This window comes from Vulpes lagopus, chromosome 9, assembly GCF_018345385.1.
Source record: "Vulpes lagopus strain Blue_001 chromosome 9, ASM1834538v1, whole genome shotgun sequence".
NCBI classification, from domain to species: domain Eukaryota; kingdom Metazoa; phylum Chordata; class Mammalia; order Carnivora; family Canidae; genus Vulpes; species Vulpes lagopus.
Window position 1 is genome coordinate 79,416,000 of NC_054832.1, and position 72,089 is coordinate 79,488,088.

A 72,089-nucleotide genomic window follows, 5' to 3' on the forward strand; every position below is an offset into this window, starting at 1 on the left:
ATTCTCAACAAGATACTAGCCAATAGGATACAAGAGTACATTAAGATTATTCACCAGGACCAAGTGGGGTTTATCCCCGGGATGCAAGGTTGGTTCAACACTTCTCAAGCAATCAACGTGATAGATCACATCAACATGAGAAAACACAATAACCATATCTATGATCCTCTCAATAGATGCAGAGAAAGCATTTGACAAAATACAGCATCCATTCCTGATCAAAACTCTTCAGAGCATAGGGATAGAAGGAATAATCCTCAGCATCTTAAAAACCATCTATGAAAAGCCCACAGCAAATATCATTCTCAATGGGGAAGCACCGGGAGCCTTTCCCCTAAGATCAGGAACAAGACAGGGATGTCCACTCTCCCCACTGCTATTCAACATAGTACTGGAAGTCCTCGCCTCAGCAATCAGGCAACAAAAAGAAATAAAAGGCATTCAAATTGGCAAAGAAGAAGTCAGACTCTCCCTCTTCTCAGATGACATGATACTCTACATAGAAAACCCAAAAGCATCCACCCCAATATTGTTAAAACTCATACAGCGATTCGGCACTGTGGCAGGATACAAAATCAATACCCAGAAATCAATGGCATTTCTATCCACTAACAATGAGACTGAAGAAAGAGAAATTAAGGAGTCAATCCCATTTACAATTGCACCGAAAAGCGTAAGATACCTAGGAATAAACCTAACCAAAGAGGTAAAGGATCTATACCCTAAAAACTACAGAACACTTCTGAAAAAAATTGAGGAAGACACAAAGAGATGGAAAAATATTCCATGGTCATGGATTGAAAGAATCAATATTGTGAAAATGTCTATGCTACTCAGGGCAATTTACACGTTCACTGCAATCCCTATCAGAATACCATGGACTTTCTTCAGAGAGTTGGAAAAAATAATTTAAGATTTGTGTGGAATCAGAACAGACCCTTATTAGCGAGAGCAATTATGAAAAAGAAATCCAGAGCTGGGGGCATCACAATGCAGGATTTCAACTTGTACTACAAAGCTGTGATCATCAAGACAGTGTGGCACAAAAACAGACACATAGATCAATGGAACAACTAGAGAATCCAGAAATGGCCCCTCAACTCTATGGTCAACTAATATTCGACAAAGCAGGAAAGACTATCCACTGGAAAAAAGACAGGCTCTTCAATAAATGGTGCTGCCACATGCAGAAGAATGAAACTGGACCACTCTCTTGCACCAGACACAAAGATAAACTCAAAATGGATGAAAGATCTAAATGTGAGACAAGATTCCATCAAAATCCTAGAGGAGAACACAGGCAACACCCTTTTTGAACGTGGCCACGGCAACTTCTTGCAAGATACATCCACGAAGGCAAAAGAAACAAAAGCAAAATGAACTATTGGGACTTCATCAAGATAAGAAGCTTTTGCACAGCAAAAGAAACAGTCAACAAAACTAAAAGGCAACCTACAAAATGGGAGAAGAGATTTGCAAATGACATATCAGATAAAGGGCTAGTATCCAAGATCTATAAAGAACTTATTAAACTCAATTGCAAGAGACAAATAATCCAATCATGAAATGGGCAAAAGACATGAAGAGAAATCTCACAGAGGAAGACATGGACATGGCCAACACGCACATGACAAAATGCTCTGCATCACTTGCCATCAGGGAAATACAAATCAAAACCACAATGAGATCCCACCTCACACCAGTGAGAATGGGGAAAATTAACAGGGCAGGAAACAACAATTTTTGGAGAGGATGTGGAGAAAGGGGAAGCCTCTTGCACTGTTGGTGGGAATGTGAACTGGTGCAGCCACTCTGGAAAACTGTGTGGGGGTTCCTCAAAGAGTTAAAAATAGACCTGCCCTACAACCCAGCAATTGCACTGCTGGGGATTTACCCCAAAGATTCAGATGCAGTGAAATGCCGGGACACCTGCACCCCGATGTTTCTAGCAGCAATGTCCACAATAGCCAAACTGTGGAAGGAGCCTCGGTGTCCATCGACAGATGATGGATAAAGAAGATGTGGTCTATGTATACAATGGAATATTCCTCAGCCATTAGAAAGGACGAATACACCCCCCCCCATTTGCTTCAACATGGATAGAACTGGAGGGTTTTATGCTGAGTGAAGTAAGTCAATCAGAGAAGGACAAACATTATATGGTCATTCATTCAGGGAATATAAGAAATAGTGAAAGAAATTAAAGGGGAAAATAGAGAAAATGAGTGGGAAAAATCAGAGGGGGTGACAAAACATGAGAGACTCCTAACTCTGGGAAACAAGCAAGGCTAGTGGAAGGGGAGGTAGGTGGGGTGATGGGGAAACTGGGTACAGGCACTGTAGGGGGTACTTGATGGGATGAGCACTGGGTGTTATACTATATATTGGCAAATTGAACTCCAATAAAAAAATACTAAATAAATAAATAAAATAAAAATTAATAAAATAAAATATAGTCCTATTTGTGTAAAATGATATATAGCTATCTACATATATTTATTTGTCTATATACAGAGGAAGATTCTAGAATAGTGTTTAAACCAATAAATAAACAGTGATTATTTCTAAACAATGAGACTTTTCTAACTTTGGTTTCTTATTTTAATTTCTCTCTAGAGAGGTATAAAAATAGGTTATTCACAGAAAATATATAAATTTTATAATAAACAGATATCGTTTTTAAAACAATGAATACTTTTTCCAAAAGAATGAAGAGTGGGGCAGCCCGGGTGGCTCAGTGGTTTAGCACCACCTTCGGCCCAGGGTGTGATCCTTGGAGACCAGGGATGGAGTCCCACGTTGGGCTCCCTGCATGGAGCCTGCTTCTCCCTCCGCCTCTGTCTCTGCCTCTCTCTCTCTCTCTCTCTCTCTCTTTGTCTCTCATTAATAAATAAATAAAATCCTAAAAAAATAATGAAGCATGTAAAGACAAAGGTGTGAATGACAGCAACTCAGGTGGGCAGGGCAAAGCTCACAGCCTACCGGTGGAGAATACCCAGGGTGCAGAGGAGGAGGCACTCCCAGGAGAGTGGCACAGCACCCAGCAAGAGTGATAAGTTACAGCTCCCCAGGGAAGAGTCTGCCTTGTTCTCATGACTTCTCCTCTGGAAGAATTGTGAGAAGTTAAGAAATGCCATTCTTTCGGCAGTTTTCTCTCAAGTGATAAAAGAAACTGCTTCAGGTTCTCCATCCCGAAGGATTAAACAACATTCAAGGACAAGTAGAGATTAAGTTAAAATAAGAGGCAGCTGTGATGGAGGTGGCGTGTGAATTTAGAGTCTAAATACGTAAGTTCAAAATTCAATCTGGTTGCTTTGTGACGAAAGATGACAAACTTCGCAAACCTCAGTCTTCACAGCCAGGAAACAGAGATATGAACCCAATATCGCCTGGCAAATGATAAGGCCATGCCAGAAGATCATTTTAAATGAAAACATCTGCATCTATATGTTGTACAGAAGGAATAAATTAATTACTTTATAGCTATATTTTGTATTTTTTTTAAGAGCCTCATGAAAAATCCACCAGCTTCCGATAGTCATGATCCATTTCCTTTTCTCTGCAGACTAGGAACATACCTCACGTATCTCTCCGCAAACACTGCTTGCTCATCGTGAAGGCCTGGCCTCCCAATGTGCCTCTCCTGCCATTCTTCCCCTGGGTGGAAGCCAGCAGTCTGGCCAACCCACTGAGGTCTGGGAAAATTTTCCAGTTATTAGCACTTAATAGAAGATCCTCAATATATATACATCTATTATATACATACAATTGATATGCTTATATAATTATGTAAATATAATTTAAGTTTGTATAACTGGTACACAAAATGATACAGATAGCCACTTCCTAGATTAGCTTCCTTATTTAAACCAAAATATGGCATGCATCCCTCTGGAATCTGGAATTTCCTTTTGCTCCTTCTCTACTAAGAGAAACAAATTTGGTAACTGGGACTGCCATGACCCGGTCAATAAGATCAAACTGAAGTCTACTCAGTGGCACCTCTAAGAAAATCATTGTTTTCTTAATAAAAGGGAAAATTCAACTGGCAGATACCTTTTGCTTTTCGCTCTTGCTTTTTCTTCCTGACTAAAATGCAGAAGTGATGTCTGAATATGGTCCCAGGATCTCTGGAAGGACAGAAACCACAAACTGATGAGAGCAGAAAAAGAAGCTCAAAGAAGCAAAGGACTCATAGCATTGACTTCAGCCCCAGCCTGCCACTCTGATACCTTGAGAGAAAAAAAATGAAAATTTAAAAAATGGATGCTATTCCGGCATGATTGTTCATTCAATCAAATGCAAAAACTGATTAAGAAAACTTGTCCTGTTTCCATACTTCCTTAGCCAAACCCTGAAATCTATATAAGCTCTAGAAGTCATTTGCATGTGTCACGTGTCCTAGTTACAATTCCACGGCCTGCATTCAGCATTGGTCTCTAGGATTCTCTTACTATGGTGGGAGACCAGCACAGTCTTTCTCACTGTGAATATCCTCCTCCGTTCACTGTCAGGGGCCTCTGATAAGCCAGTTCCCAGGGAAGTTTTCTCTGAAAGGCTGCTCCCAAACACCCAGGTGGAGTCAGATATGGAAACCAAAGGACTTAATTTCCCAAGTCCTTAATGCGAACCCAACCCACTTGCTAGAAAGACTGTGTGCTTTGGCACATGTAAGCAAACAGACTTTGTGATGCAGCTTCTCCAGATAGCGATGGTGGAGTGTTTGAGGAGCGCTCAGAAGACTGTGGGATCACCACTCTGCTAACAGACCCTGCAGCAAGGTCCGTGACTAGTCCTTTAGTTCCAAACTGAAGTCTATTCACACGATGCCTTCATGGCCATGTGTGTGTCCACACATGCACACAGGGGAACTTTGCAAACACACGGATGTGCATTATGTATAAGTACATGCATCTGCTAGCAAGTGATGCTGAAATGACTTATTCTAAGTATATGTTATCCGTGTTTCCCCTCATAAAAGCAGGTTAAATAGGTGAACAGTGAATTAAAGAAAAATCATGAATTAAATGTTTCTCAGAAGGTCATAAGTTCAATATATGGTTTCTGGTTGCTCTGACAGCTCCAGGTCTTGGGATTGGTCATTTCCTGTGACCTTTAATACACTGTGGTAGGCCAGGCAAGGAGTCTACCACCAGCAACCAACATGGATGTGAGGAAGTTATTATTATTATTATTATTATTATTATTATTATCGCTAGGAAGGAGATCAGAAAGACCAAAGATGAAAGTTGGACCCTTTCAAGACTGCTCTGTGTGTGTTGGATTATTCAAAATGGGGCGAGGAGAACTGCATAGCTGATGGAGACTGTCCTATCCTAACAGAACCACCTGCCCATCTCACCACTTGATCATGAAGCTAAGTGGAGTCCAGACCCAGAGCTCCCACAGTAACAGGCTGGCACTGCTGGCTTACCCGCCACCATCCTATCTTGTAAGGCCACAACACTGGAGATGCTTCTCATACAGGCAAGGGTAAGCCTGCCAGGGCAGGAGGCATTCACATGGTTATCCAGCTGTCTGTTGCTGTACACCTTGGTGGCATGAAATAGCAGCCATTTCACATGCTTGAGGCTCTGTAAGTGGAGAAGCTGGGTGGGACACAGGCTGGCTGGCCTCTTTGGGGAGCCTTAGAGGCATGGCCCGTTCAGCTAGAGGCCTGCAGATAAGCTTTGGTTCCTCTCCACCTATTGTTCTGTGGGAGCAGGCATGTTCCAGACAGTTCCTTCACAGTATGTCCAGTAATCACTTATATTGCTTAACAGCTCAGGGCTTCATTTGCTTTCTCCTTCCTCCTCACAACCTGAGATGGGACCCCTGGAATAGCTGGGGCCTGGCAGCATGACACCCTCTACATGGCCTCTCCACATGGCTAGCTTAGGCTTCCTCAAGGTATGTTATCTTAGCTGCTGTGGCTGTGACACTCCTGCCACAGGGTATTCTGAAAGAAAGGAAAAACTGTCAGCCTTACAGGCTAGGGTCTGGGCATAACTTTCTTTAAAAGTAGTCAAAATAGCCATAGGCTAGCCCTTGTTCAAAAGAATAAGAGAATGGCCACCGCCTCTTCATGGGGAGGGAAAAACATCTAAGGAGGAAACGTAAGGAGGCAGCCATGGTGACAAGTGACCACACATAGAAGCCCAACATGTAGAAGCCCAAGGTCCCCCAGGTGTCCTCTCCATGACTCATCTCCATGTGTCAGATGCTTGGAGCTCATCTTGCCACAACCCTTGAAGAGGCACATCAGTGGACCACTGTTTTTCTCTCATTCCAAGCCATTGCTGCTCTCTTGCTCAAGGATGGTCAAAGTGAATCCTATTAATTATGAACCCTATTAATACAGGTTCATAATAGAAATAGAAATATAATAATAGAAATTATAGGCTGCTTGCTCAGCAGTTTTTAATGCTTTGTTTAAAAAAAAAAAAAAAAGGTCCCACAATTCCTTCCCTTGCTATTGGCTGACGTAGTGCTGCGCAGTGCTGACTCCCGCACTGAGCAAGCTGACAGTGATTGCTTGTATTGCTTGTTAGGCATAGCCCCCAACAGCTCAGGGCTTCATTTGCCTTCTCCTTCCTCCTAACAGCCTCCCTGTTATCTCTGCTTTACGGAAGTTGAAAAAGAAACTCATGCCACTAAAATCACTTGCCCAAAGTTATGTGTTCCTCTGTATTAGAGCCAGGGTTCAAGTCCACACCCCTGACCTCATACATGCAGCCCCCCGGGCATGTTGTCTATGTCCACTGAGTGACTAAGAAGGCCAGTGAAGATAAACAGACTTGACCTCAGCAATGTCAAGGTGTCGCCACTGCCACCACTGTCTTTTCTGCCCCTCTGCCTGAGTAACTCACTGCCCCAGTGCTGAGGTGCCTGGCTTCCTCTTGGTCCGGACTGTCTCTGACCCACCTCCTCTGGCCCTGGGCCCTCAACACAGCAGCTGTCTCTCCCTGGGCTGGTTGCTGCCCGCTGAACCACTGAGATGGGCTCCATCCTCTCGTGCAATGGTGATTCCATCACAGATGCAAAGTGCTCAAAGAACTCACAACCTAAAGAGGCTCCCAAGGAGGCTGGGCCTGAAGCCAATTGCTACAGCCCTTTGATGGCACCTAGCCTAGTCCAGGTCTCCCGGCCACAGACTAAGACTCTCCGTTTCCCAAAGGTGACTTTGCAAAAGTTAAACAAGTACATCTCGCAGAAGCAGCGAAAGAATGAGGACAGTTTACCACGAGCCACGATAACCTGATCTCTGCTGCCACCTGTGCTTGTGCACAGTGTTGAGGCTCTTTCCTCCGGCGCTGCTCTTCAACCATGAGCCAAACGACTAGCTCACTGGATTAGAAGGTACTCCTGGTTTTAAAAAGGAGGGAAGGGAGGGTACCAAAAGGTTAAAAAGGTGTCATCTACAAATCACAAAGACCAGAAATGTAGCCGTCTGGGAAAAAATGTTTCCAAGGGATTGATCATTGAAACTGCGAGCGTTCAGCCCAGCTTGCCAGCTAAGGGGAGAGGGCGATGCTGTCCCCAGTAGCCACCCCCTCCTAACACTAAGCCTTCAGGAATGAGTTGGTGCAGGAGCAAAAGCCAAAGGAGGAAGAATCATCCGGAAATCCAGGTGAACCAATCAGGCAGCTGGCTTTGCTAGCTCAGTAACTAACTGAGAAGAGATGGCCCACCTCGCCATGTCCTCAAGTCTTCCCTTTTGGATTATGGTCAGTGTTAGAATGATTGCTTGGGTGGGTGAAACGGAAGCCGTGTTCTTTGCCAGTGAAAACAAGGTTGATCTAAGGATTGGCACCCGGTGTCCATCATTTAGGAAAAGAAGTTTACCTAAGGTGATTTTCAAAAAGTTAGCTTCATTTGTAGGCAAATTGGTAGAATGTCTGAGGCCTCTAATCTAATCAATATGCAAGCCCAAACTAACACCAAAGGTGAGAAACAGCTTCCCCATGGGTTGACCTCCGAGATTTAAGGCATTTTCATCAATTTCAGTGAGTACACATCTAAGCACGTAGTGTGTGTCCCCAGCCTCAGGCAGCAGGCAGCGTGTTTGCATCACCTTCGGCGCCGTGTGTCCTCGCAGCCCCAGCCATCAGCATGGAGAGGCCTCCTTTCAGCGTGGTGCAGCCCGAGGGCTGCCCACCGAGGGCTCCCAGGCCGGCTCCAGCAGTAACTGCCGAGCAGTCTGAGCTAGGTGGGCAAAGGGCTCCCTTCCGGGATCCCACACCCAAGGCCCCATGATATCTCTGGCAAAGGATACCCAGGTTTAACCCTGAGAAAACCAGCCCAGAGCCAAAGGCCACTTAGCACACATGAAAGGATACAGACTCTCCCATGCTGGCACTTAATGACTTTATAAAGTGTCAGTAAATCACTTCAAGCTGAAAATCAATCCATTTTCTTCACAAAATGTTTTTAAATGGCTACCAAATTGCTTCCCAACCTCTCTGCTGGGTATGTAGTATATATGTCCTCTCACAAGCTAATACTAAAAAGGTACAAGATAAATTCAGCCAGACATGTGGCTCCATCTCCCTGAACGGGTGTCATTAAGAGCCACTAACGAGCCCCCAGAGCTTCCCATCTTTGCTGCTGCCTTCCTGTGGACTGGCCTGGGATGCACTGCCAGGGCTGCTGCTCAGGAAAAAGCTCACTGACTCTCGCATGTAAAGATCTCTCTCTTGGACGCCTGGGTGGCTCAGTGGTTGACTGCCTGCCTTCGGCTCAGGGCCTGATCCTGGGGTCCTGGGATAAAACCCTGCACCAGGCTTCCTGCAGGAAGCCTGCTTCCCCCTCTGCCTGTGTCTCTGCCTCTCTCTCTCTCTCTCTCTGTCTCTCATAAACAAAATCTTAAAAAAAAAAAAAATCTCCCTCTTTCAAGGTGCCTGGGTGGCTCAGTCAGTTAAGTGTTCACCTTCAGCTCAGGTCATGATCCTACGGTCCTGGGACTGAGCCCTGCTTTGGGCTCCCTGCTCAGCGGGGAGTCTGCTTCTCCCTCTCCCCCTGCCCGTCCCCCTGCTTGTGCTCTGTTTGTTTCAAGTAAATAAAATCTTTTTTTAAAAAAGAGATCTCTCTCTCTTTCTACTGCCTCTCAACCCCTTACACTTCAATAATGTAAAGTGAATATGATTGCTTTGGTTTTGTTGTATTACACTAGAGAATTTGTTTATTTTTTTAATGAATTAATTTCTTATTGGTGTTCAATTTACCAACATACAGAATAACACCCAGTGCTCATCCCGTCAAGTGTCCCCCTCAGTGCCCGTCACCCAGTCACCCCCACTCCCCGCCCTCCTCCCCTTCCACCACCCCTAGTTCGTTTCCCAGAGTTAGGGGTCTTTATGTTCTGTCTCCCTTTCTGATGTTTCCCACACATTTCATCTCCCTTCCCTTATATTCCCTTTCACTATTATTTATATTCCCCAAATGAATGAGAACACACAATGTTTGTCCTTCTCCGATTGACTCATTTCACTCAGCATCATACCCTCCAGTTCCATCCATGTTGAAGCAAATGGTGGGTATTTGTCGTTTCTAATGGCTGAGGAATATTCCATTGTATACATAAACAAAACAAAACACAAAAACAGACAGATAGATCAATGGAACAGAATAGAGAACCCAGAAGTGGACCCTCAACTTTATGGTCAACTAATATTCGACAAAGGAGGAAAGACTATCCACTGGAAGAAAGACAGTCTCTTCAATAAATGGTGCTGGGAACATTGGACATCCACATGCAGAAGAATGAAACTAGGCCACTCTCTTGCACCAGACACAAAGATAAACTCAAAATGGATGAAAGATCTAAATGTGAGACAAGAGTCCATCCAAATCCTAGAGGAGAACACAGGCAACACCCTTTTTGAACTCAGCCACAGTAACTTCTTGCAAGATACATCCACGAAGGCAAAAGAAACAAAAGCAAAAATGAACTATTGGGACTTCATCAAGATAAGAAGCTTCTGCACAGCAAAGGATACAGTCAACAAAACTCAAAGACAACCTACAGAATGGGAGAGGATATTTGCAAATGACATATCAGATAAAGGGCTAGTTTCCCAGATCTATAAAGAACTTAGTAAACTCAACAGCAAAGAAACAAACAATCCAATCATGAAATGGGCAAAGGACATGAAGAGAAATCTCACAGAGGAAGACATGGACATGGCCAACACGCACATGAGAAAATGCTCTGCATCACTTGCCATCAGGGAAATACAAATCAAACCCACCACAAGATCCCACCTCACACCAGTGAGAATGGGGAACATTAACAAGGCAGGAAACCACAAATGTTGGAGAGGATGCGGAGAAAAGGGAACCCTCTTACACTGTTGGTGGGAATGTGAACTGGTGCAGCCACTCTGGAAAACTGTGTGGAGGTTCCTCAAAGAGTTAAAAATAGACCTGCCCTATGACCCAGCAACTGCACTGTTGGGGATTTACCCAAAGACACAGATGCAGTGAAACGCCAGGACACCTGCACCCCGATGTTTCTAGCAGCAATGGCCACAATAGCCAAACTGTGGAAGGAGCCTTGGTGTCCATCGACAGATGAATGGATAAAGAGAATTTGTTTAAATTTCTTATTGGCTCCAGACAAATTACGTGTGATCATTTGAAATAAATTAGGTAAAACTACTGGAACGCAGCACTTTCTAAGTGGTAGAAGTTAGGATAGAAGAAAGGAAACTGCACCAGACAATGGTCTTTGAAGGCACATAAAGTGACTTGGCCACTTGCAGGAAGGCACCTCTTCCACAGAGAAACACAGTTTCCACCAGGAGACCCCACTGGGATCCCTGGCCAGAGTTAAGCCAGACCTTAACTGAGAGTTCCTGTTTACACAGGGACATCACATTAATTTACGCTTTCTCCAAAACATCATCTTAGTTTCAACAAAATTTGAGAGTTCCACTTCCTGAGACGTGATTCCACTTCCTCACTACCAACCTCTGACCTTGGCTGGATCAGCCCTACCACCTTCACCAGCCCTTCTCCATGTGCACAGCTCTCAGTGGGGCTACTTAACTACGGCTTGAAGCATGGGAACCAGGCTTCTGAAGCAAAGATGAACTGGCCACCCAAACTGAAGACTTTGAGACAGAATGTGAAGGCTACATTTTACAGAAGGGGAAAGTGAAACCTGGAAAGGTAGTGATGCCCCCAAATCAGACAGCTCATGCTCATTTCCAATTCCATGTGTTTTCCCTCTGCCAAAAGTGATGGAAAACTCGAATACCAGTCTTGTCCTGATGCTGCCTGAAAATGCTATCCCTTCCCTGACACATATTTAAAGGAAAACAAACACACTTTGGCCACCAGTTAGACTCTTCCTACTTCAGATCTGTCACCTAGAGGTAGACTACCCAGTTTGGATATATCTTTCATTTTGCTAAAAATTCTCATTGTATGACCAGAAAAAAAAGTAAATGAGTAATATTAAATATGATGCAAAACTTCTGGGTGCATCACCTGCAGGCAACTACACACCTGCTGATCAGAGGCCTGTTCTCATGTAATAAAAATCGAACATCTACAACATTTTCAAGAAAAATATACAACTTGGTGTTAACCTTGAATTCTTTCCACAGCAACGTTTAAGTGTGTTTTTAAAAAGAAAAACAGTTGTTTCCTCACAACCAGAAAAGGTCTATGTCCAGTACTGCTATTTTGCATGTAAATCTACGCACAGACCCCGGTGTAGGCCCTGACAGCCATTCCTCGCCACAGGCTCATCTTGCCAAGAGGAGAACCTGCTGGTTTGCTGGGCCATTGGAGCTGAAGTCTCATCTGTGAATGCTAAGAGCTTAATCAGACACTAGGATAATGACACTGAAATTGCTACAGGTCACATTTTTCAAATTCTGAAAACTTTAGGCACATATGGCACAGTGAAGCCAGGGCCGGAAGCCTTGTTGTCTTCAAACTCTAGTCCATGTTGAGGGCTTTGGTGGTTGCTTACACTAAATTGAGACCACCCAGAGAAGCTTCACTTATTCTTTATCTCCACATTACCATTTGACACACTATACATACACATATGGACTATATATTTGTTTACTTTAATCAGTCCCCCACATACTCTGGCTGGAATGAAGACAGAAGTGTTTTCTCACTACCATTTCCCAGAGCCCAGAACAACCCCTGGTACATGGGAAGTACTCGGTAGACATTTGTTCAATGGATGGATAAATGAATGATGTTTAGATCGTTCATGAAAAAAGTAGACTCTTGGCACTTTTGCTACAAAGCTTCTCCAGGCACATTTAGACATACATGGGCAAGTGGGATGCATTTTATTAATCACTAAAATGTATCATGTACCCACTTTATGCCAGGCACAGTTCTAAGTGTTGTAATGTATGATTTCATTGAATTGCCATAGCAATGCTTCCAGATGGGCACCACTGTTAATTCTGCTTCACAGATGAAGAAACGGTAGGTCACTACCACGGTCACCTACCTAACAAATGAGGAGCCGGGATGCAAACCGAGGCAATCTTGCCAAATGCTCTATTATAGGGAATATTGGATATGAAATTGCCTTGTGTATTGGGCTTCCAGAGGACATTGCCAGAGGGCTTGGGGACTCCTCTAAATGGGCATTTTGAATAGGTTTCTGGGCTGGGGAAGATATGCCTATACGTGTTGGCCTATGTGATGGGTTTTGGCTCTACCACTAAGGATGCTGCTCAGATACTCCTGTCCTGGACTGGGTGGACCATGCACATGAAGGTGGTGGAGTCCCCCAGTTCCAATTCCAGGCACCCTTCCTTCCCCTGCAGGGAGATGCCTTCAGACACTTGAGAGAAGGGGCTGCCCCTCTTCATGCCTTGGTCCAGGCTCCCAGCCCACAGAGACTGCAGGTGCCCATGTGCCTCTATTCCAGCCTTTTTCCATACTAGGACACTATCTTCCAACAAAAGCTGATGTAAGAGCTCAATATATAAAAGCGATAAAAGTTGAAATAGTTGAGTTGCAGCAGGAATGGGAAACAAAGAGCTTCTCTGCTTGCTCTTTTCTCCATTTCCCAAGGCAGTGCCTCTTAGCTCTTCTGAGGATGGTCTGACATAGCTGACCCACTACTCAAGCTACATGGTACAAAGTGGGGTCTCAGTAAATATCCATGGATTTTATTAGAAATAATTTAACATATTCCTGGTCATACTCATTTCTGTTTTAGTCAACTATGAGAAGTAGCTTCACACATGGTGTGAGACGGTGCTTTGGGGTGGACTGTGGCCCCAGAATCAACCAATTTCTCTCAACTTGTCCATTGTTTCCTGTATAATCTTGGGTTTGAGCAAATGTTCATGTTCTTAGTGAACCTTTGGGTTCTCTTTATATAGTTTATCCAATTTTCTATTGGGTTGTTAGTCTAATTCTCTGTACCCTTTGAATCAAAAATTTGTTCAGCTTATGTATTACAGATATTTTCTCCCAGTCTTTGACTCTCCATTTCCCCTTTTGATGCACAAAAATTTTCATTTTTACTTAAATAAAATGTACCAGACTTTTCTTTTACAATCTTCGATTTATGTGTCTTAAAAATATGACCCTCCTCTGAAATCATAAAGATGCTCATCCTTTATTTTCTTTTAAAAATTATAAACTGACTTTTTGAGAATAGTCTGGAGTAGGAATTTAATTTTTTTCATTTTTATAACCAACTCTCTCCCATCTTATTTATAATCCCCCTATTTTATATATCAAATGTTCTTTTTTGTATACAGCTCCTTCTGAACAATGTAGTCTTACCCACAAATTTGTATCTCTCTATAGTGTCTTAATTACTAAAGCCCAATGATGAATCTTAATATCTGATAGAGTGAGTCCTTCCATTTTGGTCTTTTTCTTTAGAATGATCTTGCCTATTTTGTCAGTAAGCTATGACTTCATTACAAACCATCCCCAAGTTAGACACAAAGGCAACAAGCATTTATTTAATTCCCCAAATCTGTGGATTAGCTTTTTAGGATGCACTCACCATGGGAAAGGGACTCTACTTAGTGTGAGGAGCTTCCAGCTGACATTGTCAAGGGAGCAGAGGAAGGAAAAGTGAGGATTGAGGTCATATTGGAAAACAACCAACTGCAGCTTCATTGAACCTTTTCTCTTCCAGGTAAATTTTAGAAATTTTGTGATTTTTAAAATCACAAAAATAAACTGTGTTGGGATTTATTGCTAGCTACTTAATATATTATTGCAATTTTTCATAAAATATCCTTTTACGTTTCATTTTTAAGTGCTCGTAACTTAAGTATAAGAATATAATGAATTATGTGGGGGTTGGAGTTAAGATGGAGTAGTGGACCTAAGTTTGGCCTCTCAATCAGAGCTAGATAGTTATTAAATCATTCTGAACAGCTGTGAAATCCATCGGAGGTCTGAGGAAAGAAATGTTGCAATTCTACAAGTTGAAAAGTGACCACTTTTTGGAGGGTAGCAGGTGTGGAGACTTGAATCTGGTGTAAGATACCTAAGGACACAGCAGAGGGGAAGAAGCCTATTTAAAGAGGCTACGAGAAAGTAGCCTCCTTATAAGCAGCAAAGTCCAAAATCCGAGCTTTCAGAAGTCCACTGCAGTGGGGCACATGCCTGGCTTGAAGGTACTCAGATGGCGAAGCAGGATAGAATCCCAGATGTGACAGTGTGGTCTCAGGATCCCGGGGTCCCAAGAGGAATGGGGGTGCCTGAGTGAGCAGAGCTGCCAGGCACAGGAGTGAGGGGGCCAGCTGAGAGCAATGAGTCTAGGTGCTGGCTTTTTACTCTGTGTTGCCATAAACTGTGAACCGCTACATGGTGGTGTGACCGCTTCCTGGCAGGGGCCCAGCAGAAGGCAGAGGCATAAGGAGACCTCCCTCTTACCCCCAGGAGGAGCAACATGGGCCCACACCACAGGGGTCTGTCAAATTTCTAGTTTGGAAACAGTCACAGGCCTGAGATAAAAATGCTCAGTCAGATGCCTGGTGAACAGGTGAACAGAAGAGTTCAGACAGGAATCAGGGAGGCAGGAGTGACTGCTCTTCTGTGAGGGCTCACTGAAGACTGTAGGGTGCGCACTCTAAGCTCAGAGGCTAGAGAGCAGGACACTGCCAGGTTCATCCTGCACATCAGAGCTGAAAGCCTCAGAGGGCAAAACAGCACCACCTCGTGGAACCGAGAGCCTCGCACTGAGCTGGGCCTCCTGGCAAAGGTGCAGTTACCCTAGGACAAACGCACCTGGGGTCAGCGCAAGGCTCCCACCAAGTCTACTGATGATAGAGGGCTGCAAGGCTTCAGCTCTACGGGAAACCGTGCATAGTACTCATTGTTCTTTCTATTCTTTAGGATTTCAGTTTTGCTTTTCTCAGCTATTTTCTTAGTTTTTCAACTTTTTAAATTCTTTTTTGACTTATATTTTTATATATACATTATATATTTTGTTTATTTCCTTTCATTGTATTTTTAGTTCATTTTATTTTATATATATAATATTTTTTATGTTTTTATATATTTTTATATAATTTTATAAATATATTTTTATTTATATATTTTATATATTTATATAAAATATTCATATAAAATATTTATATATTTATATAAAATAAAATATTTATATTTTATAAATATGTTATATTATATATTTATATATATTTATACTATATTTATATATATAAAATATTATATATTTATATATATAAAATATATATTATATATATGCTTATATATATAAGCTTTTCCTTTTTTTTTATCTTGGGATATAGTTTCTTTTTTTTTTTTTTTTGGATATAGTTTCTTTTAACAAGTAGACCAAAGCATACCCAGCTTCTAGTTTTTGGCTTATTTTGCTTTTTTTAGTTTCTCATTTGTTTAGTATTTGGTTTCTTCGAGTTTGCTTTGTTTGTTTGTTTTTCTGTTGTCATTGTAGTTATTGTTTTTATTCTTTCTTTATTCTATTCTTTCCTGGAAAAAAAATGACAAAACAGAGAAATTCACCCCAAAAGGAAAAACAAAGGGTAGTAAAGGAAAAACAAAAGGTGGTACTCACGGACAGGGACTTAATCCATACAGACATAAGTAAGATGTCTGAACTAGAATTTCAAACAACAATTATAAAGATACGAGCTGGGTTTGAAATAAGCATAGAAGATGCTACAGAATCTCTTACTTTAGAAATTAAAGAACTAACATTGAAACAGGCTGAAATAAAAAATACTATTAATACTAAATACAAAAATACTATTACTATACTAATACTATTTTGAAATCAAATTACTAAATGCACTCAAAAGCAGAGGCTATAAAAATGAGGATGAAGAGGCAGAAGAGCAAGTCAGTGATATAGAAGATAAAATGATGGAAAATAAAGAAGCTGAAAAGAAGACAGAAAGAAAACTTCTAGATCACAATGGAAGACTTAGAAAACTCAGTGATTCCATAAAATGAAATAATATCTGCATAATAGGGATCCCAGAAGATGAGGAGAAGGAAAGCAGAAGATTTAATTGAATGAATTACACCTGAGAACTTCCCTAATCTGGGGAAGGAAACAGGCATTCAAGTCCAGGAGGCACAGAGAACACCCCTCAAAATCAATAAAAAATAAGTTAATGCCTCAACATATAGTAGTGAAGCTTGCAAACTGCAAAGATACAGAGAAAATCCTAAAAACAGCTCCACACAAGAGCTCCTTAACCTACAAGGGTAGACACATAAGGTTGGTAGCAGACCTGTCCAAGGAGACCTGGCAGGCCAGAAAGGACTGGAGTGATCAATTCAATGTGATAAATGGGAAAAAATATGCAGCCAATAATACTTTATCCAACAAGGCTGTCATTCAGAATAGAAGGAGAGATAAAAAGTTTCCAGGACAACCAAAAACTAAATGAATTTGTGAACACTAACCCAGTCCTGCAAAAAATATTGAAGGGGCGTCTTTGAGCAGAGAGAGAATCCAAAAAGTAACAAAGATCAGAAAGGAATAGAGACAGTCTACAGGAAGAGTGACTTTACAGGTAATACAGTGACACTAACTCCATATCCTTCAATAATTACTCTGAATGTAAATGGATCAAATACTCTAATCAAAACACATAGGGTATCAGAATGGATTTTAAAAAGATCCATCTCTATGCTACTTACAAGAAACTTATTTTAGACCCAAAGACACCTCCAGATGCAAAGTGAGAGGGTGGGAGCACCTGAGTGCTCAGTCGATTGGACATCTGCCCTTGGCTCGGATCATGATCTTGGGGTCCTGGGATCAAGCCTTACATTAGACTCTCTTCTCAGCAGGGAGTCTGCTTCTCCCTCTCCCTCTCCTTCTGTGCTCTTTCTCTCCCTCTCTCCCTCTCTCAAATAAATAAACAAAAATCTTTTTTAAAAAAAATGAATTGAGGGTTTGGAGAACCATTTATCATGCCAACGGACATCAAAAGAAAGCTGAAATAGGCAGCCTGGGTGGCTCAGCGGTTTAGCACTGCCTTCAGCCCAGGGTGTGATCCTGGAGACCCGGGATCCAGTCCCCCATCAGGCTCCCTGCATGAAGCCTGCTTTTCCTTTTTTTTTTTTTTTTGAAGCCTGCTTTTCCCTCTGCCTGTCTCTCTCTCTCTCTCTCTCTCTCATAAATAAATAAATAAATAAATAAATAAATAAATAAATAAATAAATAAATAAATAAAATCTTTTTTTAAAAAAAGAAAGCTGGAATAGCAATCCTTATATAAGACAAACTAGACTTTAAATCAAGACTGTAATAAGAGATGAAGAAGGACATTATCTCATAATAAAAGAGTCTATCCAGCAAGAAGATCTAAACATTGTAAATATTTATGCCCCCAACTTGGGAGCAGCCAAATATAAAAACCAACTAATAACAAAACTAAAAAAAAAACTCATTAAAAGTACTACAATAATAGTAGGGGACGTTAACATCCCATTAATGGCAATGGACAGATCATCTAAGCAAAAGATCAACAAGGACCTAAAGGCTTTGAATGACACATTGAGTGATATGGACTTAACAGATACATTCAGAGCATTTCATTCTAAAGCAACATTCTTCTTGAGCACACACTGAACATTATCCAGAATACATCACATACTAGGTCAGAAATCAGGTCTCAACCAGGACAAAAAGATCAAAATCATACTGCACATATTTTTAGACCTTTGTATTTCAAGCCTTTAGACCTCAGGCTTTAAAACTTGAAGTCAACCACAAGAAAAACTTTGGAAGGACCACAAACACATGGATGTTAAAGAGTCTCCTACTAAATAATGAATGGGTCAAAGAGGAGATAAGAAGACTTTTTAAACAATACATGAAAGCAAATAAAAATGAAAACACAACTGTTCAAAACCTTTGAGATGCACCAAAGGTGGTCTTGAGAGGAGAGTATGTAGCAATACAGGCATTCCTCAAGAAACAAGAAAAGTCTCAATTACACAACTTAACCCTACACCTATAGGAGCAGGAAAAAGAACCGCAAATAAAACCTAAATTGAGGGATCCCTGGGTGGCGCAACAGTTTGGCGCCTGCCTTTGGCCCAGGGCGCGATCCTGGAGACTCGGGATCGAATCCCACGTCAGGCTCCCGGTGCATGGAGCCTGCTTCTCCCTCTGCCTGTGTCTCTGCCTCTCTCTCTCACTGTGTGCCTATCATAAATAAATAAAATAAAATAAAATTAAAAAAAAATAAAAAAAAAAGAAAGAAATCTCACAGAGGAAGACATAGACATGGCCAACACGCACATGAGAAAATGCTCCGCATCACTTGCCATCAGGGAAATACAAATCAAAACCACAATGAGATCCCACCTCACATCAGTGAGAATGGGGAAAATTAACAAGGCAGGAAACCACAAATGTTGGAGAGGATGCGGAGAAAGGGAACCCTCCTGCACTGTTGGTGGGAATATGACCTGGTGCAGCCACTCTGGAAAACTGTGTGGAGGTTCCTCAAAGAGTTAAAAATAGACCTGCCCTATGACCCAGCAATTGCACTGCTGGGGATTTACCCCAAAGATACAGATGCAATGAAACGTTGGGACACCTGCACCCCGATGTTTCTAGCAGCAATGTCCACAATAGCCAAACTGTGGAAGGAGCCTCGGTGTCCATCGAAAGATGATGGATAAAGAAGATGTGGTCTCTGTATACAATGGAATATTCCTCAGCCATTAGAAACGACAAATACCCACCATTTGCTTCAACGTGGATGGACCTGGAGGGTATTATGCTGAGTGAAGTAAGTCAATCGGAGAAGGACAAACATTATATGGTCTCATTCATTTGGGGAATATAAATAATAGTGAAAGGGAATAGAAGGGAAGGGAGAAGAAATGAGTGGGAAATATCAGAAAGGGAGACAGTACATAAAGACTCCTAACTCTGGGAAATGAACTAGGGGTTGTAGAAGGGGAGGAGGGCGGGGGGTGGGGGTGAATGGGTGACGGGCACTGAGGGGGGCACTTGATGGGATGAGCACTGGGTGTTATTCTGTATGTCGGTAAATTGAACACAAAAAATAAATTTATTTTAAAATTTTTAAAAAAGAATTATATAGACATTTTATAATATTAATTCTTCCATCACATGAACATGGGATGTTTTTCCATTTTTTGTGCCTTCTCCAATTTCTTTAGGCATAGTCTTCTAGTTTTTGTTGAGAAGACATTTCACTTTCTTGGATAAATTGATTCCCAAATGTTTTGTTGTTTTTGGTGCTATCATAAATGGGATTGTTTTTTTTTATTTCTTTTCCACGTGTTTCATTATTGGTATATCAAAATACAACTGATTTCTACATGGTGATTTTGTATCCTGCAATTTTAATTAAATTGTTGATTAATTCTAACATTTTTTCAGTTGAGTTTTGGGGATTTTCTATACAAAATTATATCCTCTGCAAATAGCAACAACTTTATTTCTTCCTTCTGATTTGGATGTCTTTTATGTCTCTGTCTTGCCTAGTTGCTCTAGCTAAAACTTCCAGTAATATACTGAATAAGAGTAATGACGGAAATCTTCCTTGTCTTGCTCCTGATCATAGAGGGAAAAAAAAATTTAATTTTTCTCTTTTGAATATGATGTTGCTTGTGGGTTCCTTGTATATGGCCCTTATTATGTTGAGGTATGTTCCTCCTGTGCCCAATCTGTCAAGGTTTTTATCATGCAAGAATACTGTTTTTTCGCAAATGCTTTTTCTTCATTATCATGTAATTTTGCACTTACATTCAATTTGCTAATATTTTGTTGGGAATTTTTCAATCTACATGAATCAGGAATATTACTCTAGTTTTTTTTTTCTTATAGTGTTCTCGTTTTGGTTTAGTATCAGGGTAATTCTGGCCTTGTAGAATGAGTGTAGAAATGTTTCCTCCTCTTTAATTTTTTGGAAGAGTTTGAGAAGGGTTGGCATTAATATTTCCTTAATTGGTAGAATCCTCCAGTGAAACTATCTAGTCCTGGGGTTTTCTCTGTTGGGAGGTTTTTGATTACTGATTCAATCTCTTTACTCTTTATTGGTTGGTTCAGATTTTCTGTTTATTTCTGATTTGGTCTTTGTAGATTGTGTGTTTCTAGACATTATCCACTACTCTAGGTTATGTAATTTGTGGGCATATAAATGTTCCAAGTTGTTTCTTTACCATCCTATATATTTTGTAGTATCACTTGTAATGTTTCCTCTTTCATTTCTAATTTTATATATGCCTTCTCTCTTTCTTAGTCTATCTAAAATTTTGTCAATTTTATCTTTTAAAAAAACCAACTCTTAGTTTCTTTCATCCTGTCTTTTGTTTTTTTGGTCTTTCATTTATTTCCACTCTGATATGTATTATTTCCTTCTGTCTGCTAATTTGGGGCTTGATTTATTCTTCTTTTTCTAGTTCCTTGAAGTTGTAAAGTTAGGTCCTTTATTTGAGCTCTTTCTAATTCCTTAATATGCACATTTATCACTATAAACTTTCCTCTCAAAACTGCTTTTGCTGCATCCCACAAGTTTTGATACGTTGTATTTATATTTTATTTGAGATTTTTTTTTAATGTCCCTATTTCTTCTTTGACTAATTGGTTGTTCAAAAGTGTATATTTTAGGGGCATCTGGGTGGCTCAGCCTGTTAAGCATCTGCTTTGGCTCAGGTCATGGTCCCAGGAACCTAGGATCGAGTCCCACATCAGGCTCCCCACTCAGCAGGAAGTCTGAGTCTCCCTCTCCCTCTACCATTTCCCCCCAGCTTGTGCTTTCTAGCTCTCTCTCTCCCTCTCATTCTCTCTCTGTCAAATAAATGTTAAAAATCTTTTTTAAGTGTATATTTTAGTTTCCATGTATTCATAGATTTTTCAGGCTTTCGTGTTTGATTTCTAATTTCATATCATTGCACTCAGAAAAGATGCTGATATGATTTTAATATTCTTAAATTTGCTAAGATTTGTTTTGTGTCCTATCATATGATCTATTCTGGATAATGTTTCATGTGCACTTGATAATAATATGTATTCTACTGTTATTGGATGGAATGTTCTACATACGTTACGTCCATTTGGTCTAAAGTATGATTCAGTTCCAAAGTTTCCTTGCTGATTTTTGGATAATCTATCCATTGATGACAGTGGGATGTTGAGATTCCCTGCTGTTGTTCTATAGATGTCAACTTGTCCCTTCAGATCTGTGACTATCTGCTTAATATATCTGGGTGATTCAATGTTGGTTTGTATATATTTATAATTATTCTCTCTTCTTGATGTACTGATTCCTTTATCATTATATATGATGGGGTTTTTTGCTTCTCATTACCATTTCTGGCTTAAAGTCTATTTTGTCTGATATAAGTATAGCTATCTCTGCTATATATTGGTTTCTACTTATGTGGAATATCTTCCACCTTCACTTTGAGCCTATGTGTATTTTTAGAGCTGAAATGAATCTCCTGTAAGTAACAAATAGTTGACCCTTTCTTTTTATCCATCTACCCACTCTGTGCCTTTTGATTGGTGAATCCAATCCATTTATATTTAAAGTGATTATTGATATGTAAGGACTTACTACTGTCATCTTATTGTTTGCTTTCTTGTTGTTTTGTATCCTCATTGTGTTTTTTGTTATGGTTCTGCTTTCTTTTCCATTTCTGCCTAAAGTGGTAGTTTCCCATTGGAATGTTCAGTCTTTTTTTTATGTTTTATGAATCTACTCTAGATTTTTGTTTTGTGGTTACATGAAACATCTCAGAGATAAAACACTCCATTTTATACTTATAACAACTTATCTCAATTGTCTCTAAGGCTCCACCTTTTACTCTACCCCTTTTATATTTTAATGTCATAATTTGCCTTTTTTTAATGCTGTGAATTCATTAACAAATTATAATAGCCATAGTTATTTCTATGCTTTTTCTAACCTTTATACAATAGTTAAGTGGCTAACATGTCATTCCAATGTAGAGTTACAGTTTTTCAATTCTATCACTTTTACCAGAAGGTTGTGTACTTTCATATATTTTTATGTCACTGATTAGAACTTTTTCATTTCAATTGGAAGACTTCCTTTCAGCACTTCTTATAAGGCAGATCTAGTGTTGGTGAACTCCCCCAGCCTTTGTTTATATAGGTTAGCCTTTAGTTCTTCATTATTTGAGAGATAACTTTGATGGAAAAGTATTCTTAACTGGTAATTTTTATCTTTCAACACTTCGAATAAATTATTCCACTCTTTCCTGGCCTATACAGTTTCTGTTGAGAAACATGCCAACAACCTAATAGGGGTCCCTTTGTAAGTTTCTTTCTTTGCCCCAGATGCCTTTGGGATTTTTTTATTGCCATTGACTTTTTTATATAAAGATTTTATTTATTTGTTTGCTTGTTTGTTTGTTTGTTTGTTTGTTTGACAGAGAGAGACACAACACAAGCAGAGGGAACCAGGAGGCAGTAGAAGAGGGAGAAGCAAGCTTCCAGCTGAGCAGGGAGCCCAATGTGGGCCTCCATCCCAGGACGCTGGGATCATGACCTGAGCCAAAGGCAGATGCACAACCAACTCAGCCACCCACGTGCCCCTCTTTGCATTAATTTTTAAGTTTCATTATAGTGTGTCTTGGATAAGGTCTTTTACCTTGAGATAATGGGGTGATCTATTAGCTTCATGGACTTGTCTGTCTTGAAACAGACATGTCTGTCCAAGTCTCTCCCCAGGTTTGGGAAATTCTCAGATATTATTTCTTTAAATAAACTTTCTTTTCCCTCCTATACTAATTATTATATTTGTCTTTCTGGTCATATCTGACAGCTCTCATAAGGGTTTCTTCACTTTTTTAAGTCAAAATTTTGTCCTCTTATGAACTATTTCTCTATTCCTATCTTCTAAGTCATTTATTCTTTCATCCATCTGGTCTGCCTTGTTACTGATGCTGTGTACTGCATTCTTTATCTCATTCATTGAATTCTTCAGCTCCAGAAATTGGTTTTGTTTTATCATTTCAGTCTCTTTGGTAAATAACTTCTCTGTTCATTAATTTTATTCCTGAGTTCATTGAATGCCTTTCTGAGTCTTGTGAAGAAATTGTTGAATTTCTTCATAACAGCTATTTTGAATTTTTATCAATTTGATCACAATATTCCACATCCTTTAGTTTGGTTGATAAAGAATTATCACTTTCTTTTTGTGATACTGTATTCCCTTGGTTTTTCATAGTGTTTAACAACATGTGCTTCTACTTTTGCACTTGAAGTAAAGATACTTTTCCTTAATTAAGAATTGATGTTTACTTTGTTAGAGTTCAAAAGACTGGCAATTAAAAACCTTTCTTTTGTATTCCAGAAGGTGGCACTATGCCTCAAGTTTGTGGTTTCCTCTAAGAGAGCACACCCACATAAATTTAGAAGTCTGGGGGATCCCTGGGTGGCTCAGTGGTTTAGCGCCTGCCTTTGGCCCAGGGCGTGATCCTGGAGTCCCGGGATCGAGTCCCGCGTCGGGCTCCTGGCATGGAGCCTGCTTCTCCCTCCTCCTGTGCCTCTGCCTCTCTCTCTCTCTCTCTCTCTCTCTCTCTCTCTACATCTATCATAAATAATAAATAAATAAATATTAAAAAAAAAAAAAGAATTGTTCAGAAGTCTGCACAGGGATCTGGCAGGAGAATGGGGTAGGGGGGAGATGTGGACCTAGCACTGGGCTTTGGAAGGGGCCCATGTGCCCAATAAAGGGATCCCCCAGTACGGCACTCCCAGAGGTCCATGGATGGACCTCCTGCTGAAATACCATACAGACAACAGGAAACAATTTCCTTTGATGCCCTTTGATATTCTGTCTGCTTTCTTCTCTTTCCTCTCATTACCTCCAGTCAGATGACCCTCCTCAGAAATTCAAGTGCTGCTGGAGACAAACAGGTCCCTCTAGCTGCAACCTGTATTACTGGTTAACCAGGCAGTCACTCACTACTTTCGCTTTCCACCTCTCCTGAAGAGGTTTCTTCTGATGCCACCAAAAGCCCAGCATCTTGCAGTGTTTGTCGTAAGGAAAAAAACCAATCTAGTGAGTTCCTCCATCTCCTCTGCCTCAAAATTCATCCCTATCCTTCTCTGATGACATGCCAGATTCCCTTGTCAGGCAATTTGGATCTTCACAAATTCTCTCTACATCACGGATATCTGTCCTGTTTTGCACTGTCCGGTTCCCTTTTCCCCCACAGCAGTAAGTAGGGGTAGGGCAGGCTCACTAACCAACCCCCTTCAATCTGCAGCCCCCACTGAGGCCTATCTGCCTGCTTTCTGATGCATAGGTGAGAAAAACTACCAGGTGCCCTGGTGTAAAGTGCAGAGGCACTTACATTCCTTATGGATGCCAAATTAGTTATAAATCAAAGGTGGGAGACAAAAAGAATGACCCATCCTGCCATGATGCTGATGTCACTCCTCCATTCTTTCACTTTCAACCTATGTGTGTCCTTAACTATAAAGAGAATCTCTTATAGAGGACATGTATTTGGATTGTGATATCTTTAAAACCATTCTGCCAATCTCTACCTTTTGGCTAGAGAGTTTCATCCATTTGAATTTAAAGAAAGTATTTATAAGAAAAAACTTACTTCTGCCATTTTACTATTTTTTCTATATTTTTCCTATCATTTTTTGTCCCTCATTTCCTCCATTATTGCCTTCTGTTTAGATGACTTTTTGTAGTGACATGTTTTAATTTTTCTCACTTCCTTTTGTGTATATTTTATACACATTTTGTTTGTTGTTACCTTGAGGATTGCATATAATATACAAAAGTTATGACAATCAAATTTGAACTCATATCAATTTATTGTCAATGACATACAAAAACTCCTATACAGTTCCACATTATTGGTGTCACAAATTACATCTTTACACATTGTGTTCCCAATTAACATAGATTATCAATTATTTTATGTATTTGTCTTTTAAGTCTTATAGAAAATAAAAGGCAGAGTTGTAAGTAAAAATTACAATATTTGTGCTCAGATCTACCATGTAAATACCAGAGACCTTCATATGACCAAATGTACCAGACCAAATGTACCAGAGACCTTCATATCTTCATGTGACTACTATTTACTGTCAAGTTTATTTGCATTTCAACCTGAGGGACTCCTTTTAGCATTTCTTGTAGACCTAGTTGCAACAAACCCCTCAGCTTTTGTTTATCTGGACTATCAATTTTTCTCTCATTTTTGAAGCACAATTTTACCAGATATGGAACTCTTAGATGACAGTTTTTACTTTCAGCACTTTAAATATGTAATTCCACTACCTCCAAAATTTCTGCTGAGGAATAAGCTAGTAATCTCATTTAGGATACATATACATGGGAAATCAGTTTTATTCTTGTTGATTTCAATATTCTCCTTTTGTCCTTGCATTTTAGACAGTTGTATTATAATGTATCTCCATGGGGGTCTCTTTGAGTTTCTAGGACTTGGAATTATTGAGCTTCCTTTATTTGTAGATTTATGTCTTTCATCACATTTTGGAAGTTTGACCATTATTTCTTAAACAATCCCTTTCTTTTTCTCATTCTCTTTTTGTGAGACTCCCATAATGCAAACATTGGTCAGTTTGGTGGTCCCTTAGATTAGTTCACTTTACTTTTTTCTGTTCCTCATATGCAGTAATTTCAATTGTCCTATCTTCAAGTTCACTGATTCTTTGTCTGCTCAAATCTCCTTTTGAACTCCTCTAGTGAATTTTTCATTTCAGCATAGTAGTTTTCACCTCCACCTTCTATCTCTCTGTTAAAATTCTCATTTTGTCCATACATTTTTTTCTTGATTTCTTTCAATTCTTTGCTCATGTTTTCCTTTAGGTCCTTGAGATATTTAAGACAGTTATTTTGAAGTCTCCTTCCAGAAAGTCTAATTTTGACCTTCTTTGGGAACAGTTCCTGACCATTTCTTTTCTTTGAACATGGCATGTTTTCTTGTCCCATTGTGAGCCTTGTGATTTTTTTCTTGACTATTGAGCCTTTGAATATTACAATGTGATATCTCTAGATATCAGATTGCCCTTCTCCAAGAGTTCTTTGTTTGTTCGTGGTTGTTAAAAACTGTATTAGCACATTAGTTTTGAGAGTTCCAAACTATTTGCAAATAGTCCTTGTCCCATGTGATCAGTAAAGTCTCTGTCCTTCGAGCTGTGTTCAGCTAGTGTTGTAACAGAGACTTTCTTGAATGTCAAGAGTTCTCCCACTCTTTGATGGTTGGCCCTGTGATAGGGAACTTCTTAAACCCTTAGGCATGCTTTGACCATAGGAATCAGTCCAAGGTGAAAGTTTAATGTCTTCTCATATCTTTTCTGAGTCTGTGTCTTGCCTAGGCATGCATTTTAATTTCTAGTTTTCCTTGTATATACAGCTACTTTTGAATATCCGAATTTCCAAAGAGTTTCACCCTGGCTTCTCTCCCATGCCTTAGATTGCCTATTGTATGTTTCCTCCCCATGATCTCTAACCCTTATAATCAATCCATAGATCTGTAGCCACTTTATTCATTACAAGGAGCACTGCCCATAGTTTTTCCTCCTGAGTTCTGAGTTTGGTAAAACAGAGAAGAGCACCTTGAATTAGTCTTTTGAGTATCCCCCAGGTATGTTAGGAATATATGTGCACAATAATTTGCTAATAAAGCCTGCTCTTCTCCCTCCAGTTTAAGGGACGGAACTGGGAACTGGGCTACTATTGCCTCAAGAGTAAGATCACCACCATGCCAGGGAAAGGTTTGGGTAAGAGTAAGTAAAAATGACACAAAACTTTCTGACCATTTTGAATATGGTTTTTTCTTGATTAGAAGTTTACTTGGTAAATTTTTCTTGATTAGAAGTTTACTTGGTAAATTAGAAGTTTCTTGGTAAATGCCAAGGCTCTGACAATGTTGGTTGAGACAGCTTTTTGTTTCAATATTTCTATGGGAGAATAAGAGCTTGGAGCTTCCTTGTTCACCATTTTGCTAATATCAATCCTTTTCCTAATTCTTTTTAAACTTTACTGCTTTCATTCACATTTCCTGAAGTTCTAGTGCAGTGATCTTTTGAAACTAAATGCAGAAATTTGCCAGTTTACTTATATTATTTTAGTTTATTGGATTTTCATCACTCTAGCTTCCAGGTGATATCATCCAACATGTTCTATATCCCTACGAGCTTCCTGTCTTCCAGAATCCAATTAAACCCATCACTGTTCTTCAATTCTCTAAAGTTTTAGGAGAGTGTCATGATCAATCACAGTGTTCTCCCTATCTCTGTCCTGTCCTCTTAATGTTATTCCCACCATCTATCCAAGAATCAAAACCCTGTATTATAGCTATTTTGGTTTTTAATAAATCATAAATTAAAGTTCCCAAGCCATGAAATCTCAGGGAGTGCAGTTGACAGATGTCTTGCAGATGCTAGAAGCCTTAAAATTCAAAAAAAAAGATAATTACTGATGGCTTTTTAAGTGACATAGAATCATTTATTCCCCAAATGCCATTACAAGGAAGATTTTTGGTGCCTGTTTAATGTTTTAAGTGCAATTTTACTAGTGACAGTGAAAACCAGGAGATGGTTTATCAGAAAAAGTGAAAGCTTTGATATCAAACAGACCAATATTCAAATATTGATGTTAACACTTACAAATTAAGCAAATTACTCAACTGCTATTACACTATTTCCTCATCTGAAAAAAAATAAAGAAAATAACTGCCTTGCAAGGATACCATGAAAATTAAATTAAAAAGCACACATTAAATCCTAATACTGATTAAAAAGTTGCCTTCATTTAAAAGAAAAAGAATATAACCTAGACTATGAATCTTTTCTTAAAAGCTACTAATTCTTTTTATATATAAATTTATTTTTTATTGGTGTTCAGTTTGCCAACATACAGAATAACACCCAGTGCTCATCCCATCAAGTGCCCCCCTCAGTGCCCATCACCCAGTCACCCCCACCCCCCACTCACCTCCCCTTCCACCACCCCTAGTTCATTTCCCAGAGTTAGGAGTCTCTCATACTCTGTCTCCCTCCCTGATATTTCCCTCTCATTTTTCTCCTTTCCCCTTTATTCCCTTTCACTATTTTTTATATTCCCCAAATGAATGAAAGCTACTAATTCTAACCAATTTACTAAAGAGCTATTACATGGAGGCCAAACTGGTGGTTTATATTGCTTTCTCATTTCTCATTATACGCTATAATATGATTTAAATGTGATACAACATATCAGGCAGTTCTGGGGTGGTTGTCTAAGGTATTTTTTGGAAGATGGATGGGGGAACCCACTAGAAGGATATTTGCATGTGAGGCAAAAATCTTCCTGAAAAAGATTCTTCATAAGGGAGGGAGGAAGTCAAGATCTAAAGATGTGACCCAAATTTAATGAGCACAAGTTAGAGGGTAAGGGTTTCTTTGAGTATAACACAATGATATATGCTACTCAGGTTGTCCTCTGCCCAGCTCCCTGACTCTTAGGGAGAGAGGAAAGAAATAAATGGCAAGTAGAAATAAGAGCTATTTCACTTGATCTCCTTGGAACATCAAGGACACAGGTCCACTGTCTTATACTTGAGTTAACATGATGAAATTCTCCTCCACTTTCTCACAATGTAAGACTGGTAGCTTAGGAACTAGACCTAGGCAAGAGGGCACTTGCACTGGATCCTGTCCACCACAAACACTAAACAACAAACTAAAAAAGAATGCAATGCCCAAGGCATATCTTTCACCTGAGATCTGGTGCCTTTCTGGTAGAACATGATGCCCTCATGATGTGGCACCACCCAGGCCCAGGCACGCTTTTCTTGATCTCATGCCCAACACCCTCAACACAAAAGGTGGCTGTGTCCAAATGCTCTAAAGGTCTGTGGATTGTATTACTGCCCACATGGTGTCCAACACTGCCTTTGCATACAGGGGGAAATTAATATGGAGAATGCTTAGGTATGATAAAGAACATATTTTGAAAAGTTAATTTACCTTTTCAATCCTTCTTTAGCATAAATACGGCTGATTCTGTCATAGAGAGATGAATCCCCAGTGGCACCCCATATTCTGAGAGTCCATATTCTTGCTTTTCTTTCTGTGCATGGTTCCTAAGGGATCCACATATCATCACAGTATTCACCACAGTTACTGAGAAACCACATGGTGGCTGAGAAATATTTTGCAACATTAACAATTTATATTATTCTTAAATCTATGTATGTTGGTCTAGGCAAAACATGCATGAAGCACAAAACCAGTTCTTTACCTGGCAAATCCATGGACACTGAATTCTTTTATGTTTACAAAAATATAAATATAATGAAAATTATATAAAATTTTTAAATTTAAAATTTAGCTTTTTCTCAATAATTTTTATTTAAAACTGGATTTTTTTGAAATCCACATTTTACAACCTAACTTAAATTTTTAGTATTTTGAAAGAAAAATAATTTTTCAAAAACATTAATGTTAATTTTTACAATTTTTACACTTTTTTTAACTTATATTTTTATAAAAATATTCCATTTTAGGGATTCCTGGGTGGCTCAGCAGTTGAGCATCTGCCTTTGGCTCAGGGCGTGATCCCAGGGTTCCGGGATCAAGTGCCACATTGGGCTACCTGCATGGAGCCTTCTTCTCCCTCTGTCTATGTCTCTGCCTCTTTCTCTGTGACTCTCATGAATAAATAAATAAAATCTTTTTTTAAAAATTTCCATTTTAGTCATTTAGATTACTACTGTCAATTGAACACAAACTATGTTTTAAAATCTTCATTACATCTATATAATTAATGATTTTGCTAAAATAAAGCAAAAAAATAAATTTTATGTGATGAATATATATTGTGTATATTTTGTTTTATTATTTATTAAGACATCTATAGAACACCCAGATATGTGGAATAATTAAACTCATTGGGGGCACCTGGGTGGCTAAGTCGATTAAGGGTCAGCTCAGGTTATGACCCCAAGGTACTGAGAAAGAGTCCCACATCCAGCTCCCTGCTCAGTGGGGAGCCCACTTCTCCCTCTCACTCTGCTGCTCCCTTCACTTGTGCTTGATCTCTCGCACTCTCTGTCAAACAAATAAATAAAATCTTTTAAAAATTAAGTTCATCTTTGATATTTTGCTTTTAGTCATATAAAACTTGTACCTTTATATATTTTTTCATTTTATCATTATGAAGATACTTATGAAAATATAATGATAGAATATATATATTTGCTAACTGTTTATTAGTTTAAGTTATAACTTTCAAAATTACACATGTCATATATGAACCACAATTGTTATAGTAGCCTGTATTCAGAGACCCAGAGATTCTTAAATCCCAAGACATCAGGGCTCACACAGTTCTGGCAACCACAGGAGAAATTTCCCTGAAAACCAGGGCAGAAAACTGGGAAACAGAAGCCACCTGGTAGCTCAGAGAATGGTATTCTAGTGCATGGGAGACAACCCCTAAGCATCCCCAGAAACAGCCCAGAAGAATAAGGATAAACTAGAACGAAAGTCTTAATTGTGTGTGCAAATACATACAGGAAAATAGGCTTCTCTGTGATTTATTTCTACCTAAAGACTATATAGCCTGAAAAATCTTGAATTACATAAAGAAACAGAAAAGTCCTGCTCCTACCCCAAACTTCCAGAATATATTGCAAACATTTAGGCATATCTTAATTCTGCTGTAATAAGCAGCTTAATATTCAGATTAGCACAAAGAAAAATCCACTAAAAAAAACAACTCAGCTGAGCCATACAACTACAAGAAAGGAAGCTGTAAGCATAAGCTACGAAAGGCAAAAGAAATTACTAAAGCTCTTGGGGTCTTGGCAGCATATGCAATCAAATTACCTGTATCAAACATCATCTCCATCTATAGGGTGACCCCTTGGATGTGATCAGTCATTACAAATACAAAGCAAACCCAGAGTAAACTCCCAAGAATTGTTTATGTAAAACCCAATAGCTTCTAGGAATAACAAAACAATCATTTACAGGAAGCCCAAATAAAATCCAATGGCATTTAAAGCAAGATATCCTGTGGCTGGTGGACTGGCAAACACTCTCACCACAGAAAGGGATCTGTTGGTTTGATGGCTGCTCATGAAACAAAGCAAAGCCAGAAATGAAGGAGAGGAAAGGGCTGGCTCCCTGTGTGCCTCTGCAGCTTGCTTTCTTAGGTATCTACAGCATTTAAAGGCCACACCATCACTCCACATTATTAATCACTGAAAACTCAGTCCCCAGTTGTCCTTCCAGTCTTCTTGCCATGTACACATTGATCTGATTTGTTTGAGGGAAAGTGTTCTAGATGACCTAGACTGACCATGAAATAATGCATTCAGTACAAAATGTTCTCTAGAAATCTATTTTTTGTTAATAAGATGTAACTGAACTGAAAGTGCCACTAAAATTGTCACTAGTCAAAAGTGAGAATAGAGCACATCGTGGCATTCTCAGTTACCTGATTCCTACAGAGAGAAAACACCCTCAAAAATTCTACCTGCCTTTTCTGTTCATAAGTTTCCATCCTTTCTAGAGTCTCACAAAGGTGAGCAACTGCAAATAATTTGGTGACTATAATTTTATGGACAATTATTTTATCTCAACATTTGGGTGTTTAGTGTTCCTGTTGAATTCACAAAGTTGCCTCGTGATGATGTCTCTGACTTTGCTGAACAGATGTTAGCAGGACTTTGAAGCTAAAAGTATTTTTTAAACAATATCCTTGAAACTTAGCAAACATAGAAATCATTCATATATACTTTCATAGGAAGGTAGCTCAAATCTCAAGCTTAAGAGAATGCTAAATTAGCACGCAGAAATATACAAGAAAAAAAGGAAGAGAAGGAGGAAAGGGTGAAGGGAGGGATGGAGGGAGTATAATCTGGGATAAAGCAAATATTTCACAGGAATAAAAATCCTATTAAAATGGCATATAAAGTTACAGATCACGGAATTTTGTAGATTTGAGAGTATTGTTCCTTACTATTTGGAATAACAAAGAGACTTGGGGAAGATAAAGATACAGTTGCAACAAACTTGGAGTAAAATAAAATCACCATAGTTTTTACAAATATTATTGTGAAGCCCAGGACTCAATAAACTTTTTGTAAAGAGCCATGTTGTAAATATGTGAAGCATATAAGCCAATCTCTGCTACAACTGCTTAGCTCTGCCATGACACAGTGAAAGTATGATAGATGGTACGTAAACAAATGAATGGGGATATATACCAATAAAACCTCAATTTATAGACATTTGAAATTTTAATTTTACATAACTTTCATGTATTACAAAGTAGTTTTCTTCTTTCATTTTTTTTAAACATCAAAAGATGTAGAAACATCAAATTGTAGAATCAGTTGGGAATTGATAGAGCCTGCAGGCTAATACAAAACAGGGGGTAGTGGCCAGATTTGTCCCATGGGCTATAAAAGCAAGGTCATTTACGAGTCTGGACGGTACCTAACCATCATTGTATGGGAAAGAAGAAGAATTGGGCATTTGACTAGAACATTAACCAGTTATGTTCCCCCATTACAAGAGTTTTGGCATGATTGGAGAGCTGGACAGAGGAATTGGGATCCAGTCATGACAATGTTGGCAGCTAAGGACCAACTTTGCTGAACAGATGTTAGCAGGTCTCCATGTAGTGGCAATACTTCTAGTGGGGCAGGTGCTAACAAAAAGAATCATCCGTTTGAAATAGGATATCTGAGAAGCAAGAGCTGTGAACCTAAGCATACACAGTTGGGGCAGGTTGGGATACTGATAAAGTGATCAGTGTGCACGCAGTCCAATGGGCTGGCCATCACAGATTCCAGAAGATTCCAGTCCAAGCGAGAAAAACAAAGTATCACTCAGTAGTCAGGGAAGCAACCCTGTCATCAGGCATGCTCAGAGGCATGGCCTCACCAAGCACTCCAACCTGGTGATCTCCGAACAGGGCTTAGGGCAGCAAGACAAAGCCTGTTTCACAGTGTGGCAGATATAATGCTCCTTATATCCTGCCAGGCATTTCCAGATCAAATAAACAACTGGATTAGACTAAGCATAAAATTGAGTAAAGCAATGAAAGGTATAGACTGACATGTCATTTGAGGATGGATTTCAATATAAAACAACAATTAATAGAATTGTTTATAAGAAAGATATATCCTTCAAGGATATTGGCCCCATACTAGCTTTCTGGATCCTTGGGCAACTTGAAGCTTTAAGTCTCAAGTGTTGAGATAAATCAGACAAGCTTTTATTTTTTTTTTCAAATTTTTATTTATTTATGATAGTCACACACAGAGAGAGAGAGAGAGGCAGAGACAGAGGCAGAGGGAAAAGCAGGCTCCATGCTCCGGGAGCCGGACATGGGATTCGATCCCGGGTCTCCAGGACCGCGCCCTGGGCCAAAGGCAGGCACCAAACCGCTGCACCACCCAGGGATCCCCTCAGACAAGCTTTTAACTTTAAGATCTCAAATCTCACAAGTCAATGGGTGTTAACAATATCCAGGAAGTACTCCACCCTGGGAGGAAGAGTCTGAATGGATATTTTGCCTGGACATTCCCAAAAGTCACTAGAAGAGTAAGATGAGAAGGACCTAGAAACTTCAAATTTCTGAATGGATCTTCAGGTCTCTAAATTGATGGAAGATTGAAACAGGCCCTGTGACTGTCACGTGCAAACTCAAAGTCTTAACTAGAGCTCAAAGTTAGAAGCTAGTGGCCTCAAATAACTAACAGAATTTTCTAATCCACAATTTACTGAACATATTGCCAATTGATTCATTAATGTGAGTCCCACTCACCTTGGAGGGAAACTATTGAGCTACGTAAACACCATTTTAGCAGGTACAAGTTGCTGGTCAACTCTAAGATACAGACGTTACAGAATAAAGAGCTGTAGATATAAAAAAAAAAAAAGATTAAAAAAAAAGAGCTGTAGATATTTATTAAAAAGAAAATAGTCAATATAAATGAAGACAGAGAATTATAGAAAAATGAACAAGTATAAAGTCAGAAGGAAGTAGAAATAAAGAAAAAATGGAGATATATTTAAAGAATTGCATCCAAAAGAAGGTGTTTTCTTTAAGTACCAATAAGTAAAGTTCAAAATGCTGGGACAAGGGCCAAAAGGAAGAGCATCCAAAATGGAGATTTTTTTTTTTTATGACTTTCAATGTACTTTTTTTTTGTAAATTTATTTTTTATTGGTGTTCAATTTGCCAACATATAGAATAACACCCAGTGCTCATCCCATCCAGTGCCCCCCTCAGTGCCCGTCACCCAGTCATCCCTACCCCCCACCCACCTCCCTTTCTACCACCCCTAGTTCGTTTCCCAGAGTTAGGAGTCTCTCATATTCTGTCTCCCTTTCTGATATTTCCCACTCATTTTTTTTCTCCTTTCCCCTTTATTCCCTTTCACTATTTTTTATATTCCCTACATGAATGAGACCATATAATGTTTGTCCTTCTCCGATTGACTTACTTCACTCAGCATAATACCCTCCAGGTCCATCCACGTTGAAGCAAATGGTGGGTATTTGTCGTTTCTAATGGCTGAGTAATATTCCATTGTATACATAGACCACATCTTCTTTATCCATCATCTTTCGATGGACACCCAGGCTCCTTCCACAGTTTGGCTACTGTGGACATTGCTGCTAGAAACATCGGGGTGCAGGTGTCCCGGCATTTCACTGCATCTGTATCTTTGGGGTAAATCCCCAGCAGTGCAATTGCTGGGTCGTAGGGCAGGTCTATTTTTAAGTCTTTGAGGAACCTCCACACAGTTTTCCAGAGTGGCTGCACCAGTTCACGTTCCCACCAACAGTGCAAGAAGGTTCCCCTTTCTCCGCATCCTCTCCAACATTTGTGGTTTCCTGCCTTGTTAATTTTCCTCATTCTCACTGGTGTGAGGTGGGATCTCATTGTGGTTTTGATTTGTATTTCCCTGATGGCAAGTGATGCAGAGCATTTTCTCATGTGCTTGTTGGCCATGTCTATGTCTTCCTCTGCGAGATTTCTCTTCATGTCTTTTGCAATGGAGACTTTTTTAAGTAGTAGTGCAAACTTAGAAGTCAGATGCTAGTACCTTGTTCTTTCCTAAGAGCCTAACAACCCTAATAGAGGTCACTGGAATACTTAACAGCAGCCTTGCATATCCCAAAGTTCAAAAAATAAGTTTACTTATCTTTGTCCGAAATTATTACTTTGGAGAAGACAAATTAAGAAACTACTCTTCTAAAAGACCTTTACTAAAAGAGATTATATGTTTTCACATAAACAAGAACTCAGAAGAACAGCTATAAGACCAGGCCCCCCCAAATCAGCTAACTTCTAGTCTCCACTCAATCTTCTTTTGGGGATATTTCATATAACCTTTGGATGAATCACCTTGGTTTCCTCACTTATAAAAAGAAGTTTAATAACAATACGTACCTCAGAGGTCCATTATGGGAATAAATTAATTAATGCATACAAAGCACTTAGTGAAATATCTGGCATAGAATAAGCACTCATTAAATGCCAGATATTTTTTTTTTTTACCATTATCCATAGCGTGGCATTGCCCTCAGTGTCTTACTCCAGAGATAATACGAATCATACATTTCTTAATGGGTGACAAAGGCCTTGATAGCTAACTTCCAGAGGCAGAGACTAGAGGCCCTCTGGCATGTTAAAAAAATTGGACCCTGGAGAGTTTAATTGTCCTGATTCCCCAAACTGGTTCCTTTAAACATGTGGTTCCATGATGCCAGAGGAACCAAACCTAAATCTAACAGAGACACACGCACAGAACTGGTTCAGTACTTCTCAGAACCTTCCTGCACCCTTCCTCCAATGTCCAGAGCACACAGCATCAGATGCAGTCTTGCCACAGGAGGCTTGCACAGCACATATTCCGAACACATGGGGCAGAGCTATACAGCTGCAGCTGACTCAGAGATGAACAGCCTTCCAAAATGGAAAACGACACCATATGATTTCTCTCCGCATCTCCCTTTGAAATGAAAGCTCTCCATCACCCACCCCCTCCAACCCAGCAGGTTCCAGCTGCACCAAAATGCATTTCTGGTATGAGTAATGGGTATTCGAACATCTGTAGACTCTTAGACGTGGTTTTATATCTGGGGACTGGCTGATTATTCCCACTCCATCCTGCAGAGTCACACCCATATTAGCGCCGCGTAAATGGAAGCTGAGAGGACCTTACAGTGCAGAGAGGTTGCTTGTGACTGTCCCTTAAAGAATTTGAAGAGTGAAGTGACCATAGCTGGGACGACTACAGGGTGTGATGCAATGTGAGCCCTGCAGGGGGCAGAAGGGGGAATGAGACTGGCAGCTGGCTTGGAGCCCCAGAGAGCCTGCCTCCAGGGCCACACTATCTGGGGCTGAGTCAGACTCCCTGTGCCTCAATTTCCTCAAAGATACATGGGGAGAGTAGCTGTACCCATCCCATAAAGTTGTGCTAAGTATCAAATGAATCTATAAACAGTTAATGCTGAAAATGAGGAATCTATAGGACCCTCCACCTATATGGAAAAGAAGGCATATGCATATACACCTGAAGCTACAATAAGGAGGTCCAGTAGGAAGGATAGAGAAGTCTGGGAAGTTGGGGGAGTCTTTGAGTGCCCTCATGTAGAACATGTGAGTAGTCACTCATGTCGCTCATTCAGGGGCAGCCCTGGATAATCTTTAAACCTTTCCAGGACATTCCACTGGAATTTGTTCCCTAACCACTTTACCTAAAGAGCTCCTTTTACTCTCTCTGACTCTAGTTTTTATCAGACACCAATCAGACTCTAATCATGGAATTTAAACTTTTAGGGCAGCCCTGGTGGCTCAGCGGTTTAGCACCGCCTTCAGTCCAGGGCATGATCCTGGAGACCTGGGATTGAGTCCCATGTCAGGCTCCCTGCGTGGTGCCTGCTTCTCCCTCTGCCTGTGTCTCTGCCTCTCTCTCTCTCTCTCTCTCTCTCTCTCTCTCTGTCATGAATAAAACAAAATATTTTTAAAAAATAAACTTTTAATGGCTTATTTTCTTTCTCACTTGCTAGAAAGTAAGCTCCAAGAAGGCAGGGGCTTTCCTGTCTTGCTCTGGCACTTAGTAAGTGTTCAATAAACATGTGACAGAGAGGAAGGAAGGGAGGGAGAGAGTAAAGGTGGAGAAGGAAGGAAAAGAGGAAAGAGAGAGGGAAGAAGGGAAGGAGAGCAGGCAGGAGGAGGAACTGAGGGTGGGAGGAGGGAGGAAGGGATAGAAGAGAAAAGCTGAAATAGAGACAATCCTGTAACGTCCCTCAAACTGCCAACAAAGCTAAAGCAAGGACGTCTTAATCACATTGAGGCATCGCCCCTTCAGATGGTGCCCCCTGCAAGCATTTACTGGCAGGCACTCAGTGAGGACCCTGGTGCCATTTTTTTAATGACTGCTTTTTGTCTAGTAAAAGTGGAGTTGGCACCAAACCAATAATTTCAACATTACAAAGACAGTGACATATTTTATTTAAAATTTTTCAAGTGCACTTTCTTAAGGGAACATGAATTGTTTTAGCCAGTCACTTTGGTCTACCTTTTCTTAAGATTTTATTTATCTATCTGACAGAGAGAGAGAGAGAAAGAGAGCATAAGCAGGGGTGCTCAGACATAAGCAGAGGGAGAAGCAAGCTCCCAGCAGAGCAGGGAGCCTGATGCAGGGCTCGACCCCAGGACCCTGGGATCATGACCTGAGCCAAAGGCAGACACTTAACCAACTGAGCCACCCAAGCGCCCCTTTGGTCTACCTTTCATGACTTATTTATATATCATATTTTTAATCACTGCAATGCTAAGTGGAAATTATTGCCTTTGAGAGAGAATGCAGGGGTGAAGCTGGCTATGGAAATACAGAAATTCGTATAATATTCCACCAAAAAGGAATTATTCCTTTACCTGGAATTCCCTGGTGCTCTCAGTCCTCAGTTTGAACTCTATTAATTGCATATTTATATGTCATTTACAGTAAGTCCTCTAAATTTGATCACCCAATATTCCACTTTTTGAAAACTTACTGTATGCCCTCCCAGCCCATCAAAATTTCAAATGCCTTCTGTCCTTCTGTGCTACTCCAATCCTCTCCCTAATTAAAAAGAACAAAGAAAACTAACCTCTTTCTGAGGTAACTGCAATATGCAAGGCGTTTTAAATCAATTAAATGAAGATTATTTGGCTTAGAGAAGCTTTACCCTTATATGTCCTTTAGAAAATAAGTTACTGGAAAATTCAACAGTCACTGCTTTCTGCACAACATGCACTGGCAGTCAGGTCCTGTCCAGAGGGATCTAAAAGTCTCGGTGGACAGGAAGGTTGGGGCCACAGACATCTCTGGAAATGTGGTGGCTTTAGCCAGACCTTGGTTTCATCATCCCCAAAATGCTGGCCAAGGTTCCTTGTCAGGAGACATCTGGAAGGTTCCTCACAACATATTCCTTCCAACAGCTTTCTAACAAGATCCAAAGTCACCTCTCTAAGAAATGCCAACTTCCTGGAAAACTCTTAACCTCCTACTAAGGATTTCAAATCATTACTAGCAGATTGCTGTGTCTAGCTATCTTCAACAACACACACACACACACACACACACACACGTCTCAGACATAGATAAACAACTACTTCCAGCATTACTGTGCAATATGAGAACCCCAAGTTTAAAGCTACAAAACTGAATTTCTCTGGCTACAGCTTCAGCTGTTCTGCAGGAATTCCAGCATACAACCGAATCACAGATAATTTAAGAGTCTCCAGAGGTACTGTATGCAGATTCCAATAAGCCAGTCAATGCTATTAATGAACATGACTGAATTATCTATGTTTTCAGCTTTTGTCACTGTTGAGATCACCTTGTTGCTGCTCATCTTAGATGTATCTAGGCCAAAGTTTCAATATATATTCACTTGACATACTTATTCATCCCTATAACCTCTTTTCCTGCTATCCTCGTTCACCACTCCCCTGCACAGCTCACAGCTCTTAGGGCAAGCCTTGCTCTTTTCCATCTTTGCACACTGGCTCACGAGGCATCTTTCCTCACCACTTCTTCCAAGTGACTTTGCCCATTCTCCAAAGTTCATCACAAGCAAAAACTTTCCTAACAAAAAAAAAAAACAAAACAAGCAAAAACTTTCCCAAAAGTGTTCCTTCCCAGACTATATTTCTTTTTCTTATAAATCCCACAACAGCTTTTTAATCTCTTCTGTGGCATAACCAAGCTCTGCACTGCACTGCACTACATAGTTGTCTCTAGAGATTGTGAGCTCTTTGAAGGCAGAGAACATATTTCACTCACCTCTGAATCCCAAGAAGCCTCTAGTTCAACATCTCCATACATAAGAAACAATCATTAAATGTCATTGATTGATTAACTATTCATTGTTAATTGCGCTTTGTCTCTGGACAACTGAAAATGCAAATTATCCCGTAGGCTTTTTGGAAAATGCTGAGATACATTTTTCAAGTTCTAAGATTGTCAATTATAGTTAAAGTTGTTGCCAATCACTAGAATTTCCAGAAAACTGTAATATATACTCATTTTCTCCACCCATATTCATTTATTAATGAATCCATAAAAATTTGAACAAATAGGAAAGAACTTAAACAAGCAAATATGGTACAAAGAATCCACAAAACAAAACCTTGCACCCCAAACAATATTACCCACCAGAAGTCTGGGCTTCTGCTGAGGCTTTGTCTGTGCTGATTTCCAGGATAAGATAAATCCTTTTAATGTGCAACAAATAATATTAATTAATATGGATCATTTGCTACAGCCAGGCTATCCTTGCTGGTGCAATTACCAGTCCTTATTCTAAAATATCATGTTGTTAACTACAGTGGGATCTTCACTAGTCTTTAAATATGTGTTCATTGAGCACACACTTTAAATAATGCTCTGGCCATATAACAGTAAGAAAGAGGAATAAGCTGTTACCTTTTTAAAGCATATATTCAAACAAGTAAATACACAATAAATATGATAGTCGAGTAAACTATGTAGTATGTTAGAAGGTGAAAATATCTAAGTATAAAATAATAGGACATATCTCATACCATATGCAAAAGATTCACTGAGGAGAACCATAGGTCTAAATATAAGAACTTATACCATAAAATCGCTAAAAGAAAACACAGAAAAAAACCTTCATAATCTTGGATCAGGAAGTAATTTCTTAGGTATGACTCACAATGGGGAAATATCTGTCTCCTTAATAAATTATGCTGGGAAAACTGGACAGCCACGTGAAAAGAATGAGACTGGGCCACTCTCTTACACCATACACAAAAGTTGACTCAAAATGGATTAAAGATTTGAACATAAGACCTAAAACCTTAAAACTTCTAAATGAAAACATCGTGGATAAGCTCCTCAAAATCAGTCATGGGGATGATTTATTGGATTTGACACCAAAAACAAAGGCAACAAAAGCAAAAAGAAATGAGTGGGACTACATCAAACTAAAAAAATTTTTGCATAACAAAGGAAACCATCAACAACAGAAAAAGACAACACATGAAATAAAAATTATGTGCAAACCACATATTTTATAAGGGACTAATACTCAAGATAGTGAGGAATGCTTACTACCCAAGAGCAAAAAAACAACCTGATTACAGATGTACAAAGGACTTGAATAGACATTTTTCTGAAGAACACATACAAATGGCCAACAGATACATAAAAAGGTGCTCAACATCACTAATAATCACGGAAGTACAAATCAAAAGCAAAATGAGACATCATCTGTTAGGATGTCTGTTATCAAAAAAGATTCAAGGTTACAAATGCAAATGAGTATGTAAAGAAAAGAGAATCTTTGTACATTGTTGATGGAAATGTAAACTGACACAACCACTACGGAAAGTGTGGAGGTTCCTCAAGAAATTAAAAATAAGACTACTATATGATCCAGCAATACCACTTCTAGGTATGTATCCAAAGGAAATGAAACCATTATATTGAAGAGATATCTATACTCCAATGTTCACTGCAGCATTATTCACAATAGGCAAAGTAGAGAAATGACATAAATGTCCATCAGTGGATTAAGGAATAAATAAAATGTGGTATGTACGAATGTGTCTGTGTGTGTGTATAACTTAGCTCTAGAAAAGAAAGAAATCCTGATATTTGAGACAAGGAGGGCATTGCGCTAAGTGAAATAAGCCAGACAGAGATAGACAAATACTGCACGATACCACTTACATGTGGAATCTAAAAATAATAATAAAATATTTTAAAAATTAAATTCAAAAAATAAATATAAATAAATAAATAAATAAATAAATAAATAAATAAAATAAAAAATAGATTCATAGAAACAGAGGAAAATAAGTCATAAGGGCAGTAAGTAACACTATCACAATTATTATTGTGACTGCAACTAAAAGAACTTCAGAGTTAGGCGTATAAAGTCTGTCTTGAATGATAAATATTTGAAATGACAAGAAACCCAGTTAGCTTTATGGCCACTCTGATAAAAAGTATTTATTCATTCAGAAATTCATCTATCTGAAAAAAATTAATGTGTTCTACCATGTGTTCTAATCAGGAAACAAAACAGAAAAAATTATCCACTTTCATGGGTTCAAGATGATAGTCTGATAAATAATAGGGAAAAAAGAGAAAAATATCAGATAATGGTAAATACTACATGAAGCATCAAAGCAGGGTATAGTGAGATAGCAAGTGGCTACATGGCCAGGGAAGCCTCTCCATCTCTGAGTAATAAAAAGGAGTCTGCCAGGTGAAGATGAAGGGAGAAAATTATTCTCAGCAGAAAGAAAAGTTAGCACAAAGCCTCCAGAGCTGGAACCAGCTTGAGATGTTGAGGGAACAGAAAAGTAGGTAAGGGAAATAATAGTAAAATATAAGATCAAACAAGTAGACAATCATTGTCCACAAAGAGCTTATAATTCACATATCCTGACCATAATGAAAAGCCAAGGAAGAGTGTAACACCCTGGAGTGACATGATGTGATTTTCATCTAAGATCTTTCCAGGTTCTGTGTGAAAACTGGGTGATGGTAAAGCAAGAGTGAAGCTGATATTTCGACAAGTTGAGAAGTGAAGGAATAAAAGTGGGTTGGCCAATGTGACGGTGGTGAGGACAGACAAAAGTGGACATCTTTCCACAATATATCAGAGATATATTTTGAAGGAAAAGTCAGGAAGCTTTACCAGTGGTTTGGATGATGGAGAATGGTGAGGAAAGGAATATAAAATAAAGATATATTTGGATGAATGGTGACACCATTTATTGAAATGAGTAAGACTGAAATAGAACCAGGTGGGGGTATACAAATCAAGAGTTCTATTTTGCCCATACTGAGTTTGAGATACTTACTGAATCTTCAGTGAGAGAGGTAAATAAGGAGCTTGGTGTACGTATAGAGTTTTGAGAAGAAGTCAAGGCTGAAGACAGAGGGTTGGACAATTGACATTAGTAATGCTGATGATTACTTGATATCTTTCTTCTGAATAGTTCATAGCCCTTCTATCTGATACTCACTTTCTTCTTCAAATACCTCTGAGAATTAGGTAATTCACATCCCTCAATTTTGCGGCTAAATGAATAATCCCCAGTCCTGATTTGTCCACACTTCCTCTTTGAAATATCTCTTATCTTAATGACATTCTAAACATTTCAAGAAAAACTTTAGAGTAAAATTATTTGTTAATTATTTGTTGATTCTCTTTTGCTTTTTTAATAAATGTGTATAGTCAGAATGCCATCTCATACTTTTGATAGATTTAGGAAATAAACCTACATAAAAGGAATGCAAGAGCTTTATTAAAGGTTCTTGTGGCATGGTAAAATTCAGCTAGGGCACAATCAGAGAAGAGCAGCTTCACTTAAAACATGAACTATTTTACAGGTGCTCATAATTCTAAAAGGTTGTCCTGCACCAGTTCCATTCATCACCTACCATTCTGATTTTTCAGGCACCATTTGCAACACCAAGGTCATGAAAGGGTAGCCATGCTGGGCATGTATGAAGGACAAAGGGTCATAAAATACCAACCTCCAGGTAAAGATAGTGAAAATACATCCCATTATGGGCTTGAAGACTGGAGGGAGGCTGTGGGTCTTGCAGCCCACTCTGGGCGCAATGGCTACAGTCACTAATGCTTAGAAAGCCACACTCATTCTCCATAAGATAGCAGCAAATCTGTAAAGTCTTTATTTTATGGAGAGTACTCAAAAAGTTAGGCCTCTTCATATAATATCCTAGCACCTTCAGGGATTTATGGGAGTGATAGCCAAGTAAGAGGCATTAATTTAAGAGAGACAATCCCAGGGCCACCTGGGTCAGTCAGTTAAGCATCCAACTCTTGATTCTGGCTAGGGTGGAGATCTCAGGGTCAAGAGATCCATCCTGCCTAGGCTCATTGCTGAGCAGAGAATCTGCTTCTCTCCTTTTCCCTTTCCCTCTGACCCTTCCCACTGAGCATATGCACTCTCTCTCTGTAAAATAAATGAATAAATCTCTAAATAAATGAAATCTTTAAAAAGAACAGTCCCTTCTGAAATGTGACACAAGGAAAATAGTTTTTAATCCATTTTAGATGTATATTACCCACTATAGCCAAAAGACATATATTAAGATTGTAGTAAATGTAATGCAAGTGTAATTTTTCTCCTAATGAAAACTTCACAAGCATTCAAACAGGGAAGAGTCTGCTTTTCCACCAGCAAAGTAGTTAATAAATTTCATCAACAACAATAGGGAAAAGAACAAGAACCTCATCATTATTGCATGGCCTTTTTATAGGGCTACCTCTAAAGCTCAAAAACAAACACATATATACAAACCCATATAATGATCCCTCTGTACACTCTGGCCAAAATTCTTGGCCCCCCAAAAGAGCTTTATGTGAAATGTAATACAGAAATATCTGGGAGATTTTATAAGACCTTTGACAAAGCTAATAATGAGTGGGAACAAAATAAGACTACTGGCACCATTTCTCAGTTCTTAAATAAATGTGTTCCATTTATTAAAAAAAAAAAGACTTTGAAAGACTTGTTTCTGCAATGTGTATTGTAAAGATGTGTTCAAGGACCCTTTACCCTCATTAAAAAGCACTCCTTAGCAACTGAAGACTTTGGCTTTCTACGAGAGGGGAATGTTTACAGTGGTGTGAAGTATGGTTTGGAGCCACATAGTACCAGAGCCCCCAGCATTATAGCCCACTATGTGTTGAGAGTCATCACAGGCAAGACAATGATTGAAAAACAACACTGAACTGCTCCACAACCTACCATTAAATCAGGAATAGTTCATTTCTTGGGAAAGAGTTGAACCACATTCCACCCTAAGAAGCAGGTCCCAAGCTCTGTGGTGTGGAGGGGTATATGGAGGTCACAGTGATGCGTGGCCAGGAGGTAGGTGAGAGGTCCAGGTGTTTTCTAGGCCAAGAAGTGATGCTGGGACTCCAAAGGATAGGAAAAGGAATAAGTCCTTGGGACATCCCCACTCCCTTCAGCTGCAGTTGAAAGATGTCACCATATCTTAGACCCAAATAGACCTAGTTGTGCTAAGACTGGAAATGTGTTTTAAGTCACACATGGCAAGAGATATTTGGTAAATTGACTTTAGTTCTTATAACCAAAACCATCATTCTTCCAAGCCAGCAAATATTTCACATCTGATTCTTAAATCCATTTGAGTCGCAGTTAAAGAATGTTCCCTCAGAAATTAACTACATATTTACCTTACTTTTTTCCCTTTGCAGATAATTCAACTAGGTGACTTTTTGGTTATTTTTAAAAGTAAATATATCACACATTCCTACAAAGGACTTTATTTTCTGTTTTGTTTAGAATATTACTATGCAATCTCAGGCATTTTTTCCCCAGAAAGACAAGAAAAAGAGTGGAAGTAAAATCACTGAAATCACATATTTCCTATTCCTATTAAAAATGCATGGGCAGTTCATTTGAACTGATAAATTTGGGAAAACCTGCTCACAAGGCTACATAAAAAAAATGGGCTATGTTTTTAATTTTAGACCCTAACCCCTGTCTAAAAAGAAGTGGCAGATTCTATTACCACAGTCTATAATCAGTCTGAAACCCAAAGGTTGTCCTACTTCCTTTTCTGTAGATCTTACCCATCTTTCTTATGCCTCCAGGGCACTGGCATGACAAACTTCTAAGCCTGGCCCTGTTGGGAGAAAAAAAATGCTAGTGATTATGAGCAAGAAAAGAAAACTATAAGAGCAAAGGCCAAGTCTCTGGGCAGTAGAATTCAATAATGACAAGACCTCCAGCTTAAGTGAGCTGCTCTTGAGGTATATTTTGCCTAACATACCCAATGTCAGAAAAACATGGAACACAGCTTTAAAAACTAAACAATAACATAAAACACTGAATGTTTCATGAGGGGTGGAAAGAGGAGGCTTGGAAACCATGAGACCAGCAACAAGATGTTTATAGAAACCTAAGGACAAGCTGATGATGTCCTGGGCTACAGTGATGCAGAGACAGAAGAGGAAAGGGAAGTTGCCATTTATTTAAGGGTCTGATTTGTCTATTGAAGGATGAAAGACTGAAATGAATAAGGAAATTTCCAGGTTTTGACCAGGGATTCTTGGAAAATCAACAGTATCACTGACAAAATTAGGGAAACAGGAAGGAGAGTTTTTACGTGGTATGTATAGTATAGCCGAAGATGCCCAGGACAAGAAGTTTAAAATCCCTCATCTTACTCATTCTAGTGGCCATTATTTCCTGGTATAGCTCTGGGCAAGTCAGCTAATTGAACTGGATTTCATTTCTCCCATTTGTGAAATGCATAGTTCAGACTAAGTGATATCCAAAGATGAAGCTCATGTGTTGCCATTCCACTGTTCTATATCTTTAGAGGACATTGCTGATCAATCATATTTCCACTGTGCCTGGACATGGTTTTAGAATTTTTCTCAACCAGCACAAGGGGCCAAGGCCAACCTACTGCAGTTTCCATAAAAGATGAACTCTATGCTCTATAACAGATCACTAAGTTCTTATCCTTTTATTTTAGAAAAGATAATATGTTTAACTATGTAGCTTTGAAATTTCTTGATACATGGAAATTCTAGTCCAGAAAAATGGAAACCTAACAATGAAAATAGGCTTTCATTTCTAGTCTCATGAGTTAGGTAGGAACACTGAGGAAACTCCCTGTCCACAACTGACTCACAGAGGCAAATATGACACACACTCCGAGGGGTTTTGGCCTCACAAAAGGAAGAAGAGGTCTCCAGGGACAACCCCAAACAAAAAGACAACTGATAAGAACTGAGACCGGACCTTGTTGTGACGTGGAGCAGAGAGGATAAGACTGGAGAAGGCAAGAGTTAAGGATTTGGCAGTTGGGCAATGTCAGGGCATGAACACCGGGGACCATGAGCAAAGCCACAAAATCCCAAAGGTGGCAGTAAATATGGGAACTAAGTGGTGTGGACTGGACTAACGGTAGGGGCTTTCTGAGTCCTGACTTAGATGGCCAAATGGCTGCAGGAATACTGGCCAACAGAACAACACTGAGAAAGAAGCTGAGTTTGAGATATCCATTTTGAAGATTTTGAGACAAAATCTTCAGGATGGAGTGAGTAGACCTTAAATGGGAATGCCTTCCCACTATATATAAAAGTAGAAAGTTTTTATCTACCCCTCCTGGAAGAGCACGTCCCCCAGGTTAGAACCACATCTCTCATTGACTCAATTAAAGCATAGCCTCACGAAGATTACTATGCACACCAGAAATTTAGCCACTCAGTGAGAGATACAACATACAAAAGAGCCTTATATGAAATGTTAATAGAGATAAAGGATGAAATACAAAGATGAGTTTATGAAAAACTATTAATTAAAAAATACAATTTTAACACATTTAACTCCAGGAATAAAAGCTATAATGGTTGGATTGAAATCTCCAAAATTTGTGTTAAATATTAGAAAGATATATTAGAAATAAATTTTAGAATTAAATTAAATATTAGAAATCTATATCTATATCTATACACTTATGCACGTATATGTTCATATTTCTATCTCTCTATTTTTACGTATTAAAAAGGCACACCGCCACCAGTGGTGTTGTTCCTCCTGGTGTCACCCTGTGCCTGGGATGGAGCAGGGCTGCCAGGGACAGAAGCCTCACAGGGTAAACAGCTCCTACTGAGCCCGGCATCTGGCGGGGGGGGGGGGCAGTCCCCCAGGTGCACACACCTGAGAATCAGCACAGCAGGCCCCTCCCCCAGAAGACCAGCTGGAAGAACAGGGGAAAAGCAAGTTATTGACTGAGCAGCGTTGGAAAGCTCCAGGGGAATTTGAGGGACTTACAGTATATAGAACCAGAGAATAACCCTCCTTTATTTTTTCTTCCTTTTTCCAGCATAACTTGTTTTTATATCAGACTATAAATTTCCAATTTTCTTCTTTTCCCACCTTAACTACAATATTTTACCACCTCTTCTTTTTTAAGATTCTTCCTTTTTGACTTTAATATTTCCCTTCAATATACTCAACTTAATTTTGAAAGATATACAAAATATGTTGTGGTTTTTTTTTTGCTTTGCTTTGAGTTTTTTGTTTTCTCTGCCTCATTTTGTTCTACAATGGCAGAAGTTAATGCCTTCTAAAACATGACCAGTATGCACCAGAACCAAATGGTATACCATGCTGGTTAATTCTGTAAGATTCCTCATTCCCATTCTGCCCCCCTCTTTTATCTCATTTATGTTTTGGTGGTCAGTGTTGGGACCCTCTACAAGTATTTCTGGTTTATATAATTTTGGGACTGAGCATCTTCTAATATACAGAACTTAATATACTCAGAAACAAGAGGATCACCCTCTAGAACCCCTCAGGTAGACTACTGCCTCCCTCCATTACAGCTTCTTCAATACCACCATCTCCCAGTCCCCCCCTTTTTTTCTCTTATCCTTTTTTTTTTCTTTTTTCATTTTCTTCTTTTTTTATTCTCTTCTTCTTTAGGGTTCCTGGCCTTTTATTTTTTACTACTTTGTTCTAAAATTTGTTTTTCACTTCAGGGTCCTTTTGATTTAGTTCATTCAAAACTTTGTTTTCAAGTTTTGGTCTCTAACCTTGGCAGAATCATCTAGAGTGAAATTTACTTAGGCCGTCGTTGATATTCTTGACTCAGCCCACTCATACAGCCACTCTGCACTGAGCAAAATGACTAGAAAGAACTCACCACAAAAGAAAGAATCAGAAACAGTACTCTCTGCCACAGAGTTACAGAATTTGGATTACAATTTGATGTCAGAAGGCCAATTCAGAAGCACAACTATGAAGTTTCTGGTGGCTCTGGAAAAAAGCATAAAGATTCATGAGACTTCATGACTGCAGAATTTACCTCTAATCAGGCAGAAATTAAAAATCAATTAAATGAAACATAATCCAAACTGAAGGTCCTAACGACGAGGGTTAATGAGGTAGAAGAAAGAGTGAGTGACATAGAAGACAAGTTGATGGCAAGGAAGGAAGCTGATAAAAAAAAGAGAAAAAAATTAAAAGACCATGAGGAAAGGTTAAGGGAAACAAATGACAGCCTCAGAAGGAAAAATCTACATTTAATTGGGGTTCCAGAGGGCGCTGAAAGGGACAGAGGACCAGAAAGTGTATTTGAACAAATCATAGCTGAGAACTTCCCTAACTTGGGGAGGGAAACAGGCATTCAGATCCAGGAGATAGAGAGATCCCCCCCAAAATCAATAAAAACCGTTCAACACCTAGACATATAATAGTGAAACTTGCAAATTCCAAAGATAAAGAGAAAATCTTTAAAGCAGCAAGAGACAAGTGATCTCTAACTTATATGAGGAGAAATATTAGATTAACAGCAGACCTCTCCTCAGAGACCTGGCAGGCCAGAAAGGGCTGGCAGGATATGTTCAGGGTCCTAAATGAGAAGAACATGCAGCCAAGAATACTTTATCCAGCAAGGCTCTCATTCAGAATAGAAGGAGAGAGAAAGAGCTTCAAGATAGGCAGAAACTGAAAGAATATGTGACCACCAATATTTCTGTAAGAAATATGAAGGGGGACTCTGTAAAAGAAAGAGGAAGCCCAAAGAAATAATTCACAAAAACAGGGACTGAATAGGTATTATGATGACACTAAATTCATATCTTTCAATGGTAACTCGGAACATGAATGGGCCTAATGATCCCAGCAAAAGGCGCAGGGTTTCAGACTGGATAAAAAAGCAAGACCCATCTATTTGCTGTGTACAAGAGACTCATTTTAGACCTAAGGACAACTACAGCCTGAAAATATAAGGTTGGAGAACCATTTACCATTCAAATGGTCCTCAAAAGAAAGCAGGGGTAGAAATCCTCATATCAGAAAAATTAAAGTTTATGCCAAAGACTGTAGTAAGAGATGAAGAGGGACAATATATCATACTTAAAGGGTCTATCCAACAAGAGGACCTACCAATCATGAATATTTATGCCCCAAATGTGGGAGCTGCCAAGCATATCAATCAATTAATAACCAAAGTTAAGACATACTTAGATGATAATACACTTACATTGGGAAACTTGAACGTGGCTCTTTCTGCAAATGACAGATATTCTAAGCACAACATCTCCAAAGAAACAGGAGCTTTAAATGATACACTGGACCAGATGGATTTCACAGATATTTACAGAACTTTACATCCAAACGCAACTGAATACATATTCTTCTCAGGTGCACATGGGACTTTCTCCAGAATAGACCACACACTGGGTCACAAATCAGGTCTTAACTAATACCAAAAGATTGGGATTGTCTCCTGCATATTTTTAGACCATAAAGCTTTGAAACTAGAACTAAATCACTAGAAGAAATTTGGAAGAAACTCAAACACATGGAGGTTAAAGACCATCCTGCTGAAAGATGAAAGGGTCAACCAGGAAATTAGAGAAGGATTAAAAAGATTCATGGAAACTAATGAGAATGAAGATACAACCATTCAAAATATTTGGGATACAGCAAAAGCAGTCCTGAGAGGGAAATACATCACAATACAAGCATCCCTCAAATAATTAGAAAAAACTCAAATACACAAGCTAAACATGCACCTACAGGAACTGGAGAAAGAACAGCAAATAGATCCTACACCCAGTAGAAGAAGAGAATTAATAAGATTGGAGCAGAACTCAATGAAATAGGGAACAGAAGTACTGTGGAACAGATCAACAAATACAGGAGTTGGTTCTTTGAAATAATTAATGAGATAGATAATCCATTAGCCTGCCTTATAAAGAACAAAAGAGAAAAGACTCAAATTAATAAAATCATGAATGAAAAAGGAAAGATCACCACCAATACCAAGGAAATATAAATGATTTTAAAAACTTATTATGAGAAGCTATATGCCAATAAATTAGGCAATCTAGAAGAAATGGACGCATTTCTGGAAAACCACAAACTACCAAAACTGGAACAGGAAGATATAGAAAACCTGAACAGGCCAATAACCAGGGAGTAAATTGAAGCAGTTATTAAAAATCCCCCAAGACACAAAAGTCCAGGGCCAGATGGCTTCCCAGGGGAATTCTATCAAATGTTTAAAGAAGAAACAATACCTATTCTACGAAAGCTGTTCCAAAAGATAGAAAGGGACAGAATATTTCCAAATTCGTTCCATGAGGCCAGCATCACCTTAATTCCAAAACCAAAGAGCCCACCAAAAAGGAGAATTATAGACCAATATCCCTGATGAACATGGATGCAAAAATTCTCAACGAGATACTAGCCAATAGGATCCAACAATACATTAAGAAGATTTTCACCATGACCAAGTGGGATTTATCCCCGGGATGCAAGGCTGGTTCAACACTCATAAAACAATCAGTGTGATAGATCACATCAACAAGGGAAAACACAAGGACCATATATGATCCTCTCAATAGATGGATCACTTTACAGTGATCTCTATCTCTACATCTATCTCTCACAAATGCAGAGAAAGCATTTGACAACATACAGCATCCATTCCTGATCAAAACTCTTCAGAGTGTAGGGATAGAGGGAACATTCCTAGCATCTTAAAAGCCATCTACGAAAAGCCCACAGCAAATATCATTCTCAAGGGGTAAACCTTGAAAATAAATAAAATTTAAGCAACGGCAAGGTAAAAATGAATCACTAATCCCATCTCAGCTCAGATTTCATAGCGGAACACAGACTTTGGGGGTGCCGTGGTAGCGCAGTCAGTTAAGCACCACACTCAAGTCACGATCTCATAGGTCATGAAATCAAGCCCCAGGTCAGGCTCCACAGTCAGCAGGGAATCACTTTGAGATTCTCTCTCTCTCCCTCTGTGCCCTCTCTCAAATAATTAATAAATAAATCTTTCTTTAAAAGAGAGAACACAGACTTCTATACAGAAACTTATTCATCTTACTGATGAATGGAGGCTAACCAGGTAGAATTTGAATATGAAATTCTCTTCTGGGGACGCCTAGGTGGCTCAGCGGTTGAGCGTCCGCCTTTGGCTCAGGGCATGATCCTGGAGTCCTGGGATAGGGTCCCACATCAGGCTCCCTGCATGGAGCCTGCTTCTCCCTTCGCCTGTGTCTCTGTCTCTCTCTGTCTCTCATGAATAAATAAATAAAATATTTTTTAAAAAAAGAAATTCTCTTTTGTTCAACACACACAAATATCTTCCCATGATTTTATAATAATGACATTTCTCTAATACTTTTACTATTAGATATTCAATCCAAGATTAACTCAGGGGAGAAAATACGTCTATGGCAGCACTGTATATTCTGTTAGCTTCTTCCAGAGTCCCTGGCATAAATTTTTCAGTACTGCCCTAAATTGGGGAGTCTCTTAATCTTGGACTCCACCTCTCCTCCACTTTATCTCCCTGAATATTAGCTTTTAATGCACCTGTTTGTGGATGAGTTTCCCCAGGACCTAATTATGTCTAACTGTTTTTCTAATTATTTTAATCAAATGAAAAAGTGTTCACTCTTATCTACAGATCCACCAGAATAGTGACTAGTTTGGTTTAGAGGTGGAAACCTCTGAAATAATATATTTCTGTCAAAATATCATAAACACATGTGTAGTCTAAGATCTTAAAAAACCAAAAATATCTAAAGTTTTCTGAAATACATTTATCTTTTGTAGTTCTATTCTTAATTACAGATCACATTGAAAGCCTGAACAATACCATATGAGATAGGCAGAATGATAGCTCCCAAAGATGTTCACATCCTAATTTCCAGAACCTAGGAATACATTATGTTGTGTGTCAATGGGGAATTGAGGTAACAGATGGAATTGAATTAAGGTTGCTAGTCAGCTGACCTTGAAATAGGGAGATTATCCCGGATTATCTGAGTGGTCCCAACATAATCACAAAGGTCTTCAAATGTGAAAGATGGAGACAGGAGAACCAGTGCAAGAGTGAGGGATTGTGATGAGGATTCATTCTGTTGCTGGCTTAGAAGATGGAGGATGAAGGCCATGATGAGCCAAGGAGTGCAGACCGTCTCTAAGGGCTGGAAAAGACCCTGGAGCTTTCAGAAAGGAATACAGTGCTCCTGACACCTTGATTTTAGCCTGGTAAGACCATCATTGGACTTCTGATATATAGAAATGCAAGATAAATTCATACTGTTTTAAATTACTATGTTTGTGGCAATTTGTTACAGCAGTGGTGGGAAACCAATATGCCATGATAAATCTATAAAGCAAAACTTATTTTGAGAAATATTTAAAAATACTAATTTCTTAAGTTCTCTCTTGGTTTTCCAGATTATTAATGAAGCCATTCTCAGTAATATGAATTGCAAGAATATAGTTGCTGTTTTTCTTGATTTCCCCATGCCCTCCTCCTAGTCCTCTCCTGCTTTAGTTTCCATGTTATTGTGAGTCGTAATTTAAGGTTAAGTTGAAAGACCACAAAATGAAAAGCTGTTATAAGTGGTTCTCTCAAATTTCCTGGACCTTGGGAAGAAGAACCATGTGACTGCTTTTTGGTTTGACCTAGTTAATTCTCGATTCATTGGTAGCCTCTGAATTTTTCATTATGAACATACAATGTAATAACCACTTTATATTTTTTAATTGGTAATAGATTATGGGTCAAAGTAAAAGACAAATTCTTACACATTAACACTTCTCTTATAATGAAAAGGATTTTTTCAAGCCCACTCAAAAAAATCATTTTCTTCATCCTGTGTTTTGCAGTGATTTTTGGGGGGGTGGTTGGTTTGTTGTTTTGTCTTTCAGTTTTGGTTAGCCTAAGAACTCAACCTTAAGCAAATCAAATGTAATAAAATAAGCCAAGACTTAACAGAGATCATTAGACCTATGTCACCAAAAACAATTAGCAAATGTGTAGTGTCTTTCTTCCTAGCATTAATTGTGCATTTAATCAAGTCTTCTTATCTTGGTTATATCCTTGAAAAATATGTATATACTTCTCAAGTCTCAAATGTCAGAGCAAAGAGCCAAACTATCATCTCTGGTTAAAACCTTTACTTAAAATAAAAATATAGTCCTGGACATAAAAGACAAACATTAATTTGCTCATTTAGTCAAAATAAGAAATGTCAGGGCCTTCCTGAAAAAAGTATAATTTTTTTTCCATAACCAAGAAATAAACAATAGACACATTGTCATTTCACCCACTGCAGAGTTCGTAGTGTGGGGTGTGTCTTCTTGGTTGATGCAGCAGTGCCACCAGGAAAAGTCAGTCTGGCAGGAGGCCATGGGGGGATGGCACTGCGGGAATAGGTTACATGACTGGGCAAGGACAACACACTGCTGTATCTCTGGCACCCACAGGTCGGCAGACTGAGTGAGAGGCTGCAGGCAGTGAAGGCTGTCCCAGGAGGCAAAAGACAGCGCAGGGGTGGGAGCAGCATGGCTGGCATGGATGAGGGACAAGGAACGTTTCAAACATCCAGACAAATCCTCAAGCCTAAAGAGTTTGGCAGGAACGATGATGTTAGAATTTGAATTTGTTCCATTTGAAGCACAGAAGAAAACTGGAACAGAAATATTCAACCAGCATTTGTGAATGAGGACAAGGGGCTCCAACTATATGTGATATCGAAGTGGAAATCTTGCAAGTGAGAATTAAAGCCATAGCAAGACCATCCTTCAGAGAGAGAACATGGGATGCGCAGGAGATGAAGCTCCCTTGCTAGCGAGGGGAGCCAACCCTACAATAAGAGGAGTGAAGGCAAGAACAAGTTCAGAGAGGAAAAGCAAGACCCAGGCCAAGGGAGGGGCTCGCTTCTGAGAGAACAGTGCATTTTTCCGTAGCGTTCTCAGGAATTTGTCTTGGTTTCCAGGCTTTGGAGGGTCCTAACCAGAAGTTGAAACCTAATTATATTCCCTTCCCTGAGGTTTCTGAGATAGCACAGGTTCTACATTTGCAAAATAAGACCACAGATGTCTGAAAACATGAATGGTAAGGTGGAAACGGCCCCCACCTTAACTTTTATCCAAACCTTTCTTCTTCAGATGAATTTTTTGCTTTCATATGAGAAATCTTAAATTAACAGCTCCGTCAAAAATGTTCTCGAACATACACAAGTTTTCAAGAATCTGAGGAGAAAAGTGTAGGTACGCCTGTGAAAGATCTATAATAGGGTGAGATTTAATGCAGTTTATGACAGAAAACTGTTGGGGAACATTATGCGTACATACACAGATAAACCTGTGCTGAATAGAGACCGTGCAAGGAAACAATGTTTTGAGATGTGATTCAGGAGTATCACAATATTTTTCAAAGTGACTTCTCCTACACTCTTTGAAAAGGTCACTTTTCTGCTGTGTGTCTGTTTTAAACTCTGAGCTCCAGTTATTTTCTTTCTTGTTTACTTTTTATCTGTCACAGGCTTCACTGTATTACATTTTTGTTTCATGCATTTGAGTTCAGCTTTATTACATGACTAATACTTACACATTTTTAAGAGCCTCAGTAAATGTGACCCATAAAAGGGACAACCCAAACATTATATTATACACACATACATACAACTCTGTTGACTTTTAAAATTAGCTTCAATTCCTCACCTATATTACAGATCTCAAGTAACTTCAGTGGACCCTGACAGCATGAAATCCTCATCTTTTTAGACATTTTAAAATTTTATTTTCAAAAATAGAAAAAGAATAAAGGAAGGAAGGACAGAGTTTCACAAGTAATAAATGTATAGCAATATTTATCTAAACAATTAAAATATGAAGGCAATCCTCTTCACAAACACCCTCTTAGAACACCAACATTGGAAAGCCCTAAAACCCAGAACTCAAATAATAAGAGACGATGCTTCCTACCAGCCAAACTGTTCTGACCTCTGTCCCTGATGCCTTTGCTAAAAGATCTGCCAATCTGGCACCTTATTGAGAGCCCAGGCTTTGAAGCATACCTGGAGCTATGGCTTCACCACATTAGCTGTGCAACTTGGGCTGCCACATCTCCCTTGCCCGTGTGTGTGTAAGGCAGTTAACACACTGCCTGGAGCATCACCAGTGCTTTAAAAAAGTTAGCCAGCCATAGCAACACAGTAATAATAACTCCCCTAAAGGCTAAATGCTTCACATATGAGGAAGAGGTAGGTGTGCTTTGGTAGCTGCTTCTGCCTTTCTCTGAGTTTCTGACCCTCTAGGGAGCCCAGCATCAGAAGTATCAAAGGCCACTCGTATTCATGCCTCCAGAACTGTAGTCCAGGTACAAATGCTGAGTCCTCAGCTATGAAGCCACATGGTCAGAGCCGTCTATAATCACTATCTATATGGTGATTAATATCTATTATATTGATATAATATCTATTATAATATCTATTATAGTGATAATCTATAATAGACGGCTCTATAATCACACCAGCCATAGGACAGCAGTGAGCTTGGGTCCTGGCCTTGCTCATCCATACTGTTCAGCCCCTGCATTTCCTGCAGGACATGCAAGTACGCTGACATTCTTGGTGAGTGCTGCTGGGTTTCTGAGGTCTCTTGTCACAGTGGGGCATGACCACAAAAACTCTCATAGCTCTGCGGAGTCCCAGATCTTCTGCATTTGAGGAGAAGCTCTCAGTTACTTCTCCTTCTGGTGTCTCTGAGGAGATGCCACGTGCTTGGCACCAAAACTCTAGTGCTAGGTATAAGAAAAGATGGAGCAGCCCTGAAGGACAGCTCTCAGGATACTGACTTACCCTCACATATCCAAATTCTAGGCAAGATGAAATGTGGCCTGTGCTACAGTTAAACCAGAGATATTGAAAAAGTTTCTTTAAGTCATGGAAGAAATCAGTAGTAGCCTTAAAATTCAAAATAATGATACTCCTTGCCCACTGCATATGATACCTTCAAGAAATAAATACTCTAGCCTAAAGGATATATAACATAGCAAAAATAAAAATACTAAAAAAATTATAATTGCATATAATTTACATATGCTGGATACTCTCCTGAGAGAGACTTACATACATTTTATTTTTCACAATGACCCTACGAAGCAGGTATTACCTTTACAGTTGAGAAAACCAAGGCTGAGAAAACAGGGTAATTTGCCCAAGATTGCACAGCTAGGAAGTCACACAGAGTTAAAACTAAGATCTGAGGGGATGCCTGGGTGGCTCAGCAGTTAAGCGTCTGCCTTTGGCTCAAGGCTTGATCCTGGAGTTGTGGAATCAAGTCTCACATCTGGCTCCCTGCATGGAGCCTGCTTCTCCCTCGACTATGTCTCTGCCTCTATATGTCTCTGTGTCTCTCATGAATAAATAAATAAAATCTTTAAAAATAAATAAATAAAATAAAATAAAACTCAGATCTAGGAATGACAGTAGGGTCAATGGCCATTCTTCCAGAATGTTGTATGATGGCTTCTTCCCTGGAATTTCCATATAATTGAATAAGACTAAATACTTCTCTAATGAAATATTATACCCAGAAGCAGGAGGAAGGAAAGATGGGACACCTAGGCCTTCGGCTCAAACTTACCCCTGATTCCTGTAGCTCACTCATGAACGTAGACTCATCCATCACCCAGCTAAATCCAAATGTGGCTATTTAGTCTTTGATGTGACCACAATTCTGTGCTGGAAATTTTCTGATACAGATTGAAAGAAATGCCACAGAATGAGAACAGAAAGGAGCCTGCCGCTGTGGTTTGCCCGAACGTTAGAGGATCAAGTTCAGAGTCCCAGAAGCAAAATGTAGGCCCCGGGGCAATAAGAGCCTAGGCTGGCCATGCTAGATAGAAGGAGGGAGATGTGGCCTATGACCTAATGTAATATGAATCTGAAATTAGAGCAATGCACTCTGATCTGCAGGTCAAAGGTCAATGTCAACTTTCACTTAGCTATACAAAGCCAAAGTTTTGTGTTTTTAAGAAGTATACACTTAGTTTGCTAATTTTTAGTCAACCATTATTAAATCCCAATACATTTAAAACATTTTAGAACTTTGATAAAATTCGTGAAACTATCTCGTCACATAAACAGCAAGAAGCAGTGAATGAGCAATGACCTTTGTTGTTGGATAGATCTAGTTTGAGTCCCAGAACTGCTCCTTACCAGTTCAGTGATACCCAGCTTACTTACCTCACTCAGCCTGTGAGTCCCCCTGTACTGACAAGAAGATTAACAATACCTGCCTGTAAACGTGAGACTAAAGGAGATGACACATGGATGTGTCTAGACCACAGTGCTCAGGACATACATGTTCTTTTCCCCTACTCACCCAACCTGAAGTCAGATTGACTAGGTGTCTGGCTCAAGTCTACACACCCAACATCAAGATAAAAGCAGCCTGCCAGCATGGAACCCTGAGACCTAAATGATGCACAAGCTGCTCTAACCTAGTGTCACTGGGTCCCACCCTTATGTGGTGTTAAGTTCTTGTGGTTCCATGTGCTTGACTGAACCTACCTCAGTCTATAACTACCTCCTTTAAGAGACTGGTATTTAATAAGCACCAACACTAGCCAAACTGTTATTAAGACTGAATCACTAGAAACCTTTGTTTTCCACTACTTGGAGTTTGGATGGGAATAGTCAAGCATTAGGATACTCAGTACACAAGGCTTTAGCCCAGAGGGATTTTTTTCCCTCTGAAAATTGAGGGCAAACTATTCGGCTGTTTTAAAAGCTAAAAATAAATATAGCTTACTGGTTCCAAACACTCTTTGTGGTAGAACAACTCCAAGATCATTTTAGTTTGGAAACAAGTTACATTTGGCATGCAATTAGGCCACAGAAGGGTCTAATTGCTTTTTCAATTTTAAATAACACAATAAAAAACATATACAAAGTATTCTGATTAATAAATTAACAGGTATACAGTAAATTCTCATGCATGTTCATAAGGAAATTAGTAACCTAGATGGAGCCAAAGAGATGATCTTTTCAGCCACAGAAAATTACCCAATCAACCACAGTATTTTACCAAATATTTCAGAAATCAACATGTGGCATTTACTCAAATTAGTGTTCAAGTCAGGAGAAAAATTAGGTTGATACCCTACACAGGGCTCTCTATTCAATGCTACACAAAATGAATTGAACAAATGGTTTCTGTCTGCTAGAAGCTTACCAGTGAAGAAGAAAGAGATTTAAAACAGGGATTAACAAATATAAATTAAATAGTTAGACATTGTAAGTGTGTTTTGATAATGTACCATCTAAGCTAGTACATAACTTTTGCTTAACCTTGAAGTCAGAGACCCAGTCAGCAATGGCCTCCACTGTTCCATATGCACTAAACCACCCAGCAGACTGGCAGCACCCACGACTGCCCCACTCTCCCATCCTTTCCTCTATTCATAGGACCCAGAGCTGCGAGGACAGTGACTCCTCACTGCAGCCACCCTCTCCCCCATCAGACCTGGCCCCAGGGCTCCTGACACACCATTTCAGCCGGACTGCACAGCCTTGGCCCAACACACAGTCCACCAGGTGCATTTAGTGTTTCCTACCAGCACCTAATCCAGCCTCGGGTGTCCTGCACTCTTCACCACCTCCATGTGCTCCTCAAGTGCCACAGCCATCTGGCTACCTGTCCCACCACATGTGACCAGCTTCCACACCAGGGGCAGAGACAGGGCTGTTCTGAGCAGCCTTCCTGATGCCCCCAGAGACCTGGCATATTCTCCCGGCCACCTTGTACTAATAGAGTACCTGACACTGTACTGAAGTTAGTGATAGGACAATGCTTGCCAAAGCATTGTGCTAGATAGAGGTGGGAAGGCCTTGGTTCTCCGTGGTAACTCTTTTGGTCATAAATCCAGGTGCTAGTCCTCAAGATTTCAATGCTCAGTAAACATATCATTTCTACCAGGAACACCCCACATACATAGACACTCATATATACACACATACTACACATACACACTCACTTATGTACACACATACCAAAACCTCATCTTTCCTCCTCCCTTATCCCTGCTAGCCCAACAAACTTCTGCACTAAGATACAGAAGAAAGCCTCAAGGTACTTGAGGACTGGATCTATGCCAATCACTCCTCAGCCCTTGCCACCTGCTAGTTATTCAATGCATTAACCCACTGAACTAGCTTCCTAGCTTCAAGAAGAAGACAGAGCCACAAAACATGCAGCATCTTTTTTGTGATATCTCAGTAAAAGTAAAGAATCAAAGTCAATTTCTCCTAATGATGAGAAAATAAATGCATCAGGGCTTTCAGAAACCACTCATGTTCTTCCACTGATGTACTTCCTGACACACTCTTTGAAAATAAATAACACAAAAGGAAATTTAAAATGCAAATTGGTGCATGATTTTGCCAAATCGGCTATTTTGGGATATGATACAGCCACATGACTATTCAGATGACTTTCATAGTTTATCTAACCTACAGTTCATAAACACTTTCATTCATATCATCCCTTTGACCTCCGCAACAGTCGTGTACTATACATAGAACAAGTATTATGATTTCTATTTTTCAGATTCACAAGCAGAAGCTCAGAGTGGAGTTGGGGTAGGAATCCAAGCATAGCCAACTCAGATCAAGACTACTTCCTCTATACCCATAAATCTTTTCTGTTGTACCTTAAAACAAAAATGTATTTCATGTGACGGGTGCAAAGTTTTTAAAAAAAAGTCCACATTAAGGGTATAAATATTCATGATTTCTTCTTGTTGGATAGACCCTTTAAGCAAAGATAAACCAAAATGGATGGAATATCTAAATGTGAAATAAGACTCCATCAAAATCCTAGAGGAGAACACAGGCAACACCCTTTTTGAACTTGGCCACAGCAACTTCTGGCAAGATATATCTATGAAAGCAAGGGAAACAAAAGCAAAAATGAACTATTGGGACTTCATCAAGATAAAAAGCTTCTGCACAGCCAAAGAAACAGTCAACAAAACTAAAAGACAACCTACAGAATGGGAGAAGATATTTGCAAATGACGTACAGATAAAGGGCTAGTGTCCAAGATCTATAAAGAACTTATTAAACTCAACAGCAAAGACACAAACAATCCAATCATGAAATGGGCAAAAGACATGAACAGAAATTTGTCCAAAGAAGACTTACACATGGCCAACATGCACATGAGAAAATGCTCCGCATCACTTGCCATCAGGGAAATACAAATCAAAACTACAATGAGATACCACCTCACACCAGTGAATAGGGAAAATTAACAAGGCAGGGAACCACAAATGTTGGAGAGGATGCGGAGAAAGGGGAACCCTCTTGCACTGTTGGTGGGAATGTGAACTGGTGCAGCCACTCTGGAAAACTGTGTGGAGGTTCCTCAAAGAGTTAAGAATAGACCTGCCCTACGACCCAGCAATTGCACTGTTGGGGATTTACCCCAAAGATACAGATGCAATGAAACGCCAGGACACCTGCACCCCGATGTTTCTAGCAGCAATGTCCACAATAGCCAAACTGTGGAGGGAGCCTCGGTGTCCATCGAAAGATGATGGATAAAGAAGATGTGGTCTATGTACACAATGGAATATTCCTCAGCCATTAGAAATGACCAATACCCACCATTTGCTTCAATGTGGTTGGAACTCGAGGGTATTATGCTGAGTGAAGTAAGTCAATCGGAGAAGGACAATCATTATATGGTTTTACTCGTACGGAGACTATAAGAAATAGTGAAAGGGATTATAGGGGAAAGGAGGGGAAATGAGTGGGAAAAATTAGAGAGGATGACAAAACATGAGAGACTCCTAACTCTGGGAAATGAACAAGGGGTGGTGAATGGGGTGGTGGGCAGGGCAGTGGGGTAACTGGGTGATGGGCCCTGGGGGGGGCACTTGACGGGATGAGCACTGGGTGTTATACTATATGTTGGCAAATCGAACTTCAATAAAAGAATGTAGACTGGTGCAGCCACTGAGGAAAACAGTATGAAGATTCCTCAAAAAATTAAAAATAGGGGCACTTGGGCAGAGCAGTCAGTTGAGTGTCCAATCCTTGGTTTCAGCTCAGGTGATGATCTCAGGCTTGTGAGATGGAGCCCCATATCAGTCTGCTTATGACTGTCTCTCTCCCTCTCCCTCTGCCCTCCTCCTCTCTCTCACTATCTCAAATAAATAAATCTTCTTTTAAAAATTAGAAATAGAAATACCATGTGATTTAATAATTCTACTACTGAGTACTTACCCAACGAAAACGAAAACACTCATTTAAAAAGATAAATGCAACCCTGTGTTTATTGCTGCATTATTTACAATAGCCAAGATGTGGAGACAACCTAAGTGTCTATGAACAGATGAATGGTTAAAGATGTGAGATATATACATAATACATATAATGCGATTATATATATGTACACATACATATATAATGGAATATTATCCAGCCATAAAAAAGGATGAGATTGTGCCATTTACAATGACATGGATGAACCTAGAGGATATTATACTAGGTGAAATAAGTCAATCGGAAAAAGACAAATACTATATGATTTCACTTATATGTGGAATCCAAAAAAACAAAACAAATGAAAAATAGACAAAAAGCAAAATCAAGCCTATAAATACAGAGAATAAACTGGTGGTTGCCAGAGAGGAGGGTGTAGAGCGATGAGTAAAATGGGTAGAAGAGAGTGAGAAGTACAGGTTTCCAGCTATGGAATGAATAAATCACAGAGATAGAAGGTACAGCACAGGGAATACAGGAACAGCACTGAATGGTGCCGGACGGTAGCTACATGTGTGGTAAACATACAAAACACGTAGAGACGCTAACTCATTATGTCGTACACCTGAAACTAATGTAACATTGTGTGTCGACTACACTTAAATTTAAAATTTTGTTTTAAAAACACACAAGAGAGATGGCTTCCTCTGTAACCCCCATCTCTCCCTGCCCCTTCTCTCCCTTCTGCCAGGCGAGGACACATCAAGAAGATGGCCAGCTGCAAACCGGAAAGAGGACTCTCACCAAAAGCTGACGAAGCTGGCACCATCTTGATCTTGGACTTCCTAGCCTCCGTATCTGTGAGAAATAAATTTCTGTTGTTAATCCCAGTCTACAATATTCTGTTATAACAACTTGAAGGAAGACAGGCTATGTCACCCTACTATCCCTGGATTAATTTCTCACACACACACACACACACACACACGCACGCACACCCATCCCAGCGATGGCTGTCCTTCCACCAGCTTTTCTGTAAAGCTAGATGTGTGGTTGGTGAGGGTAGAAAGGCCACTCATGCCCCAGAGCAATTTAGCAGGCTCAGACTTCCCTGACAAAGAAAAAGGAAGAAAAGAGGTGAACCCACCTCTTATATGCAGGCTCTTCACTCAACAAGCATCTACAGTGGGAGATGACAAAATGCTCCAAGGGTTGCAGAGGTAGCCTGGACTGGAAGGTGAGAGCCAGACAATGGGGAACCATGCCAGAGACAAATTTGGGGATGCAGCCCAGGAATGATCAGTTGCTAGTTAAGACCAGGGCCTAAAACTATTGTTCTGATTTAAACGAACTCCAATGAGGCATTTAATGAGTGAGTTTCGACCAGAATAGAGTGCCAGGAATAGAACCCCTCCCCAAAGCTTAGCCAACATCTAAGACAGAAGACCTATTAGGCTAGTTGCTCCTACAAGGAGCGTGGCTAAAAAGCTGAACAGAAAGGGAGAGGGGTGGGAAGGGCAGCTTAAGGCAGGCGGGTGCCCCACTGGTTGGCCACAAAAAGAAAAGAGCATTTTACCAACCTGTTCACATTCATAAGTGCTTCCAAATGGAAGGTGGGATGAAACGCCAAGACAAACATTCTGAATTCTTTCTGAACCTATCAAACAATATAGGAAAAGTCTCTGCAGCTTATGAGCTAGGGGCCAAACTTTTAACTGTGTTTTTATGTTATCATATCCAAGATCTTTTTTCCTTCGCAAAAGTTAATATTTCTTTAAACAATGCAGCTGTTTACTTTGGATGAGTGTAAATTGAAACCTGTCTCCCATGTAAAAGCAAAAGTACCAGAGTTATATCGTGACATCTAGGGGATTTCGGGGCTTACTGCAGGCCCAGCTTAGACATTGCTCTTACACTCTCTCATTTCGTCTTTTGCTTTTCATTTTTTGTCAGTCTTGGCAGCTCAAGGCTAATTTGCCTTTCCCTAGAGATGGCCTAGAAACTCAGGCATCTTTGGAAATAAATGCAATAAACAGTATGTACAATACCAACTTTTCTGTGTAGTCGTATTTTGTGCCCTATTCCCATTTTGCAGACCTTTCCTTCATCCCCTACTTTGAATAGCAACCATGTAGGAACCCAGGAGCAGAAGACCTGTGCCCCCTAGAAGCCATGACAATGACAATGAAAGCAAAATGCACAGATGAAGCTAAAGAGAGTGGGAGCAGCCCTGTGTTTGACATGATGTGTAAAAAAAAAAAAAGAGAGAGGAAAAAATAAATATCAACTAGAATACGGAGGCCAGAGTTGCTATATGAAGAGCGTTCAAAATGAAAAGAGAAACATTAAACATATAGGTTAATAGCCTTCGTGTATAAAGCCTCATGTAAATTGATCAGAAAAGCCCTTGGGAGCTCAATTTTTTTAAGTGGGAAAAGAACAGCAGCAGACAATTCACAAAAGGTCAAACACAAATAATAACATTTGGGAAATGTTCAAGGTCCCTAATAATAAGCAAAGTATTTTCACATATCAAACTTGCAAAAAGTACTGTAAACTCTAAAACCCAATGCTAAGGGAGCAAGAAACAAAAGCAAGCAAACCCACTGAGAAGCTGGGGGAGGGGGCATCAGGAGGTACTTCAGAGAAAGCAACTGGCCCAGATGGATCTTTAAAATATTTATGGTCCTTGCCCTAGGAATTCCACTTCCAGGAATCTGGTCTAAGGAAATAATCTAAATCATAGGAAAGATTACTGGATTTTCTAATTTAATAAGCACATATAGTTCTCATTATGTGTTACACTAAGTGCTCTAAAATATTATTTCATCTCATTAATTTCACCCTCAGAACATAACTTTTATCAATCCCATTTTGTAAATGAGAAAACTCAAGTACATAGAAGGTAGATAATTTGCCTAAGGATCCACAGACAAGATCAGAATTTGAACCCAGGACCCCTGGGTCTGGAATATGTGCTATTAGGCACTAAGCCTCTGCCCCTTATACTCTGTCCCAGTGCAATTATAATAGTGAAGAATTGAAGAGAACCGGATGTTCAACGGTTGGAAACTGGTGGATATCAATATGGAATCTTCACAGAACAGTATGTTAATGCATTATTAAAATTTTCCCCACACACTTTAAAGACCATGAGAAAATGTTTCGATAAAATTAGTAAAAAAGTAAGGTACAAAATCCATTTGCAAATATCATCTTAACTTTGCTTAACTGCATAAAGAAAACAGAACCAAAACAAGGATGACAATTAGGGAACTTTTCCAGGTGGCCAAGGTTTTACATGTCCAAACTCCCCAAATTGTATCCATTAAACATGTGAATGGGTTTTGTCTATTAATTATACTTCATTAAAGCTGTTTTTTTAAGAAGAAAAAAGATGTTTATTTATCCTGGCTGTTTGGTGGGGATGGACTATTGAGGGATTTTTTTTCCTGCAACTTCATACTTTTCTGGTTTTCCTTTCACTATGTATTTGCTGTTTTCGAAATCAGAAATAAATGGTCTTTTGCTATGTGCATAGGTGGTATATATAACTGTAGAACAGGCATGTCTCTTGACCCCCTGGGACCACCTCTGTTTTTTCAGGGAGGCTGTTTTAACTGGATCACCATATATTTCCCCACACACAAAAGTGACTATGTTTGAACAGTTATCTTACCAGAGGGCTGTTCTTGCTGACTACCTCAATGCAGGCATCTGGATGAACCCAAATCCTGAATGCTGGGGCATGGGAAAGCCAGGGCCACGGCGATGAGGATGTATGCACAGCCACCTACACCCCCATCCACACACATACACACCCATGTGTGTGTGCACAGTGGCACAGGCCAAGATGCAGGGATGGAATGACTCAGCCTGCTCACTGGCTGCATGCCTGGGACCATGGCACTCCCAGTCCTGTCCCTGGTGACCTGCGTGGGCACCTTAGCCCATGCAGCTGGCCCTTGGCTGTGCCCTCCCCCAACTCCCACGCAGCATCCATGTGCCTCTGGGCTGCTTCCCTCAAACCAACACAGAGTGTGTCTGTCACAATCCAGGAGCACAGGCCAGCAGCACAATCCAGAATGGGTCTCCCAGCTGGCTTCCCAGCTCCTCTTCCTGCACCTTCTGGTACCTCAAGCCCAGGCCATGCCCCAAGCTCCTTGCCCAGCACCTCCTTCAGAAGGACCCCTGTAATGCTTGGTCCGCTCTCATTGGCCCAGAACTCTCTTAAACTTTATTCACTCGTCTTCATTCTTTTTTCTTTTTGATCTTCTGACTGGGAAATTTCCAGGGATCTCACATCCAGTTTGCTGATCCTTTCTTCTGCTTGATCTAGTCTGTTGTGGAACCCCTCTAGTGAATGCTCCAGCTCAGTTATGTGTTCTTCGGGTCTAAGGTTTCCATTGACATATTTTTAAAAATATTTTATCTTTGTTGAAATCCTTGTTTTGTTCATATATTTTTCTTCTGCCCTCATTAAATATCTTTATGATGATTATTTACAATAATCTTCCAGGTAAATTGTATATCTCCATCTCATTATAGTCAGTTTCTAAAGACTTATCTTGTTCCTTTGGGACACATTTCCCTGTTTCTTTATTTTCCTTGACTCTTTTTGTTGGTACCTGCACATTAAAACAAAAACAGAAAACAGCTACCTCCCTGGTCTTCATGGTGACCTCATACAGAGGTCTTGCTCACTCTGTGATAAATAGGAGAGGGGAACTGGTTTTGTTTTAGTCCAGACTGCTGTCTCTGTTCTCTCCGGTCTTGGGCATCTAGAATGTGCCTATCAGCGCTCCAAGATAGAGAGGACAGAAACCAATCCCTCAGGCACCCCTGGAAAAGTCAGAACTCTGGTGGTATCATTCAACTCTTTCCCCATTGAGGAAGAATCAGGACCTGATGGGTTCCTTCAGTTCTATGGCACTGTGCCAGGAGTAGGGTTATAGAAGAGGATTCTCAAATATTGCTACCAGCTTTAATGTGGCTGATTTCATACTTGCTCGAGGTGCAGAAGCCTCTCAACTATTTCTGAATTTTTCACAGAGAGAATTCATCCATGTATTGTTATCAAATCAGTCAGTTGAGGGGTGAGGTGGGCAGGGCCCAGGGATTCCTATTTCACTATCTTTTTTTGTTTTGTTTTGTTTTGTTTTTGTTTTTGTTTTTTGTTTGTCTTGTTTTTTTCCTATTTCACTATCTTGATGACATTATCCTTTTTCAGGTAACTTCAATATCTTTATTGTCTTGATTTTGCCATATATTGATAGTCTTTTGTCATCCATTTTGAGATCATTGGGCTCTTGGTATGATGAATGAATTTTTATCAAATACCAGACCATTTTTATATCATGTTATAAGACTCTGAATCCCATTGAAGCTTTATTTTAGCTGGATGTCTCTGACACTAATCCAGCAAGGGAAGGTAGAGGTCGTACTGCATCATTACTGCAAGATAGAGTTAGAAGTCCAGGTTCCCTACTTTATCACTATTGATACCCAGAGTGGGGAGGGAGTCCTTATTAGTGCTGGATGGGGATTCCAGCTTACTGTCTCCACTAACACTACTGGTGTAGGGCCTCACTGGGCAGTGGGCAAAGTTCTGACTCTTTACTAGGCCTCCTTTGACAATACCAGCAGGGAGAGGAAGAGACATTAGTTAATGCCAACTGGGGGTGGAATCCAGGTTCTCCACATGGCCTCCACTCCACTTTAGAAACTGCCTATAATGAGATGGAGATATATAATTTACCTGGAAGATTATTGTAAATGCAGAGTGAGGGGAGCTCCTTCTCAGCTGGAGTGCCTCTCATGAGTGCCTCATAAGAGCTTCATGAGAGTGGGCACTTGGCTCCCTACTCAGTTTTTTCTGGCATGGAGCCACAGTTTTTTCTGTCCTGTTTGGCCAGAGTAGAGTGAATGTTGTCCAGCAATGTTTTTGTCTTCCTGAAGTGCCCTCTCCCAGGTCCTTTTGCAAGAGATGGTAGGGATTCATTGGGGGTTTTAGTTTGCACCCATTGCTATTTCCAGGTTGCTATCCTCTTCAGCTCCAAGTCTGGGACAAATGAGGCAGAAAGAAAATCCGGGGAATCCACTATCATGTCTTTCCTTGGGTTCTGAAATCCCTATCCCAGCAGTTTTCCCTCCCCCTTTCAGAGTCTTCTTATGTTTGTTTTACATATAATGTTCAATGCTTTTAGTTGCAGTTAGCAGGAGGAGTAGGGGAAAGTACATCTACTCCATTTCTCCGGAAGCAGAAGTTCATGGGAGGCTTTTTCAAAAATATGCCTGGACGTCCCCCCTTTAAAGATTCTGATTTAATTGGCCTGGAGTGATGCCTGGACATGAAGAACTTTAAAAGCTTTCCAAGTGACTCCGATCTACACCCACAGCTAGACCTACCATAGATGACCTCATCTCTTGCAATTGTTATCTACAGGCCAGTTCATAACTCCCAAGTTATACCTTTTACCCACAGTTTTCCTCTGAGTTGTAGACCTATATATCCAGCTACCTACTTGATCATTTTTCTCTGAGAAATTGAGACTATCAGACAGTTAAGTCTCAAAGGTACCTCAGTACTCAACATACTAAAGAAAAAAAATATCTGCACTCCCCTTTCCCCAAATCCCAATCCTCCACCAGCCTTCCTCATTTCAGAGACTAGCATCACTGTGCAATGGAGACACCTGAGAGCCATTCTCGACGCGTTTCTTCTCTTTACCAACCTTTCCCCATGGTGCAGTAAGAGACACTCTTGCAAAAGTCACATCTTATCATCAGCCCCTTATTTAGTGATGTGCCAAGGAACATTAAAATCTAAGGCAAAAGGAAAAATGTGTGTTTCAATATATAAGATGTTTGTATTTTTTAAAGGTTAACTTTCTTCCAGAACAAGTAGTGAAAAAAAAAATCAAAAATTTAAAAGGCAGGTTTTACTTACATCACAACAGAATTGAATATAATTTTACTTTCCTAACTTTAATGTAAGCTAACTCATCATCACTCATCATCAGGGAAATGCAAATCAAAACCACAATGAGATGTCACCTCCACCTGTTAGAAAGGCTGAAATCAACAACACAAGAGACAACAGGTGTTCACAAGGTTGTAGAGAAAAAGAAACCTTCCTGCGCTGTCGTTGGGAATGCAAACTAGTGCACCCACTCTGGAAAACAGTATGGAGTTTTCTCAAAAAGTCAAAAATAGAACAACCCTATCATCTAGTAGTCACACTATTGGGTATTTATCCCAAAACTACAAAAGAACTAATTCAAAGGGACACGTGCACCCCTATGTTTATAGCAGCATTATTTACAATAGCCAAACCATGGAAACAACCCAAGTGTCCATTGATAGATGGATAAAGAGGTGGTTTATATATAAAAAATGGAGTATTATTCAGCCATAAAAAGGAATGAAATCTTGCCATTTGCAGCAATATGGATAGAGCTAGAAAGTATTATGCTAAGGGACATAAGTCAGTCACAGAAAGATAAATATCATACAATTTAATTCATATAGGGAATTCAAGAAACAAACAAGGGTAAAAGAGAGAGAGAGAGAGAGAGATGAGAGAGAGAGAGAGAGAAGCCAAGAAAGAGACTTTTAACTATAGAGAACAAATTGATGGCTACCAGAGGGGAGAGAGGTAGGGGGATGAGTGCAATGGATGATGAGGATTAAAGAGTACGTTATCAAAGTTTAAAAAAATTAAATTAAAAAAATTTTTAAAATAGGGATGCCTGGGTAGCTCAGTGGTTGAGCATCTGCCTTTGGCTCAGGGCATGATCCCAGGATCCTGGGATCAAGTCCTACATCGGGCTCCCCACAGGGAGCCTGCTTCTCCTTCTGCCTATGTCCTGCTTCTCTCTCTGTGTCTCTCATGAATAAATAAATCAAATATTTTTTAAAAATTTTTAAAGAAAGATAACTCATCAATGATACTTTCAAAATCTACTTCTCTAATAATTTTCTAGCAGAAATTAACCATTTAAAATACAAACATGTACATAGGGGTATACATTTTTTCCTTTGCCATAGGCATGGCACTCTGAGATCCTCTCTTTGTTTAGACTTTTCATAGTTTGTTCATCTTGTCAGTCTTTTTTGCATCAATATTGATTTCTTTTTTAAATTGCAGTATTTATTTTGATCACTTAGTTTTTGATACCCCCTAAATTTTTTTCTTGAAGCAAGTGCTTCATTCACCTCCCCATAATCCCAGCAATGACCAATTCATTAGCTTCCCATGGTTCTTAAAGGGCAAAACTCCTAACAGGCATATAAAGATTCAGTGGGCCTGATCCCCTGCCTAGCCCTCCAGGCACATATCAGGTGCTACTGCCCTTGTCCTCTCTGCTCCTGTCTCTTGACCTCTACTGGGCTCCCTCCCATCCACAGCCTCTGCACACATTTTTCTCTCTTCCCCAGAAGGCTCTCTCTCCCTGCAACATCTCCCTCTGATTTCCCCACATACATTGATTTCCTTCATTGAACATTACTTTAGTTTTCTTCATTATTCTTATCTAAATCTTTATTGTACATTTACTTTGTTTGATTATTAATACCTGGAAGTCCAGCAAGGTTGTAAGTGTCATACTATCAAAATATGCCTGCATCACTGACTGTAGCATTCCCAATACAGGGCCTGGCATAGGATAAATACTCCATTACTATTCATAGAATGAATGAGTGAATGGGTTAACATGCACAGTTGGGCTCTAACACATGAGGTAAATCAGGCCTCCCAAAGTGTACTCCCTTCAGTACTAGTTTGACAGGATAAGAACACAGACGTGAAGTGAAATACAGTCCTGTGGATGAATAACTCAGAGAAATCCCAAGTTTAATGAAATTTTGCCTGACTTTCAAACTAGGGTATGCAAATATGCATTGTTAGAATTTCTAGATCAGATACTTCTAGTTGTATTTCCCATATTATTTGTCCATACAACCATTTTTTCATGAAGTAACTTACAGCACTAGTTCCACAACTGAGTCTATTTGGAACAGACAAATTGATGAGGGGGTTCAAATTAATCATCAGTCAAAGGAAAGGGAAGGAAGTTTCTGCCAAATATACTGTTTGCTCTTTTTTTTAAGATTTTATTTATTTATTTATGAGGGACACAGAGACAGAGAGAGAGGCAGAGACACAGGCAAGTGAGAAGCAGACTCCATGCAGGAAGCCTGACATGGGACTTGATCCCAGGTCTCCAGGATCATGCCCTGGGCTGAAGGCGGCGCTAAACCACTGAGCCACCGGGGCTGCCCACTGTTTGCTCTTTATAAAATTTTTTCACAACCATAAAATCAACTTTTTATTGTGCTATATTATGACATCATTGTAGATTTACAGAACTTTGTGGCTTGTTTGTGTATTTTAAGTATTCTCCTATATTTGTCCAGCTTTATTGAGATATAACTGACAAAATTGTATATATTTAAAGTGTACAATGTGGTGACTTGCTAACATATATATTGTGAAATGATTACCATAGTCAAGCTAATTAAAACATTCATCATCTCACAATTACCTTTTTTTACATGTAGTGAGATCACTTAAAATTAATTCTCTTAGCACAGTTCAAGTATGCAACCGTATTATTAACGATAACACCACGCTGTACATTACCTCCTCAAAACTTACTCATCTTAAAACTGAAAGTTGGTACACATTTCCCTCATCCCCCAGCCTGTGAAACCACTATTCTACTCTCTGCTTCTATGAGTTAGATTTTTTTAGATTCTACTTATAAGTGAGATTAAATATTTGTCTTTCCGTGTCTGGTTTATATCACTTAGCATAATGTCCTCCAAGTTTACCTTTGTTGTTGCAAATGGCAGGATTTCCTTCTTTTTATGGCTGAACAATGCTTCATTGTGTGTGTGTGTGTGTGTGTGTGTATCACATTTTCTTTATCCATTATTTTTCAAAGCTATAGTAATCAAAACAGTATGGTACTGGC